Here is a 72,089-nt window from a genome sequence, read left to right as displayed (position 1 = left end):
GAAATAAGAAGTTTCTCAAGTTAAGATCCTTAATGAATCAGGCCCTAGAAGCTAGGGTGATACTACAGATAGTTTTGGAGTGCAGATACTTCTTTTACCTTTTGGATAAGACTCCAGATACTCCACGGACTAAGACTAAGCTGCAGTCCTGGGGAAAGTGATAAAGATGTCATAATCCTCTAGAGTGTTAAGGTAGCTAGCAACCCTGAGGGACATTTGTAGCGTTGGCCGCAATTTAAGCATATACCGTAAATGTAAATTGCATCCCATCTACTTAAAATTCCGATCTGCTCATATCTAAAGATAAATTGCACACGTTTTTGTGAGATTGTAAGATACACTTAAATCATATCATACATCACATCAGTCTGATCAACTTTAGGGGGTATATTTACTAAACTGCGGGTTTTAAAAAGTGGAGATGTTGCCTATAGCAACCAATCAGATTCTGAGGCCTGATTCATCAAGGTACGCAAACTCATGTTTCATACTTTGAGTGATGCAAACCCTTATATTTGCGTTGGAGTTTGAGATTGAGTTGACTTTGAGTGCCATATCTGCTCTGTTTGCGCTGCGTATGTGGTGTTTTACGTAGCTCAAGTCCCGTTTAGCAGATGCGAATGAGTTTGCGTACCTTGATGAATCAGGCCCCTAGTTATCATGTATTTAGTACATTGTTCGAAATGACAGCTGGAATCTGATTGGATGCTATAGGAAACATCTCCACTTCTTCAAACTCGCAGTTCAGTAAATATACCCCTAAGTGTATTAGTTGCAGCAGCCCTTTAGGCCGATAAATGAATAAATAAATTTAAAAACAAGCAGTGTGCCCCCCTCCAAAACAGCTAAACAGCTTAACCAGCCTAGACAGTTACCAGCAAATCGGGGGGACAAAAAGCATGGGGTCCCCCTGAATTTACTGGTACCAGCCCTGGCAAATTAAATTATTTTTTAATACAGCAAGGTCCGTGCTGACGGTCATCATCATCAGCACGGATCTTGCACCAATGAGGAATAGCCGTATCTGCAGCTACTTCGCCCCTCAGCATAGCACGTAAGCCCGTTAACGAGGACAGACTGAGACGTATCGTTGGCTATGGCGCATACACAGTTTGAAAAATTGTTTTTTTTGCTTATAAGTAGAACTTATGTCAATTTCTTCATGAGTCTCTTAGACTAGAAAAGCAGTTAGGGACAGTCAGAGAATCCAGGAATCCATCGGGCAAAGTAGTACCAAGATTAAGATCCAAGAAAATGTCAACCCAAAAAATAATGACTCTTTTCTATATCTGTATCATTCATTTAGCAGTAATATACGCTTCAATTACACTTTGCAATTGTATTACTTGTTGGTTCATGATTATACAATGGGACTGATAAAATTTGTTTATGTATGTATTTTTCTATGTATTTAGTTTTGCTTTAAATTAACATTTGTTTCTATCATTTTAATTCACTAATCAAATGTTTAAATTTTATTTTTACAATTGCGAGCAGTTTAGTGTTTTATTTTGAACATATTACCATATAAATATGCGGTGTAGGTTTCATGGAGGTATTATTTTTTTAATAGAGTAATTTAAGTAAAATTGGCAATCAGTAAATTGTGCTGCTGCAAGTGTAATGTCCCTGATAATTGTCTTTTTAAATTGTAAATATAATTTTTGAAACTAGTTTTGGTAATTAGCAGTGATAAGAAATAAACTAAATATGACAGCAGAATGTAAATAAATCTATCTTATTTTTTTAAGTTTAATAAATGGCAAATTATTCTAAATTGCAAATTATTTGTACATTGGTAAAAATAATAGCTATGGTAGTTTGTACTTTGATTTGATTAGCAGAATGCCAGTTTTAAAGTAAGTAAGTGCACCTAATGATTTTATTATATAAGTATATAAGGAGAGACAAAGAAAAACACACATATAACCTTGATGGGTTGGTACTTCTGCCTCACAGCACTGGGGTCATGAGTTCGGTTCCTGAGCATGGCCTTATCTGTGTGGAGTTTGCATGTTCTCCCTGTGTTTGCGTGGGTTTCCACCAGGTGCTCCTTTCCTCCCACACTCCAAACACATACTAGTAGGTTAATTGGCTGCTATCAAATTAACCCTAGTCTGTGTGTGTGTGTGTGTGTGTGTGTGTGTGTGTAGGTTAGGGAATTTAGACTGTAAACTCCAATGGGGCAGGGACTGATGTAAGTGAGTTCTCTGTACAGCGTTGCGGAATTAGTGGTGCTATATAAATAGCTAATGATGTAACGATACTGGTGGTATTATCTGAGCCCAATAGCTGAGCAGATATCCACAAGAGAGTAGTCAGATGTTTGCCGGGTCAGTACACAAGAGGGTAGTCACGAATGCAAGTAAGTGCAGCAAGTGACAGGAGCTGAGCAGGCAGAATACTAAAGCACATGTCTGATCCAGGAAGTGCCTATTATAGGCTCAAGCGGGAAACAGGATCCAAGATGGTTTCTCCTTGATGCCATTCTGTTCATCTTGGATAAGAGCAAATCTGAGGGCAAGTCTACGAATGCAGAGACCTCTAGTGGTCAAAGTAATTTCTTACAGATGATGATAATGTGGATTAGTATCATCAGACTGCTGATCATTTAGCTTTGAGGTGGCAAAAATAGAAGTCCTACTCTCACCAAACCAGAATATATTCCAAATCTTTTATATTATAGATATCTAAAAGACATGATGTTACAGTAATGAGCAATGTCAAGGCTGTCATCGATCGATAGTGAAAGAGAAAAAATCTCTAATGCCAATGACCTAAGAAGAAGAAAAATACCTTTGGGCTGGAGTGACTGGACCACTCCGGTCCAGCATCCAAGTTCACGTGACAACCCAACACTTTCAAGCAAAGTGGTAAGACATAGCCAAAATTAGGTAATACACAAGCACATATTCAAAGGTCAGAAACCAAACCTGTTCAAATGAGCCAACATAAATGTATCATGATAACAATTGTACATGCCACAGCTAGGGTTTAGGAATTAAAAAGAATCCAAACTGGTATGGTATTTCAAGACCTCACCTTCTGTTATTCAGACACTGCAAACATATTTGTGAAATACAGGTTTATGTAAGGGAGGTTACAACACAGCTGGAGAACCATCGATAGTAGTAGAAGTAGGAGTGTAACAATACGGGGTGCAGGGGGTCCCCCCAAAGTCCCTGCTCTCAGAAGAGCACATTGGAGACCTGCGCTGCTCATTGGGTGCATGCTCCGGACCATATTTGCTCAAAAGAAGCCCCCCTGAGCTGGGGCCCTGGGAGTTGAGAACACCATTGGTAGGCCCCTACCCAAATTCTGTACTCTGTCCTCATTCTCTCATTCTTTTACAATAGACATCCACCATTGAAAAAGGCTGATTCTCACTTATCTTTGTATACAATTTTCAATCAACTTTTCAATTTTGCAGGTGCATCAACCTGAAATAATTGTCACTGTGCCGGCCTCAGGTCTTTTATATAACAATTCTTGACCACAGACACCTTCAGCCAGTGTGCTCTCCACCAATGCTAAATACTAAGGTGAGCTTACGGCACAGCAACCAAGCTGGAAGAATGATTTTCAGAATTCTTGTTCATCAAGCTGTGCCTTTGTAAATCCTGACTGTATGGTGCAACAGAATAGATATAAATCCCGATCTTCAATTAAAGTAAAAATAGTAACACCACTACATCATGTACAATCAAGAGGAAGTACTATTTGGAGTATATGACAAAATCATGCTTGAGAAAGGTGTTGTCATATGTATATATTAATGATAGTGCAATACACTGGCTCCTTCCATTTCACTTTATGCGGGCTCTTTCCAATGTGTGGGATAACACTTATTTCCCTCTGATGAAGTCATAAGTTTATAAATGCAATACATTTTTACCAATGAAAGTTTTAAAAAAATAGAATTCATGTAACGTAGAGATATGAAAACTCTACTGTGACTTCCATTTTGACCTATAGAACAACACATCAAAGACCATATACTGTATAAAACCGTTTAGGGAAGATTGTGTTTCTTAGAAGATTGATGTCTCAAAAATCACTGTACTTAGCTGCCTTTTACTGGAGTGCAGATTTTTCCAAAGATTTACAGATAGAAGAATTTGAATGCAGCGCAAAGGAATGGAAAAGAAAATTGAAAAGCCTCATTATCATTTCTATTCACATTATATTTCCTTCCTAACTGATGGTGGTAGTGCAATATGACTGGAAAATTATGTAATCTTTCTTTCTTTGTAAATTGAAGTGATTTACGAAATGAATGCCTAGATAATACAGATCCTTTTTTTTCATTGAATACACTAAGCACATTACATACCAGTTGATATCGCTGTGTCAAAATTCAAAATGAGAACATTTCACAACTATGGATCAGGCAAGTGTGTAACAAGCTTTTAAACTTTATTAAATTCATGTGAGTCACTGAAGAAGACAGTTTAAAGAGTCACCCTTTATATATCCCTTTCCAACTTCAAATGATAATTCTTTATACATTTTTCTGTGCCATGTAGTAACAGTCAATAATAATTCCCTACTGTATATAAACTTTATTTTGCTTTAATAAGTAATTAGAAATAAATGTCCATTCACTAGTAAGAATACAGCAGTCTCAGAAATGTTTTCCAGAGATTATAGCATCACTTTAGAATGTATATATAAAGTGTGCACCTTCATCTGTGTGTATCTGTGCACATTTTAAGCACTAAAACCATATTTATACATGTACATGGTTAAAGACAAATTTGAGATCAAACTGTACAGTAATATAAATTGCATAATCTATGATCAAACTGTGAATTTCTATCTAGTAAGACAAGGTGATTTCATGAAGATGGTATTTATACTGCCATTTATATTTAATGCTATAACGTTTTTGCCAAAAATTTGGTGGACTGGCAACTTAAAGTGGCCCTGGAAATATTTGGGAAAGTGGCCTCATGTAGGCAGAACCAAAATGACTGTAGACAGGGACCAAAATAAATTAGGTGGGGTTGAATAATCAACTTTAAGCACAATGGTGTTAAGCGGGACCAATGCTTGAAATGGCAATAACCGAACAGATATTGCAATATAGGAACTGCCACGATACTTGTTAAATAGGCTTTCCAATGCAAAGGTAATCTTTCAGCCTGTGAAGAATATTGCTCCGATAACAGCATTATCACTGGCAGTAAACCTTTTCATTTATTAAAGGGCTTTTCAACCCCTTAGTGAATGCAAAATCTCTAGTGAGCAATCTCTGACTCATGTGCACTAATGGGGTTTTGTGAATGATGAATAAGACTCATAACGTAAACAAACCTTACTTTTAAGATATGCATGCACATACAGAGGGTGCAGAGCCACACATGGGGAGACATAGACAAAAGAGACTAACACAAAGGGGGAGACAGAAGAAGGAATGCAAAGTGAATGCAATTTAATTTTTTTAAAATTGTACGCACATACACCAGTATTCAAGTACAAGCGGATCTCAAGAAATGTTTCCATTTGAATATGGGTATAAGTACGCTTTGGCTATACTGTACTTATCATATACACACAGATATAACACACCACGGGATACCCACAATGCATATGCGCAACATAAAATCACATCAGAATGCTTATAAAAAAAAAATTATTACATTAAATCCTCTTAATGCTACAATCATTAATGAACATGCATTTAAAAGGAAATATATTTTTTCAACTTTTTTTACATAAAATACATATATCAGGATGTTATTATTTCTTACTGTGCATAAAATAAATTTTTACCATCGCTCTTAATTGCAAACACATGTTACGGCGTGCATACACATCCGTCATCGCTATCAATTGGCACTTACACCTGGCTTGTAGCTTGTGCAAGTAATACAGCTAAAATCATGTACCTCAGAGATGCCCAGAGCTGGAAACAGATGGATGTTCATGCACTCGACCTTGGCATGCCCTTACTGTACAATGTCTGCTTGCCCTCACCCATTCCCTCCACCGTTCTGCCCTTCAATTTGTAGGCTGTAAGAAGTGTCATTTGTGGTTAAACTTGAATTGGATGCACTTGCGTTCACTGTAGTAAAGACTGTTTCTGAGGATGCATAGAGCAATTTTGCACAAAATAGGGCATGCAACTGGACTTACTTAGAGAGATGAATCAGACCCAAGGTGTGTCAGACACACAGAGGAAAGGCAGAGAGCCTCAGACATAGAGGGTGAGACAAACATGGGGTAGAGATTTCATTTCTCTAATGCAGGTTAACAAATGAAAGCAGCTTCAGCCTTATCTTCTCCTTATCCCTTTGCATTGATTTGTTCCCAATGGAGTAGTTTCTGAATAAGAATATCAGTCATACTTTCTAGAGTCACTTATAATAGCTTACAGTGGTAAAGTACCATGAACATGCTGTAAGTACTTTTCTCACATTTTCTGAATACTTGCTGCGGTCCAAATAGTGTAAACCAGGCATGTCAAACTCAAAGCCCCATTTGGGCCAGATGATCAAAGTCTAAGATTGTGTGGGACGCATGAAAAAATCTCATATGCAATTTTGTCACCCCTTTCATCACATTGTGCCCCCTTCATCATCACACTGTGCCCCATTCATCATCACACTGTGCCCCCTTCATCATCACACTGTGCCCCATTCATCATCACACTGTGCCCAATTCATCCTCACACTGTGCAGTTCATGCTGCTTTTGCTCCCCTCATGTTTCCTCTGTTTCACACTACACCCTCCATGCTGCTTTTGCTCCCCTTTATGTCTCCCCTCTCTCATACTGTGCACTTCATGCTGCTTTTTTTCCACTTTATGTCTTCCCACTTTCATACTGTGCCCTTTATGCTGCTTTTTCTCCCTTTCACTTACCTTTCTATTGCCTTCTTTCTTCTTTTATGTTTTCTTATCTTCTGTCTTCTTCTTGTGGCTCCTCTATGGGCGATCCGCACTGCAAATTTTAGGCTTGATGATGTCACGTCCAACATTCAGTTTGAAGGGAGGAGGGGAGGAGGAGGGCAGGGAGGCGGGCGATGGCAGGTGGGTGGGGGAGCTCCTCTCAGGCTTGGCGCCACCCCACCTTGCTTACCCCGCTGACTGTGGGTAAGTAAGGTAAGCAGACAGTATGCTTTTAGGCCACATGAAGCCTGCGGGTTGCGAGTTTGAAATTTATGACCGGACCAGCTTCCCATGATTACATCATGGGAAGCCACTGGCATACTGAGAAAACTCCCTGTAAGGTCAGTGGCAAACGCACCCCCTCCTGGTTCCCACTATTATTTTGGTGCTTTGCATACATACATTGTATAAGAAATCAGCAATAGATAAATATTACATTTTAAATCCTACCTTTAGAGACCACAATAAAATAATACTGGGAACTAAGGCTGCTTTTAGACATGAGTAGGCCCAGGGAAAAATCACATCTGTGGGCCTTTAAACTTATTATCAAAGCGGAAAGATGAGCATCATAAAAGTAGAGTGTATTAAAAAAAAAAATCTAACATTCAAGAGTACAAATAAAGTTGTTTGCTAATTTTTTACAATTTTAGAATTTGCAGAGGTAACTACAGAACTTGATAGAATGAGATATTGTTTTAGAGGTTTAACTACTTTAACAGTTAAGCCTTTGTCTGAGATTAGAACTTAGAACTTAGAGGCTGATGTTAGGTCTAAGGTTAAATCTTGGGGTACGTTCAGATTTAATAGTTTCTTTCAACTGACCCAGCAGAATATTTGATTACTTTGGTTGAAATGCTTGAAAGAGGATATTCTCCACTTTGAAATAAGGGATGTCTCTTTTCTTACCAGAATATTAAGCAGCTGAGATAAAAGCTTCTCTTATCCAGGTTCTAAAATAGGACTTTCTATGTCCAGGTAAACCTGGGGCAATGGGGCAGTACCCTTTTTACCCCTTATCATAATGCCCTTGCTGGAAATCTCAATGCAATGGCGATGAAAATACAATTCTGCACAAGTCTAGAAATGAAGACTGAAAGAGAAATGACAGCATAGTGAACAGTATAGATAACAGGCATTTAGAATACAAGTGCTGTATTTTGATTTTAAATAACAACATAAGACAGTAATCACTAGTTTCACTATTTCCCTACATATGTTAAATGTATGATGAGTAGGAAAAAGCAAACAAAACAAAACAAAATGCAAACCTTGAATTTAAAAAAAGATATGTCTCTGTGAGCCGTCAACGGTTGCCATGGGAGCTGGTTATTGCCTTTACAACTGTGCGTCCTTTTATTCTAGTTATTTTATCACCAGTATTTGTAAAATAAAAATAAAATGTCCACTATTTCACATCTTGTAGGCAAATTTCTAAATATAGTTAAGCCTTGTTAAAGGAACAAAATTCACACTGAAGATCAATACAAAGCCAGTGCTGTTAGTTAGACATACGGTGGTTGAAAGGGAAGACCTTAGAGCAAACTGACTCTACAGTCTCAAAGAAACTGTGTTTTATTCCTACTCTTTAATGTTCCATTCTCTGTATTATTCTTGAGCTGAGGCTTTAATTTAATGTTGAGTTGTGATGATAGCTGGTTAGAGCCGGTTAAGATAACTTTTTTGATTGTTTGTAATATATATTGGATAACTTTAGTTCTGAAAATTGTAAACATATTCCAAATTGTCACTGTAATGTAAAACAATTCAGGTCAGTAGTGATACTCCCTATGAATACAGTTCATTTGGTAGTAGCTGATTCTCCCGTCAAGGAATGTGTAGATGCAGAGGATCAAAAGTGGAACAGACACTACCAGTAAAAGGGATGAGCACACAGGAGATGGAAAATGTACCCTAAACATAAAAACATTTATACGTATTAGATTAAGCAATAAGGTGTAACTGGTAAAATTGTTACAACAAAGTTAACACTGAACATGGCTCATTATGTGACAGGAATTCAGAGGTGCATACACTGCCTGCTGCATGTGGGCAGAGTGTGTAATGACCAAGTTCCATAGGGTGGCAGCAGGCGCGGGCTGGCAGATTTCAGCCCGGGGGCACACAGGCGGCCGCGTCATTGATGACGCGGCCACATTGCGTGTCATGTGTCCTGTGCGCTGACGCGGCCGCATCCTGTGTCATGAGATGCGGCCGCCGGTAAAAATTGGCGACATTGCATCTGGGGGGCGTCCGGCCGGCGCTAACAGCGGTGATTCTGAGCGGCCCGGGGGGGCGATGCCCCCCTGCCCCCTGGCCCAGCCCGCCCCTGGGTGGCAGAACAAGTTGTCACTAGATGCTTAAAGTAGCATTTGCACAAACACAAATACATGTCATGTATAAATTTGATAAAAATATGGGACTGGCGCTGCCTAGAACTCTTTAAATGAATAGTGTTTTATTCTGTATTTTGGTAAAAATTAACATCACTTGGTATTGTAGCAAATGTAACTACATAACTCTCGCATGTGTACTTTGCAACAAGTAATTGCAACAATGGGCCTGATTTTTTAAGGAAAGTAAAGCAAAAATAAAATGAGTAACTTTGCACCTTGGCAAAATCATGTTGCATTGGAGGGGAAGGTAAATTTAAATTGTGGGGACAGAATTATAGTTGGGGTAGTTCATGTCCTAGATCAGCTTTAAATTTCAGTGTACAAATAAAGCTATCAAGTATTTGTGCAGTACATGATAAAACAGACATTATTTAATTTATGCGCAAAATAGTAAACTAATTTGCACCCCTTGCATTGTAACATGATCTGGTCCAGGAGAAAACTTACTCAATTTTTTGCCTTACTTTCCTTAATGGATCAGGCCCACTGTGTTTTAATAAAGACAGGTCTCAAATGGTATTGTATTTTTCTGTGAATTTGTCTCTTAGGATGTGATGTCATAGTAATATAATGGGTAAAGTTGATAGTCACAATGCATAAGTGTTGTGGCATAGAAACATGTGTAAAGTTAATTCTTATGATTTTAGTGTTAATAAAGTATGGGGAAATATACGAGTCCAGGAATGGAATGGAATGGAGTTCACCTTATTGCTAGTAAAATCGGGCACTGATGTAAGTGTGTTCTTTTGAACGTGTAAATCAATTTCTAAACGTTCCATCACTATATGCCACGTTCTTTCATTCCCAATATGTGGCACACTGTACCTCCAAGGAACCAGAAAGAGGCAAGGCGATCCAAGGGGTAAAGGAAGAAAAGCAAGTGTGCCAAAATCATTACATGTCTGGACAATGGAATGTCATGTTGGCCATGTCCCCAATTCACCAGATCTAGTGTGAAAAACGGGACTGATGAGGGGGATCTACAGCTATTTGTTTTTCCCCTAAATTGCATTTTGAGTTTAGCGCTGGGGTATTTGCAATAAATATATCTTCTACAATAAGCAGGTTTATTAATGACGGGGTCATAAATTACTTTATTTCTGTTAAAATCTATGATGCTACATTTGTATGAAACATAAATGGAAGAGAGGTTTGGCTTTATTCTTGCTTCACTGAATAGTTTAAAGGCAGCAGATTAAATAATCCTTCACAGCGCACTGTGAATATCTATCCATTCTCTTTCTGTCTCTTGTTCTCAGATATTATTACACGTGGAGCATTAGCTTTCTCATTATTTCAAGATGTATTCAAGTGTGAAAACTTTTAGATGAGATTGCAAAGCAGTATGGAAAACTCCTAATTTGGCATTGTCACTTTAAGAAAAACATTTCATCTCCTTGATTGGACTTTTATAGATGGAAAATAATTTAGACAGGCCTAATACAGTGCTTTATTAAACTACGCCGTAATGCCAAAACCAGTGTGCCAAATGTATACAACACAATGAAACAATGTTGCATAACTATTACAGCAAGAATATAGCTTGTTTGAATCTTCAATGTATCTCTGTTACTATTTTGCTTGTTTTCTGCACATTACAATGATTTATTTTTAATTAGCAAGAATTACCACTTGTGAGCAACCCTTTCTCTTTATATCCTGCCCTAACAGCCATGTTGCAAATACCCCATATGTCTAAAGCTGGAATTCAGGTAACCCATAACACAAAAAGACATAGGGTTAGATTTACTAAATCTCCTAAAAATAAATAATTGAGGTGTTGCCCAAAGAAAACCAATAAGATTTCAGCTAGCTTTGATAGCTAGAATCTGATTGGCTGCTATGAGCAAAAAGCCCACTTTTTCCTTTTTAGAAACTTAAGTAAATCTACCCCTCAATCTGTAATTTTCTTTGCTAATGAATCAAACTGGATGGGTTGCGTCTTTCTGAGCTGCACTTGCTACATTCAAATGAATATGATTCTGCTCCAGGCTGAAGATATCCACATTAGACCAAAGAAGGGGCATGGCTTATTTGTTACAGAGATAGGGGGCATTTATAAAAGAGAGTGGGCCTGTCTAAGAATATTTTTACATGAATTAATCTTTCAGAAAATTAAAAGAAAATAATTAACATAAATAAACTGTGACTGGATCACTTATAAATAACTTATGGCATAAATTTATTTAAAGGAAATAACTCAGGGTGCTTATTTATATAATTGCAAATGTACTTATTTTTGATATTGTGGGTATGTTGCTAAAAGAGATATCTTTATTTCTGTGGCCAGGGAAAGAAATTCATTTGTTTTATCTTTGCTAGAGGAAATGCATAATTTCCTAGGTATATATCTGATACAATAAGCCTTTGTGGAGGAATTCTTTTGTGTATCGTGATGTTTTGAAATTACTTGTTTGGGGTTTTGTACCTTTGTTTGGGAATGTGCATTCTGCGACTGTCTGAAGAAAGGACTCATGTTAATCTCATGTTAATTAGAACTTTTGATGTGTGAGGGTCTAGCACCTGAAGGCACAAAAACATCTAAAAACGAGATGCAGGAAATCACAGCAAAGTTTTAGAATATCACAGACAAATGTATATATTGCTAACTTTGCATTGCATGTAAATCCATGTTTGGGTAAACAAATTGCATCCTGTTTCTAAAAATAGCTCAGACCTCAGTGGGCTGGCTTACCTAGTTAGGCTGTGTTCAAATCTGTATAAAAAGCGCTGTCTTGCATTGAAAATATTTCTTCATGTTCCATCTCACCTGCTCCCCGGTACCTTTTACCAGGGTGAGCAAATAAACATCACTTGCTTCAAAGACCTGCTTGGAAATTTCTCTATCCCTGGGACTGACAGATTAGACCCAAAATCTAATCCTTTTCAGGCTGCTCCTGAGGTTTGGACCCAGCATCCAGTACCACCGCTCTGCCGCTACCCAGCAGCTCTGGCCAGTGTGATAGGCCAGGGGGGATCCATCCACAGCAACCCTGATCCATAGGAAGAGGTCAGGAGTAGCAGCCCAGGTACACCAGTAACGGGGTACACTCACAGTGTCAGTTACCCAGAAGAAACCGGGTACTGGATGCAGGTAAAGGAGTCCAGTGGCGGCAGCATTTAAAAGCCCCTCCTTCTGTGGTGAGAGGGCGTGTTTGCGATATCAAAAGAGAATGGTGGCAAAGTAAGCCCAGCCTGTTCAAAGCAGCAACAGACAGGGTGGCATAGGCGGCCCACTCTGTCGCATAAACCAAATCTGAAACTATTTTAACTGAAATGTTAGCTCAATGTTGCCATTGTTAAAGAAACTCTATAGAAATGTGCAACAATCCTGCACAATCACATAATAAATTGATTTTTTTTTTTGTTCTATTATTTAAAAAATTTCCAAAAATGTTGTTTTATGCAACTGCAGATGTAGACTGAGGGCAAAAAAACATTCTATTCACAAGAGTTAAAGTTTTCCATCACCTGCCACCATATAGTATGATCACCTTGTCTACAACAGGGCAACCACAGGGTTTCAGAGAGAGGATTAAAAATGTAATTGTTACAGTTTAAACATTTTTGTCAAATGCCATCTTACAGTTTTGCATAACATACATATACACACACATACTGTATAGTATATAAACTACCATAATTTTAGAGGTGTAGATAAGTCCTATTTTTAATACGGTGGATAGACTTTAATCCTGCATAGACGTACATGGATATCATTACAACAAATATAAATCAATGTACAGTATTTTACACTGCAAACTCCACAGATGTGACAAATGATAAAAAGACTACATTGTCGTTCCCTTACTTTGCCAAATAAAAGGATGTGCAAATATTGCAGCACTTTACAATTAGGAACATACACAGTAATAAAACAATACTGGGTAATACAGAAAGACAGAAAGGTAAGAGGGGCCCGCTCGCAATCCCATATATATATATATATATATATATATATATATATGATAATCCTGTGCTTTATCCTGTGATCAACACACTTATTAAGCTCTTGTTCTGCATAATGTATGTAATTATCAGCATCTGCTTACATTGGATGTTATTATCTGTCTCTATTCAATGTGTCTGTGTGTATGTCTGTCTCTGTGTCCATTTTACGTGTGTGTGGGTGTGTATGTGAGAGACATGGGAGAGGTGGGGGACACAGAGTGGATAGTCTTGTATCACTTAATGTGTGTTTATAGTTTACTAAATAGTGTTAAAAAAAATCTAAACTGAAGGATAAAATTAATGTAAACCTATTAAATTTCATAAAGGTTTGGGGGCTAAATGTCCATTCAGCTACATTTTACATACTGCCCCTTTAAATTTCCACGTTGACTACTGCTCCAGTTCCAGCTACTGTCATCTCTTCACTGGCACACTCCTCAGATCATTGATACAGGAGGTGGTACATGGTGATTGGTATTCCATAGGTGTGCCTCCTGCCTCAATGAGAGGCACACTGGTGACAGCAGTAGGGCGGGTTGTTTCCCTGCCATCTACCAGCATCACTTTCTCTCCGTAACATATTGATGCAAGAGGAAGCATGCGGCGACTTGGCCACATATTGAGCAATCACTGAACCTTATCGATGAGAGAAATGTAGCAACCTCAACCCTAGAAATATGATGATGATGGGAGGGGGGATGTTTGCCAACAATAGCTAACCAAGGTGGCCTTAGAATCATGGAATGGGTGGATAAGATGCTATTCGACCCCATTACGATCAACCTCAACCCTAGAAAAATGATGATGGGACTGGGGGGGGGGATTGTTTGCCAACAATAGCCAACCCAGGTGACCTTAGAATCATGGAATGGGTCGATAGGACGCTAATCGACCCCACTATGATTACCACCTCTTAGCCCCCAATGGAGTATTTGGCCTAGTAACAGTGCCCCTGAGCATCCTGTTTAACAATTTAAAAGCATATCATATTTTACATAGTTGATTAATAAGTCACCATTAACCTGTAAAACAAATTTCCTGCACTTCTTAAGTAAAATTACAACAGTGCTTAACACTCTTGTTGATGGCCTGCAAAGAGCAAAAAATACAATTTTTTTTTAAAAATAAAATAATAACTAAAACTAATGCTTTTAAATATGTATTCATTCAGCCTCTCTATGGAAATTATTATTCATAATTATTTAGAATGTCATATATTTTTGGAGAATTGTAGATCTGTTAGACATAAATATGTATGGTATAAAAAAATAACAATTACCAGAATTAATAATATTTATGCAAATTCTGAATAAATTGCACATTTCATTGTGATGATACGGTATAAAAAATGTAGAGAATTATGTTGTTAATGTAATAATCCACGAGTTAACGCTTGTTTTTGAATAAAAGAAGGCAATGGTCCTTAAACAACAATTAAAGTAATTAATTTTTAAGTTGTGAGTCTACTTAAAATACCAGACTTCTACATAGAGCTTAACATTATACGGATTAGTAATTATAGATAATCATTTTTTTCTAAAATCAACAGTCAACATATGTATAATTTGCCCTATTACTTCTAGAAGAAAAAATACTAAATAAAATACGTTTGTGAATCTTTAATTACTTTTAAGAAAATGAAGCATACTGTAGAAGCATTATTCAATTAAATCCTAAAATAATATTTAATAAGCATTTCAATAGCATTTAAAGAGAAATCAAGGTGAAAATATATAAGTAATGAAAACATGAAAAAGTCCACTTCATTCTCCCCTTCGCTCTGAATTGAAAGCATATAGATCCAGCTAATAGGACTCCTGTTAACTGAAGTTTAAGGGGGTCATGTTGTATGCAAATTGCATTTTCGGTACATGATATGCTCTTTAACTTCTGTGCTATCATACGATGCATTAGTTACGAGACTATTTGTGCACATGCTCAGAAGTTAAAAAAAACTATTATACACTGAAAACACAATTTGCATACAACTTAACATGCCTTGTAAGAGACCACTTATTTGGCTAATGCTGGCATGTGCCAGAGATATGGTCAGAGTGGCCTGATATATCTATATGTGTGTTTGTACAATTGGAAGATGCATGAGAATGACGCCATTGGAATTAGTTATTTACTGAGTATTTATTATGTCCATGAATGCATTTGGCATGTACAATTGTATTGGACGTGTAACTTTTGTAGCTATTATTATTATTATTATTATTATTATTATTATTATTACCATTTATTTATATAGCACCACTAATTCTGCAACGCTGTTGTTACGAGCCGCGGCGGTGCCCAGCCGCCGCGACTCACTCACCTGCGTCCCGGCCGTCGCTATGGCGACCGGGACGTCACTTCCGGCCCTGACCCGGCCGTTGCCGGGGCAACGAGAAGACGCTTCGGCGCTGCGTCCCGGCAATGAGAGGAAGCCGGGCGCAGCGCTCACCATATGTTCTAGCCTGTGGGCTAATTAATGCAGCCTATTAATTATGCTGGGGGCTGTGTCTAATTCAGAGCTAGGCTCTGATTGGTGGCCACTGGTATTTAAGGCAATGAGGTCTGCTGCCTCAGTGCCGGTTATAGCTTCTGTGTTCCAGTCCGCTGACCTGCTAGTTCCTGTCCTGTATCCTGATATCTCTATTTGACTCCCCGTGTATGACCCTTGGCTTTGATTTGGACCTTGCTCGTGTTTCCTGTGACCCTGATCTTTGGCCTGTTTACCCGTTCTGCTATTTGCCTGTGACCCCTGACCTCAGCTTGTTCATCGATACCGTTGTCTGCTGCCGGTCCTTGACCTCTGCGTGGACCTGACTCCTCTTGCCGGGGTTCTCCCCAGCTGGTACGCACTTCACGACCCTCTGTCAGTCTGCGGCCCAGTCTGTCCCCACCATCAGGGGCTCCAGTGAACACCTGACTGGCAGAGTAGATTCCGGGTTGTGTTGTGCCGGCTGGAGGGGTTCCTAACATTGTAACCGGCCCCCTCACGGAGACGAGGTTGGAATGGATGCAAGTGGAGCCTCACCGTCTCCGGCACAAGCCCTAGCAGCTCATGTTGAGTCCTTATATCAGATGATCCAGGGATTGGCTGAGCGTCTGTCTGTTCAAGAAGAAGCCGCAAAAGTGTCACAACCCACTCCAAGTTACGTCTGTGAACCTAAGATGAACTTGCCTGATCGCTTCTCTGGAAATAGGTCCCTGTTTCGGAATTTCAGGGAGAGCTGCAAGCTCTATTTCCGATTGAGACCCCGCTCCTCCGGGTCAGAGCATCAAAGAGTCGGGATTATCATTTCCCTTCTACAGGGTGACCCCCAGTCCTGGGCGTTTTCCTTGCCGCAGATCAGTCCTGCCATGCAGTCAGTAGACGCTTTCTTCGAGGCGTTAGGTCTACTATATGACGAATCGGACCGTACTGCCTCCGCTGAAACTCATCTACGGGCCTTGAAACAAGGCCGGCGCTCGGCAGAGGAATACTGCGCTGAATTCCGTAGATGGTCACCTGATAGTGGATGGAATGATCCTGCCTTGCGGAGTCAGTTCCGTCTTGGCCTGTCGGAACAGGTCAAAGACTCTTTGGTGCAGTACCCATCTCCTACCTCTCTGGAGGATCTGATGCACCTCTCCATTAAAATCGACAGGAGATTTAAAGAGCGGAAAATCGAAAAGGAGACATCATCACCTCTATCCGCCTTCATTCCTGTTCCCACGGATGGGGAGGAACCCATGCAATTGGGGGCGTATCGTCTCTCCCCTGAGGAAAGAGACAAGAGAAGATCACAGGGCCTATGTCTCTATTGCGGCACAAAAGGCCACTTCTCCCGTTCCTGCCCGAATAAGCCGGGAAAAGAGCATGCCTAGGGAACGAGGGGAAAGTTCACCTAGGTCTGCAGATTGTCTCCCCGAAAAACGCCGTATTGATCCCTGCACAGCTCATGTTTAGTGCTCGTTCAATGGACCTGTCTGCCTTCGTTGATAGGGGAGCTGCAGGCAACTTCCTGGACATCGGGTTCGCCCGCGCTGTTAAAATTCCGATGGTAAAACTCAAGTCCGCTATTACTGTCTGTGGCTTAGATGGAGGTCCGTTGCCTGGTGGCAAGATTTCCTGGGAGACCTCGCCACTACAATTAAAAATCGGAGCTCTCCATTCAGAGTCAATAACCTTCCTTCTTATCGATTGTTCATCAGTTCCCTTGATCTTGGGTCACCCATGGCTTACCCGTCATAACCCTGTCATGGACTGTGTAAAAGGAGAAATTGTCCAGTGGAGCTCTTACTGTACACAGTCCTGCTTGTCACTGCCCCTGCGGGTGATTCAGTCTATTCCGGAGCAGCTTCCCTCACAATATCATGAGTTCTGGAATGTGTTCTCCAAGAAAGCTGCTGACACCTTACCACCACACCGTGACTTTGACTGTGCCATCGAGCTTATTCCTGGTTCCAAGTTGCCTAAGGGTCGCCTGTACTCTCTCTCTGGTCCGGAGACCAAGTCCATGCAGGAATACATTGAAGAAAATCTGGAGAAGGGCTTCATCAGGCCATCTAAATCTCCCGTAGGAGCAGGATGCTTCTTTGTATCCAAAAAGGACGGAGGACTAAGACCCTGTATTGATTACCGGGGATTGAATCTTATTACAATCAAGAATACCTATCCCCTTCCGCTCATCTCCGTATTATTTGATCAGCTGAGAGGTGCTACTGTCTTCTCAAAAATCGATCTTCGTGGAGCGTATAACCTCATCCGTATCAAGGAGGGAGACGAGTGGAAGACGGCATTCAATACGCACTCTGGCCATTATGAATACTTGGTTATGCCGTTCGGTCTTAGCAATGCACCTGCAGTATTCCAAGACTTAATCAATGAGGTTCTTCGGGACTTTCTTGGTAGTTTCGTGGTCGTCTATTTAGATGATATCCTCATCTATTCCAGATCGCTGTCTGTACATCAGAATCACGTTAAACAAGTTCTACGAAGACTGCGAGAGAACCACCTTTACGCCAAACTAGAAAAGTGTGAGTTCGAGGTGCAGAAAGTATCCTTTTTAGGTTACATAATCTCTTCTGAGGGATTCTCCATGGATCCAACTAAGGTTCAGGCTATTCTAGATTGGGTGCAACCAAACAACCTTAAGGCGGTGCAGAGGTTTCTGGGCTTCTCCAATTATTATAGAAGGTTCATTCCAGGTTTTGCGGACATCGTGGCTCCCATTGTCGCCCTAACCCGTAAAGGGATGGATCCAACTAATTGGTCGCCTCAAGCAGTAGCCTCATTCGAAAGCCTGAAAAAAGCCTTTGTCTCCGCTCAGGTCCTTAGACACCCGGATCCAGCTAAACCATTTGTTCTTGAGGTCGACGCCTCTGACGTCGGTGCTGGGGCTATACTATCACAGAAGGACCCTCATACTAATCGTCTACACCCGTGTGCCTATTTCTCCCGTCAGTTCTCTTCAGCAGAAGCCAACTATGATGTCGGGAATAGGGAACTGTTGGCAATCAAATGGGCCTTCGAGGAGTGGTGACATTGGCTGGAGGGTGCTCCACATCAGATCTCTGTCATTACCGACCACAAGAACTTGCAATATATACAATCGGCCAAACGTCTAAATCCCAGACAGGCCCGTTGGTCGTTGTTCTTTACCCGGTTCAATTTCCTGATCACCTATCGACCGGGTTCCAAAAATGTCCGGGCAGATGCTCTGTCCAGAAGTTTCTTGGCACACCACGTTCCAGTTTTGAACCCAGAGCCCATTATTCCTCCTTCCATAATCCATGTTGGATTAACCCAAGATCTGAGTATCACACTTCAGAGATTCCAGAAATTAGCCCCTGATACTACTCCGGAACAACGTCTTTTTGTTCCAGTCCATCTAAGGAAGGCGGTTCTTGCAGAGGCGCATAATAGTAGGTCTGCTGGACACCCTGGAGTTTATAAGACGCTGGAGATCCTTTCCCGTACGGTCTGGTGGCCATCCTTGTCCGCTGACGTCAAAAGTCATGTCCTCTCGTGTGAAATTTGTGCCAGGAACAAAGTCCCCAGGACTCGCCCGGTGGGTCAATTGCTTCCATTGCCCATTTCTGCAAAACCTTGGACACATTTGTCCATGGATTTTATTGTTGATTTGCCACCTTCTGCAGGACATAATACTATTTGGGTTGTGGTGGACCGTTTCAGTAAAATGGCACATTTCATCCCATTAACCAGGCTTCCTACAGCTCGAGATCTGGCCATTCTCTTCATACAACATGTTTTCCGGCTCCATGGCCTTCCTTCCGATATTGTTTCTGATCGTGGTTCACAATTCATAGCACAATTCTGGAAATCCTTCTGCACCCTCCTCGGAATCCGGATCAGTCTGTCATCTGCATACCACCCTCAGTCTAACGGGCAAACTGAAAGGGTTAACCAAGCACTTGAACAGTTCCTCCGATGTTATTCCTCAGAATTCCATGACAACTGGTCATCTTTGCTGCCTTGGGCAGAGTTTGCCTACAATAACTCATCTCACTCATCTACTCAAACTTCCCTGTTCTACTGTAACTTCGGTTTCCATCCCAGGTCTAATTCTCTGTACTCTCTCAAATCTGCTGGTATTCCGGAGATTCATTCCACAGCTGCTGATCTGAAAGGAATTTGGGGGAAAGTTCAGTCCTCCTTGAAAAAATCCTCATTGTCGGCCAAAAAAATTTCGGATCGCCACCGTACCACCTGCCCATTCAAAGTGGGCCAGAAAGTATGGCTATCAACTAGAAATCTCAGGCTCAGACAGCCTTGTAAAAAACTAGGGCCTAAATTTATTGGGCCGTTCATGATTACCAAACAGATCAATCCGGTAGCTTTTAGATTGAAGATTCCTAGCTCACTAAAAATTCCGAACACATTTCATTGTTCATTATTGAAGCCGGTATTGTATCCTAGCCAATCCTCAACTGTGCCTGGGGGAAGTTCGAGGAAGCCACTAAGATATGTGGTTCAAAGGATTTTAGATTCCAAAAAAGTGGAAGACAACTCCATGCCCCTAAACAATTGAAGGAATTCTTCAGGAGGTTCCCAAGAAAACCTGGATGTCGGGGTCCCTCGACCCCTCCTCAAGGGGGGGGTACTGTTACGAGCCGCGGCGGTGCCCAGCTGCCGCGACTCACTCACCTGCGTCCCGGCCGTCGCTATGGCGACCGGGACGTCACTTCCGGCCCTGACCCGGCTGTTGCTGGGGCAACGAGAAGACGCTTCGGTGCTGCGTCCCGGCAATGAGAGGAAGCCGGGCGCAGCGCTAACCATATGTTCTAGCCTGTGGGCTAATTAATGCAGCCTATTAATTATGCTGGGGGCTGTGTCTAATTCAGAGCTAGGCTCTGATTGGTGGCCACTGGTATTTAAGGCAATGAGGTCTGCTGCCTCAGTGCCGGTTATAGCTTCTGTGTTCCAGTCCGCTGACCTGCTAGTTCCTGTCCTGTATACTGATATCTCTATTTGACTCCCCGTGTATGACCCTTGGCTTTGATTTGGACCTTGCTCGTGTTTCCTGTGACCCTGATCTTTGGCCTGTTTACCCGTTCTGCTATTTGCCTGTGACCCCTGACCTCAGCTTGTTCATCGATACCGTTGTCTGCTGCCGGCCCTTGACCTCTGCGTGGACCTGACTCCTCTTGCCGGGGTTCTCCCCAGCTGGTACGCACTTCACGACCCTCTGTCAGTCTGCGGCCCAGTCTGTCCCCACCATCAGGGGCTCCAGTGAACACCTGACTGGCAGAGTAGATTCCGGGTTGTGTTGTGCCGGCTGGAGGGGTTCCTAACATTATAACCGGCCCCCTCACGGAGACGAGGTTGGAATGGATGCAAGTGGAGCCTCACCGTCTCCGGCACAAGCCCTAGCAGCTCATGTTGAGTCCTTATATCAGATGATCCAGGGATTGGCTGAGCGTCTGTCTGTTCAAGAAGAAGCCGCAAAAGTGTCACAACCCACTCCAAGTTCCGTCTGTGAACCTAAGATGAACTTGCCTGATCGCTTCTCTGGAAATAGGTCCCTGTTTCGGAATTTCAGGGAGAGCTGCAAGCTCTATTTCCGATTGAGACCCCGCTCCTCCGGGTCAGAGCATCAAAGAGTCGGGATTATCATTTCCCTTCTACAGGGTGACCCCCAGTCCTGGGCGTTTTCCTTGCCGCAGACCAGTCCTGCCATGCAGTCAGTAGACGCTTTCTTCGAGGCGTTAGGTCTACTATATGACGAACCGGACCGTACTGCCTCCGCTGAAACTCATCTACGGGCCTTGAAACAAGGCCGGCGCTCGGCAGAGGAATACTGCGCTGAATTCCGTAGATGGTCACCTGATAGTGGATGGAATGATCCTGCCCTGCGGAGTCAGTTCCGTCTTGGCCTGTCAGAACAGGTCAAAGACTCTTTGGTGCAGTACCCATCTCCTACCTCTCTGGAGGATCTGATGCACCTCTCCATTAAAATCGACAGGAGATTTAAAGAGCGGAAAATCGAAAAGGAGACATCATCACCTCTATCCGCCTTCATTCCTGTTCCCACGGATGGGGAGGAACCCATGCAATTGGGGGCGTATCGTCTCTCCCCTGAGGAAAGAGACAAGAGAAGATCACAGGTCCTATGTCTCTATTGCGGCACAAAAGGCCACTTCTCCCGTTCCTGCCCGAATAAGCCGGGAAAAGAGCATGCCTAGGGAACGAGGGGAAAGTTCACCCTCTGTCAGTCTGCGGCCCAGTCTGTCCCCACCATCAGGGGCTCCAGTGAACACCTGACTGGCAGAGTAGATTCCGGGTTGTGTTGTGCCGGCTGGAGGGGTTCCTAACAGCTGTACAGAGAACGCACTCACATCAGACCCTGCCCCATTGGAGCTTACAGTCTAATTTCCCTAACATACATACACTCAGACAGACTAGGGTCAATTTTTGTTAGCAGCCAATTAACCTACCAGTATGGCTTTTTTTGGAGTGTGGGAGGAAACCGGAGCATCCGGACGAAACCCACGCAAACACAGGGAGAACATACGAACTCCTCACAGCTAAGGCCATGGTCGGGAATTGAACTCATGACCCCACTGCTGTAAGGCAGTAGTGTCAACCACTAAGCCACCATACTGCCCTGATCTTCCTATCAAAGATGAATATGGTCTTCTTTTGTAGTTGAGGGTAATTAGACCAATCAGAAGTAACATGCAACCAAATACTAATCAAACCAAAGTGTTCTCCAATTGTATTGAGTTTGTTTCGTATTTTTGACTTGCATCAACCAATAAAAATGAATCAAATTAAGCTGTAAAGATTGGCACATGAATAATAGCATAAGTTGGTCAATGCTGACCTCATATTTTCATAACTGAATTTATCATTTGAATAAGATAAGTCACCACTAAACAACCAAATTATTCAGCAAGAGATCAGGAATTGTCATTGTAGATTTATTCACAATATAGAAAATAATATTTAAAGGAACTTTTATTTGGAATACAAGTATCCAGAAAATTCTAAAAACCAAAAAGAAAAATGCATAAAATTGCTGGTGCTTAGTGACGTAAAGCAAACAGACATGATCACCAACTGTCTCCTCCCACTGTCACTGTGAGGAGCACAGTTCTACTATGGGGTCTGTCTACTTCTTTCACTTTCAGTGTGAAGCAGTTGTGCTCTGATTACACTCTATGGGCTCCACCGCTTCCCCAATATTTAACCAATAATAAAAGTTAAAGCCACACATCTAAGGGACTAACATTATTATTTAATATTATTGTTAATACCTTATTCATATATTTGTATTTGACAAAAATCAGAAACTATGAAGAGGGCTGAGCAGTCATTTACATTTATAGTCCTCCCTATCATCATCATCATCATCATTTATTTATATAGCGCCAGCAGTTTTCGTAGTGCTTTACAATTGGGAACAAACAGTAATAAATCAATACTGGGTAATGCAGACACACAGAGAGGTAAGAGGGCCCTGCTCGCAAGCTTACAGTCTATGGGACAATGGTTAGATGCACATGGGTAAGTGCTACATCATATTGAATATTTGTCCTGCTAGAATTCAAAGGTTACAAAGTATTTAGTGGGCTGTATGCTCAGTCAAACAACTATGTTGGTCAGAGGGTTATTGTCTTGTGTTAGCTGTGCAGAGGGTGGTAATAGGGTAACCAAGGAAGATTAAGATGGTGGTTGAGGAATATTATAAGCTTGTCTGAAGAGGTGGGTTTTCAGAGAACGCTTGAAGGTTTGAAGACTAGAGGAAAGTCTTGTGATGCGATGGAGTGAATTACAAAAAGTGGTTGCAGTGCGAAAAAAGTCCTGTAACCAGGAATGGGAGGATGTGATGAGAGTGGAAGAGAGATGCAGATCTTGTGCAGAACGGCACATGCAAACAATGCACCATAATGCTCAAAAATGGGTACAATTATGCAAGCATTTGGGGACAAATTATATATGGCAAACTAATAAACTGAATATTGTTGATGCCTACATTCATTGCACAATAACCTTACCATGTGTTATTTATTATTACTGTAATTCGTGAAAATAAAATAAAGACTCAGACACGGGTGTAAATTTGGCTAAACTAGGTCGCAGTTTTTATTAGAATATATTGGTGGCGGAGTAATTTTCCTCGAACCAGTGACCTGCTGGCAATAGCTGAATAAAGGGAGAAAAAAATGTATAATTACATGAAACAAGCACACCATCAAACCACAATGCACGAATACAAAGGCAGGTGGGAAGGATATTTGTACAGACGAATGAGGCAGAACAGTAGCCAGAGAGGGGTTTTATATGGAAAACAAGGACACTCCCCCAGGGACCCTATTGGCTAGAAGAAGCCTACAGGAAAAATTTAACTCTTGGTAGGTAAGTGTTTGTTGTATGTGTGCACAAACTTCATGAGTTTAAGTGCATTTGGCTTTAGGGCCTCTCTTGTCATAGTCAAGAAAGGGTCAAATATCCAAATGCTATCATGCAAACAGTGTGTTACATATGGGTATTCACACTAAAATGCATGTAACATTTTGTCTGGATTCATTCCATCATTTACAATATCAGCCACATCGATAACAAATGAGCAATGTGTATATTTTAGGCACAAGTTAGATGAATAAATAATCCACTTATACAAACATCAAATTCAGAGGTACATTAATGAATAATGTCCAATGCCAATGATATGTGGTGGTACCATAGGCACTTCTGAATCCCCTTCACTGGCTCTTTAAAGGTCTTCCACTTTGGATATTTAGTTACATCTCTTAGGTGTATGATATCTGATACAGTCTTTCTCTTTTGTTTTTTCACCATTTGGCTTGTTCCTACTGACAACATCAGGGGAGTCTCTACAAGATTTACCTCCCCTAAAAAGGATATAAGAACTGTAAGAGATGCTATACCTCTCAAAGTCATTTGGAATTGCACATTATTCCTTGATGTACATTTGAATTAATAATGGTTAGATTGACTGTTTGATGTTTGTATGAGTAGACACCTAACTTGCGCCTCAAATATACATATTGCTTATTTTTTATCTATGATTGTGGTGAGAAGTGAATCCCCAGTGCTATATTAAGGCAGCAGTTTGTGGAGCGCTTGCAAAAGGCCAATTTGTATATTTGCAATAGCAGCCACATGTCTAATAATATCAGGACAAATGACCCATATGCCTAAAGTAAAAAGGCTCTGTATGCATGCGATGATATGCAGAATTTTGCAAGCTGTCCTGATATCTATTTGTGTACAGCCACATGCATTCAGATTAGGATAATATACATGTTGTGATTCTTTCTGATTTAATTGTTTCAGTTGGTTGTTGGCATTACATTTGGATCTCACATTGCAATATAACACCCTGTTAACAACCTCTTAAGTAGAAAGAATAAACATTCAAGCAGTGAGGAGATTTACTCATCTGCACTTTGGATTCAGTTTACTGAATGTGTTACTCTGATGCGGTAGCAATTTTGGTTATTCCAAGGTCTCAGAGTTGCATCTTTGCAGTCACACAACATTTACAGAATTTCACACATCACATTAAGTTTTAGAATTATGTACTGTACATTACATTGTTTTGGTTATTTGCAAAATCTCTGAAACACTCTATTATTTTTAATATAGAATTTTGGGGCTCGAGCCATTAGCTCACATATCTGCTGATTTTGAGCGCATTGTACATAAAAAATCACTCTGCTCATGCTCAGAACCAGACCATACGCCATCCCTGTCCACTTCATCTCCATGTGCAAAGAACACTTACTTCAGCCTGTGATCAAAGGGTGGGAACGTGGCTGGGAAGAGGCATTTGGCTGTAGTCAATTTACACTAAGGCTGGAGCACACACAGCCATGTCCGAATCAAGCTTAGTGCGTCTCAATTGAAGTGACTGTAAGTGACTGAGTGTCTGGGACTGACTGTGATTGAGTTTGCAGAGCAAGTAAATGTGTTTGTGAGTGAAGTGAGAGTATTAATGTAATGTGGGGAATTGTTGATATAATGTGGGTTGGTTGGGACTGTTGATATAGTATATTGTAGGTGGCATAAATGCAATGTGGGTCTCTGCATTAAATATGGGGGCTAATAATGTTATTTTGGGCTGGTTGGAGATAGGAGGCCTATTTATTAAATGTAAATTTGATTTAATTTAGTGTTGGGACTTTTTGGAGGGAAACAGACTTATGTATTAAACATTGGTATTGTTAATTTAATGCTGATGTTTGGGGTAGGTGGAGACAAACAGTGTTCAGCCATTGATCAGCTTTTCATGAGAATAATAGTACATATCCTCTTTTTAAAACAGAACCTAATATCCCAGAATCCAGACAGCAAACACTGAGCTGAAGAAACCATCAGCAACAAGTTGTCAACACTGCAAGAACAGGCAAGAGAGAGCAGCACTGTCAACTGTCCCAACTCTGGTTGGGTAGTCCTGACTTTAGGGGACTGCCCTGCACTGACAAACCGGAGGGGGGCAGCTGCATGCATCTAACATTGGTGTGTGCAGCCATGCCTGCTGACAATTTGGCTCAATCTACAATAAGAAGCCATTTTCTGACTATTTTCCAGGGTCACTATAAATTCACAATCCACCCTGGCTTTGACCTTGTCTGGCAGTAAACCAGAGGTACGTTGTGCTGAGGAGTGTTAGTCAACGAGGGAGCAGCAGGTGAGAGATACAAAGGGCTGTGCATACAGGCAGAGCCGTAACTAGGGTGGTGCGGGCGGTGCCGTCGCCCCGAGCGCAAGCCCGAGGGGGCGCAGCAGCCGCCCGCTACCTTCCCCTCTGTGGCTCAAAGTAAAAAAAAAATATCTAAAAAAAATAAAATAAAATAAAAAAATATTGCCCCCCCCCCGCGACTCATGCAGGGGGGGTGCCGCGAGTCGGGGGAGGGGGGGTCGGTTACCGCGAGTCGGGGGAGGGGGGGTCGGGTGCCGCGAGTCGGGGGAGGGGCTAGTGTGGTGGCTGGTCAAAGAATGATCACACTGTCTGTCAGACAGTGTGTATAAAGTTATTTGTCAGGACCCGCCCCCTCCCCTTCCAGGATGCTGTGCACCGCTCCACCCCCCCCTCTGAAAAGAAAGTGAGGAGCGGCCATTGCTGAGCAGAGAGAGTGAGTCCCCTGCATCTACTGCTGACTGCTATGCTGACCATCCAGGAGGGAAGAAAAATAGGTAAGTAAATGTTATATTGTAATTAAAATAGATATTTAAAAAAAAAAAATAGGAAATAGGGTGCTCCATCCAGGAGCAAAAACTGAGGGAGTGTAGTGGGGAAGCAAAATCTATGGGGGCAGGGGACATGAAAATGTATAATGATTATTTTTTGGTATTGTATTTTTTGGTATTTTGCATTTATGTATTCTCCCCTGTCCCTCTCATCTACCCCATCTGTGCCACCTTCTCCCCAGTCCCTCTCATCTACCCCCTTGTGCCACCTTCTCCCCAGTCCCTCTCATCTACCCCCCTGTCCCACCTTCTCCACAGTCCCTCTCATCTACCCCCCTGTGCCACCTTCTCCCCAGTCCTTCTCATCTACCCCCCTGTCCCACCTTCTCAGTTCCTCTCATCTACCCCCCTGTGCCACCTTCTCCACAGTCCCTCTCATCTACCCCCCTGTGCCACCTTCTCCCCAGTTCCTCTCATCTACTCCCCCCCCATGTGCCACCTTGTCCCCAGGCCCTCTCATCTACTACCCCCTCTGTGCCACCTTGTCCCCAGGCTCTCTCATCTACTACCCCCTCTGTGCCACCTTGTCCCCAGGCTCTCTCATCTACTACCCCCTCTGTGCCACCTTGTCCCCAGGCTCTCTCATCTACTACCCCCTCTGTGCCACCTTGTCCCCAGGCTCTCTCATCTACTACCCCCTCTGTGCCACCTTGTCCCCAGGCTCTCTCATCTACTACCCCCTCTGTGCCACCTTGTCCCCAGGCTCTCTCATCTACTACCCCCTCTGTGCCACCTTGTCCCCAGGCTCTCTCATCTACTACCCCCTCTGTGCCACCTTCTCCCCTGTCCCTCTCATCTACCCCCTTGCACCATCTTCTCCCCTATTCCTCTTACTTGTCATCCTGCAGCCCACTTCCAGCACTGGGTTTATATGTATTTAAAAATCCAAATTTATATAGTGTATGTCGTGTAAAGTACAGGAAATAGAAAATTTGTCATTTTCATATTCATAATCTATGATTTCTATTTTCCTCCACATAGTGTCTATTGCAAAAAATACAGGTGTAGCCAAGGGCTCTTATATTTCTTCCCTATAGTGAGAGAAATTTGTATAGGTTACACCTGTATTTTTGAGGCTACCAACTACACAGCAATACAAAAGAATTCATTCAGTAAAGTGCTAGCCACACCCCCACATTAGGTTGGCCACACCCACTTGGCAAATGTCACTCCCACTTAGATGGGGGGCGCCGGTGCCCTGTCTCGCCCAGGGCACTAAAATGTCTAGTTACGGCACTGCATACAGGTATGTTGGGACCAATAATGCACCAAGTCCAAAACTGTCCAGTTAACTCATTGAGTAAAAATGTGAAGCCAATAATCATGAGTTTAATACAGTCCAGATACTTGTAACATTAGATGTGCCAATGTCTAAAGAGAAAGTAACAAGGGGAACTTAAGTGGGGAGGATTAACCTGATGTAGGCAGATTAGAACAGCTGCTAGAAGACAATATAGAGGTTAAGACTATCCCCAGTGTTAACTCTCAGGTATTATCTGTGGGGCACTGTCATTTATTTGCAACTACAAAGTATGTATTAGAGGTGTGCTATGAAGAAGTGGACTTTATCAAGAGATGGTCTGGTGTCCATTGTTTGATAACTGTAATGTGAACTAAACTTTTTATGTGTTTCATTAGCAAAACAGTCTGAGCTTCAAACATCAATACGCAGAGGCCCCGTCTCATTATTTCTACCCATAGAGCCTGGTGTTAAGAGAAGGTGAGCTTGGTGGTAGTCAGTTTAACTGTACTGATTACCCCGACACTAAAGTAGATGACATGAAGACTCTGATTCCATACTACAGCGACCTGAAAAAAAAAAGACTTACCTAACCCTAGCCTTAACTCCTAACCCTAATACCCCTAACCCCAAAAATAATACTTTCATTAAATTAATGACAAGCGGGTCCGTCCATCACGCTTAAACACAAGTTGCGGTTTCTTATGACGTTATTTTTTAGAGTCGGCAACAGAGTGAGTCGTCCCATCAAGTCATCTGCATCCTGGTAAGTCTTTTTTTTTCAGGTCGCTGTAGTATGGAATCGGAGTCTTCATGTCGTCCTTCAGTGTCGGTATAGTCAGTACCATTAATAGGTACTACACCCAGTAAGCTAGCAGTAGAGCCCCAGAACAAAAGGTAGGTGCAAGTGTGACATAACTGGGCATGCCTAGATACTTCTGATGAAGGGCTACATTGTCTGAGACAGTGCCGCAAGACTCTTGCTTTTCTAGAATGTCCAGCAGCTGTGTTTTGTTGAACGGATAATTACAAAACTAAAACATTGTTTAATGAGTATATTAATTTTAATGACACATAAAATTTCAACTTAAAGTATTAATAAAATCATGGTGAGTAGCACATGAAAAGATTAAAATAATCCATCGAAAGCTTTATTTTATCATGATTTATACTTACAATTCAACCATGAATATTTATGGCGATGAAGGAAAGACAGTATAAGGGAATACATACACTGCAATGCAGACTATGAGATCAAAGACAAAGTAGCTGTAAGTATGTGATCTGTGCCAGTGTGTTTCATGATTAAAGGCTACCCTGTAGTAAAAAAAATATGTGTAGGTCCTTTTGGAAAAGAAAGTTCTTGTATCATTGCATCACATGCTGAGTGTCTCAGTGCATTGTGCATTAAAAATCCCTAAGGTGCACCACGCTGTAGTGGGGGATTTGCAAAGTGCATTGCCCAGAGGAGGCAAATGCTGTGATGTTAGTTATCATAGCCTTTGTCTTCACAGAATACTGTACTCCGTAAGGATCCTTTGATTGACTGATTCCAACAGTTGCTGAGAGAAGCCAGCAATGAATCACTGGGCAGGGAACATTATTTAAAAGTAACACTAATTGTATGACATGGCAAAGAAAAGCATCATATCAGTGGTTGGGTGATGAATATAGTTCTCCATGTTTTGTGAGCACACACACATGAAAGACACACCTGATATTTTTTAAGTGTCCACACTTGAAACATTTACAGTTTTTAGCTCCAAGCTATGAGTAACTTTTCTTAAAAATGTGCAGTATATTTGACCAAAAGTGTGGAATACAGAAACATGGATACTAGTTTTAAATTCTATAGGAAGTTAAGTTTTTGAAAAACGTATATTTCCTGGGAAATGTAATTATTTTTGGAGTCTGTGATAAACTATTTTTTGATTGAGGTATGCAAAAATGTTATGCAAAAAATATAGCTTGTCCATTTAAGGTGTATACTCCATCAACATAGCTTTGGCAGTGAAAGGGTTAAAATTCACGTGTTGTCTATGTATGTTGGAGGTAGTCACTTTTTGTTGAACTAGTGACATCACTGAGACCAGAGGCGGAACTAGTGAGCCGTGGGTCCTGGTGCAGGAAGGCGGGTTAGGAGGGAACCGGGGCCCCCAGCCCTCTGCAGCGGGCCCCATTATCTCCATGGGCCCCGATGCACTGCATCTGCTTACCAAAGGCAGTTTAGCCACAGACTGAGACATAATGAATAACGACATGGCTTTACATGCCTCAGAGATAAGTGATAATTAGAGATGCTCAGGCTCGGTTCCTCGAGAACCGAACGCACCTAAACTTAGGCGTTCCGAGTACCGTGCCGAGCCGGCTTGTTATTGTTGCCCGCCCTCGGAATTGAAAACGAGGCAAAACTTCATTGTTTTGAATTCCTTTTTAAGATCCAACATAGCGAGGGGTGGGAGGGAGGGCGGACCCCCATTTTTCTTTTCTGCCACTGTGTGCCATTGTGTCCTAGATGTGCTAGGAACTGCAGTGTGTTTGTGTCATTGCTCTGTCGCTTAGCATCCAGCAAGGTTGCTGCAGTCTTTGTTTGAAAGTGTATGAAAATAATATTGTGACCTGTGAGGTGGTCAAAATTGACTGCAAATGACGAGGTTAAAAATAGTGTAGGAACAAAAAAAGAGCAAAATTATGTGATTTTAGCATGTTTTAGGATTTTTCCTAAAAAAATCCAAAACAAAAACCAAAGCACACTTGGTCGGTTTTGCCAAAACCAAAGCCGAAACACTAAGCTAATTCAGATCCACAACCAAAACCAGTTCACGGGGGTCAGTGAGCATTTCTAGTGATACCCATGTTTTATTTCATATTCTGATGGACAAAGACAGACACTGTTCATCAAAACGAGGGACCTAAGGTAAAAAAACTTGTAAGCCCCTACTATCAAATACCCTCCCCCCAAACTATCTATCTGTCCCTTGACCCAAAATGTGAACAAAATAATGCTTGGCAGCAAGAAAATAAATACATGATCAAACTCCACTTGATACCCTTGCATATTCTTGGTTTAACTAAAAAGTTTGAAAATAAATGCTGTAAGTAGAGAAATCACTAAGGTACCACTGGTCATAAAGCCATTAAAGATATTTAAATTGAGAAATGTAACACCTAAAGTTTTAAAAAACTTTTTTAATCAAGAATGCATTTTAGCAGGAACTCTGAAAAAGTTTATTTATGTTAAATAATGGAGTATACAATTCCTAATAGAGATCTGCCACGCTGCCTCTTCTTGCTGGGGACTAGCTCTAAATAACATCAACTTGTTGTTTCAAGGGCGACAAGTTGGTTCATTGGAGACTATGGGAGAGCCCATCAGATTGGAGGATTGTCATGCATAAGGTCAGTAAAATGGTGTAATTGATCAGATCTTGGCTAACTCAACTGGAAAACAAATTTTAAGTTTAGGATAGAGTTATTCTTAAAGAATAGGATTTCAGATGTAGCTTTAAATATGTTGGATGCAAGTGGCAAAGTGACTCAGCAAAAAAAGTAGACTGACAAGTTGTTCCTTTCTAAGTTTTTGAACTCCGCTCAATAAAAATGCATACATTGATTCTTGCATTTAAACATTCCTATTATTAAAGTAATTCTATCGTTTTCAAATAAGCATTGCATAGGCGATTGTATTGTGTTTCTAACGCACAAAGTATTTATTTTAGCAGATGTAAATAGTTAACAATTCAATACATTATTATATTATGATACAGTACAGTACAGCCAATACCAAAAGTTATATACAGACCGCTTGCGCTACGCTGCGCTAATCACGGGCACCAGTGAACAGTAGTTCACCGTTGAATACTGTGATCAGTGAAGACTGAGCCTGGTGGGGGGTGCAGCTATGATTATATATACAGTCAGTGTTACACAGTGAACAATAGAGATGACGTAGCTTGCTTCTATAGGTCCAGACAAGGGTGGTTCCAGGGTAAACAGGTTATAGGCTGATTCAATCTAAGGAATCCAAAGGTGGGGGTCATCTCTCCAGGGGATGTGCTCCAGTTACAATGAGTTCATTAGCATATCACATTCTGATATTAATCTGGCTATTTATTCCCTAACATCAATAACTAGAGTATGCAATATGCGATCTCTTCGGTGATGGAACCGGACAGCTGCTGATGAATAGGGGATTAGTATGATATCAGACATGACATGTTTCCGATAACCTGAACCTTAGATAACACTAAAGTGTACATATAATCATAATATATAAACTAATAATAAACCAAATACTGTCTGCTCATAAATTACTGTGTAATGGATCCAATATGAATATGAATTACATAAATAACTAAATGTTGTCATGCGAGTGTGTACGTGGGTATTTTACCGTAGTGTGGCATACTGAGTGCAATCGGCCAATAAAACAATATCAACCAATATACTTTCGTTCATCCAATTATACGACTTCGACACTATCACCCGCTCCAAAACAACCATTTGACAGTGGGGTATATTTATTAATAGGCGAATTTAGGCAACAGGATTCAGTATCGCATTGGCCAATATTTGAGAAGGGTTACAACTAGTGATAGAAGTGTTCTAAAAAAATCAGACTTATTGTCATGAAAGGTAAATAGGAACCTGTTTTCTAAAGTTCTGTTCCCAATAGTAGTTCAATGAATAATGTTCACGCTGACAACTTCCGGACGGAGATGGTTGTCAAGGGTCAGCTGAACTGTGGAATGGATGAGCAGGCTAAGAAAGATAGATGAGTCAGCTTTAGATGGTGGCCATGGATCTTCTAAACGGTATTATTTATTACAATTACTCTTCAGGCACATAAGGGTTCAGTGTTAAATTCATATACACATTTTAATGGAAGGTGGACATTCCATTTTACTTTCAAATGTATTTTAATTACTTACTCAAACACATAATAACATCATAGTGATTCAGATTCATTCATGTTCAAATCAGTTATTTATCTCACTCTTTGCACAGTTGGAAAATCTTGCACTGCATTTTCCTTTGAGATAAATAAGGTAAAAAATAAAGATTCTCCTGAAGCTGTAAAAAAAAAAATATCACAACAGATGCATCCTGCATTGAGTAAAAAAACCCATCCATGCATTTAAATCACTTCTATTCTGCTGGTTTATGATGCTGTTTGGGACAACACTGTTTTTGCATTTGTAATTAGAAGATTGAGCAGATGGTCGAGTTCTCATTTGTGATATGTCTATTAAGATAACTTATGTAGACAAAAAGTTGTGTATTACAAATTACCTGTTTTCCATTCCATGATAAATTGATATATTGGAATACATTTTAAGAAAATTATTTTAACATTCACTTTTCCCTAAAAAATAATGTTATCTACTGTATGCTGTGAGCAAATTTATAATTGATGATATTTCTTCGAAACTTCTGTTGTAGAATACAAATCTAATTTATAAAGACTGCAATACAATGTTAAAACATTGTGGTTGGAATATATATGTAGTGTATATGTTTATGGAATATACAAAGTATTTGGCAAACACTTTGTATGAGTCAGGTGGGACTGAACATGTTCGGAACCCCTATAAATATTTGTCATTCTGTTGCCCATAATCTAGTACATAAAGCCAGAAAGTCCAAAGAGTCAATGGCCAAGATATATTATTCACAGCAGATGTCATATAATAGTTGCAAAATAGGGAATTGTAAAGCGCAATTGTACCTCTGATCATCTTGCGCATATGTAAGTTCGCACCTTTTATCACTTTTTGAAAACAAGCCCTGTGCCAATGCTTTGGTCCACTATTTGCAGGATTGTAGCCTCAGAAGGGACTTTGCATGCAAAAGTAAAATCACCACTTTAGTCCAGCCTGATTTTACTTTGGGACCACTCCCTTTACTAAGTCAACTTTTACATTTTGCTCCTAAAAAGCTTACCATTGAAGCTTTATTTATTTATTTATTATTATATTATTATTGTTATTATTATTATTATTATTATTATTATTATTATTATTATATATGCACCATCTCATATTAATTTCATCGAGATGGTGCAAAAGTTATTCTATTGAAAAGCTAGGTTAGCACCCAATCTCCACCAACTCCAAGGGCAAATACAAATAAAGACTTGGAGGGAGTGTGGGATATACACTGTGGCCACAAGACAAAATGGGTTTACCCCCTTTATGGGCTTGTATTTTTGCAGCTTTGTAAATGACCTTTGTGTTTGGGCTCCCCCTTCCACAGACCAACACAATGTGGGAGGCTATTTATTTATTCGGCATTGCTGGCACTGGGAACAGTTTAAAGTACACTCACCTGGTGGTCCTGGGGGGACCGGCAATGTTAGGCTGCTATCCCTCTGTCCCTGAAGAGGTTCTCCCAGCAGCTCCAGCAGAGTTATAGCTTAGTCCCAGGTGTCAAACCTCCTAGGTGACAAAGTTCTGCCAAGACCTGACTGGATGACACCTCAGTGACAAAGTCATGCAAAAGTAACTTTGGTTGGGAGATCTATACACTACATCTACAAGTATAGACTACTTGGCACAGTGCTAAGTGGGTTGGGCCCTTTGGCTGCTAGCTGCATGTTGACTAAGGGGTGGACACACGCATCCCTTCCGTTATGATTAATGTGAAATGTTCAGTCTGGAGCTCGTTGACAAGAGAGGGTCATTCTGGATTAGTTAACTGGCCTGGTGTACCCAACCACACAACTGTGTCTATAAATGTGTAAAAGGAGGGCTAGTAGCCCATGGAAATCACTATATTTTTGTGGTGCAAACAGTGGCCGAAGTGGACATTTAGAACTGGCAGTATGGCAATTTAGAAGGGGTGATATGAATAATTTAATGGGAATGTATGTGAATGGAATTTGATAGTTTTTCAATGAAAGCAGTAAGAAAAGTGACGGTATACCGTACCACCATGCACCCCCCACCTTCGACCACTAGGTATAAATGCATGCACTTGGAACAATTGTTGTAAAAGTACTGACTGAGCTAATAAATGGGATTAATAGTACATACTGCTTTTTCCTGTGATGAAGACTGTCCCTGCAGTCCTGTGTTTTCTGTGACTACCAAATTAAAACCTCAATCCAATCGCAGCTATTCAGAGTTAAGCCAGTGATCCTGAATCTGACCTCTCCCTTGTCCACAGTGAAGGAAGCATTTAGCTAGATCAAACAGCAAAGTGGTGCTGCAGAAGTGTCATATAGCCTAAGAAGTGTGAGCAATTCCAAATGCCAAAGCTTGGTGGTGATAGTGAATATCCTCCTAATACTGGGGATACCACGTTGGTGTACAGTTGACAATCCAAGTTGGTGAGTACCAAGCTTGGTCAAGTGAGCCACTAGCTGTAGTCAGTGATAACTATTTGCTGTTAAACAGTGAAACTCCAAAAACATTAGTGTCAAAAGCTTTTACCATCATAATCTTTAAAGACTGGCTATCCAATCATGGCTGTGGAACATTCAGTAGAACTGAAGGTCTGGTTTCTATGGACAGTTAACATTTATGTCTTGTTTCTTTCAAGGACTTGTCTGCCGTAACATTGAAGAGACTTCAAAATAGTGCTTTTCTCAGAATAACAGGAGCTGTCCATCAGGCTGTACCATGATGACATTCTCTCTATGATTTACGCAGTGGATGAAGATTCCCTATGCACTACTTCAAGAAGAAAATTTCCTTTGGAATTAGCAATGTGCTAAAATGTTAAAGAGAGTTTGTGTAGGTTGACAAGTGCAGCATGCCAAAGTAGTCAATGAATGCCATTAATAGCTGGGACTTGTAGTTTAACAAATGTACGTAATGACTTTCTGTGTTTAGCTATGACTGTGGCACCCACTGCCCAAGTGATACTAGGATGAGCCCCAGTGCTATTCAGCACAGGGCTGGCTTTCCCAGAATGAGTGCATTTTTTTTCGTTTCCACGAAAAACATGAGCTGGTTTTACAGTATGACACTGATATTTTACATTAAGAATGTGTTTGATAATCATTTACTTTAACATGTTAGTCATCACTGAAGTCTACCAGCTAGATGAAACAAATTGGAAAAATGATTTATTCAACACACAGAATTACACAAAAACAGTACATTTCTAACTGGTGCCACTACATTCCAAACTTCAAAGTCCTCTTTTGCTGCCAAACAGGATCAGGCGACGTCCCTGACGTCACTCTAACAAAATGGTCATATATTCATAGAAATCCCCCGGCTCAGTTCAAGACACGTAAAAGAAAGATTCCAATAGTGTGTACTGTTTCTCAATAAAACAGAATTAGACAATGAAAAGTTGCTGACCTATAAGCAGGCTTCAAATACATATTGCATAAATCAGTAATATTAATTCCAATATGTTGTTCACATGTAAATACTTGAGGATACCAGTGTAAATCAAAATCAGTCTTTAATTCTGATAAAAACAAAAACTACCATAGTGTATAACCATTTGAAACATGGAAACACAAAACAAGTTATACTCATTGAAAGACTTTTAATGAGGTTCTAGTTCATCGCCCTTGACGCATTTCAGGTGACTTCGTCCACCTCCTCAGAAAGTGGTGTGCAGATGTCCCGAATATTTGTTTCTAACCCCTTATGGGTTCTTATTGGTTGACCTTTTCAAATTAAGATCAATGTTAAAACTAGAAATGTATTTAAAAAGTAGTTATAACATTTAAAAATCTCTACTTTAGACAGTGAGGATCACAATTCACAAACTTTTCTAGTTCTTCACATAGCCATCTAATTAATAGTTTATATCGAGCCCTTCAGCGAGCTAGACACTTCCTCAAAATTTCAACCACCTGACTGTAACCAAGGCAACACAGAAATACAATTGTGAAAATAATTCATCTACCACATTCAAACAGAGCTCAACTCCTATCATACGAAAAACCCTTACACTGCACTTCTATCATTATGGAACTTCACATTCTTATATTAAAACCACAGAACTCATGTTAATAGACAAATGCAGAATTTAAAGAAGCTCTGTTCTCTTCACCTCAAGTAGATTAATTAACTGCAATGGAGGCACGTAGACTGCAAGCCTGCAAAGAAATTATTTTTTTTTTAACATTTTCCATACTTAATTTTGTACCAATGTTAAAAATAATCAAAACCCCAAATAATTTACATCTAAAACACATTCTTTAAAATTATTTTTAAAAAAATCCTATATTTTAAATGATTGATTTCTGTGGAAATAAATCTCCTAAAATTACTTTTTTCACTGTTTTATAAAAATGCCCTTATGTCTATGTCAACATTAAGGCCATGGCGGATCAGAGTTTTCAGTTGGTATATCCAGAACGTTTCTCTCTGGGATAATCTATCTCCACCTCTACCGGCCACTTTTACATGCTCTATTCCCATAAATTTCAAAGCTTTTGGTTTTTATTGTGAGCTTCCATAAAATGTTTAGAGCCGTTATTTGCATTAATCCTTTCCCATATTCTGGATATGTTCTCTAATTCTTGTCTTTAAGGTCATTTTGGTCTTGGTTTCCTCTGGGTGCTCCGGTTACCTCCCACACGCCAAAAACATACTGGTAGGTTAATTGGCTGATAATAAATTGTCTGTGTCTGTGTTCGTTAGGGAATTTAGACTGTAAGCTCCAATGGGCCAGGGACTGATGTGAGTGAGTTCTCTGTACAGCGCTGCGGAATTAGTGGCGCTATATAAATAAATGGTAATAATAATAATAATAATAATAATAATATAATAATAATAATAATAATAATAATAATAATAATAATTATACCCATCCACTGTACCTGCTCAGCAACATATAATAGAGATCTTGGACTCATCTATATACAATGTATCCTTACACTTCAACTATAACACCTTGATAAAAGCCAAACAATCTTAGCATCTGTTTTTATTCAAAAAGGCTGAATCTCATTTCACCATGATAAATCTCACTGGTGCTTTGTGGTATACATGAGCAATAGGAATAGGGCTACTGCTATATATTTTACATAGTGTAGGGCTACAAATTTTTTGGCATGTGAGCCAAGCAAAACTAGCCCTAGTCTAATTAGCCTAGTAGCCGTAGCCCTAGCTGCTGAACCAACTACATGTTTTCTATAATTGGCTACTATCATCATCATCAACATTTATTTATATAGCGCCAGCAAATTCCGTAGCGCTTTACAATTGGCTACTATGGGAATCAGCTACATTGACCTTGACCCTTCACTCACAACTGACTTACAGGAAGTTGATGGGTAAAAATGTTATATTCATTGAATACTAGAGATGTGCACAGACCCAGTGTGTTTTGGTTCTAAAACCATCTTCGTATTTTGGTTTTGGCCAAAAATCCTCAAGTGTTCTGGTTTTGGTTTTGGATCTGGATTTCACAAAAAATTATGAAAAAGGGGTGAAATGGTGATTTTGAGCTATTTTTGTTTCTACATTAGTATTTATAGAATTAATATTAATTTAGAGTCATTTACAGTATATTTTCTAACGATATCTTCACAACTTTCAAAACTTTCACCACTTTTAGCCAACGTCTGTATTGAGCTGGCTGGCTCAAATTAGTGACAGAGCAGTGGCAGAAATACATGGCAGTTTAATAAAAGATACAATCCCTATGAAACATAGTGACAAAGCAGTGGCAGGCAGGATATCAGTTTATTAAAGTAAAAAGCACCTATAAAACATAAGGGTAGAGCACTGTCTAATAAGATGGTCATCTTAGAAAAGAAAATATCCCAGGGTAAGCCCTCCCCACAACTGAAATGGTTTTTGAAAATTGCTGAAGCATATAATGTGTGGAATTTCACCACATTATAAGAGGTAGCTCTTGCTATAATTGGTGGAAAGGCAGGTCATTTTTGTTTATGCTGCTGCAATGATCTATATGACAATAAAAAAATTGACAGTGTTATTAGGTTGACAATTCAAATATACACATTATTATTAGATTAACAATAATATCCCTAACCCTATTACTATCTCTAACCCTATCCCTAAACCTATCCCTAAGCCTATTATTAACCCTTTAGCTAACACTAACCCTATCCCCATAGCTAACCCTAAACTTTCCTGATGAAGAGGCCTCTGTGCTCTGAAAGCTAGCAAATATAATCCTTTTTTTTGCTTAAGCAATAAAGGTATCACTCCTATAATACTTTTGGTTTTTTTTACACAAAAGTATTTAACATCACCTAACCCTAACCCTAACCATTTAATACTGTCTACATTTGAACTGTCAACCTAATAATACTATCAACCATGTGAATTGTCAACCTAATAGTACTGTTGACACCTGAATTTCCGACCTAATGTTGTCAACTTTCTGAATGTCGACCAAATACATGTCTAACTGTTGAACGCATAGCACTTTACACAAGATGATAGACCAAGGCCATAATGTACTGTAAAATAGTGCAAGATGGAATTGTCCTTGGGACCACCGAGCCATCCACACATATGTTAAAACGGACAAGCATAGTTTAACAAACCAAGCATTTTAGCCACAGGAAATGCCACTTTGTGGCTGAAGTGCTTGATTTGTTTAGGCCCCCACTAAAAAGAACATTTTGGTTTTTGGCTGATGAAAATAGATAGGGATTTTAACAATTTACTAATTGGCATTTGGCTAATAGTGGTTATGTTCCTCTTTGTTGACAATGACATCATCCTCATCATCATCCTCATCACTGATGTCAACATCATTATCATCACAAAATATTAGTTAATTCCCACTGGAATCTAATGTTACAGATTCTGTTTGTAGTTAGCTGCAACAACGATATTCGTCATACATTTTGTAGTTTATTTCAGGAACACCAATTTTTCTACATTTGTGGTACAAATTTTCCTCTGAAGATCGCTCACAATGTTCCTGACTGTGCTAAGCTCTCTTTCTGAGTACATAGTGATTTTGTTCTTTATTCCAAGTGAATAAAGAACTTGATCTCCAAGGCCAACATACTTAGCAGAATTGCTTACTTTTAATTCCTCCTTCAAATTCTCCAGTTGCTTTTCCAGTAGTTTGTTTAGGGTTATTACTGGACTCAGTTTGATGGTATCTGAACTCACTTCATTTCAGGGGCGGATCTAGAAAAGTATCCTACCCGGGGCGATTTAGGAGGGCGATTTAGGCCCCGCCCCCTTTTTGACTTCAAGGCTGCCGGCGGCTGCACAATATGTGCAGGTCCGCTCGGCAGTGACAATGTGCTGCCCGGCTGCTCTGATTGTGTTTTAAACACAATCAGAGCAGCCGGGCAGCACACTGTCACTGCCTAGCGGACCTGCACATATTGTGCAGCCGCCGGCAGCAAGCCCCTGCTAGAGGGGGCGATCGCCCTGATCGTCCCCCCCCCCCTGGATCCGCCACTGCTTCATTTGTTACAATTTCAAATGTTTTCGGTAGCTTGCATATAACAGAAACAATTCTCCTGTGTGCTGGGGTAATCTAACATGTCCCCCCTCCCAATCTCATGGCTTGATGTGTGCGTCTTGATGGCATGTTGCTGTTCCTCTAGTGGCAGCAGCATATAAAGCGTAGAATTTGTAACTACCTCTTGGTTCAGTTGGCGTGGCAGCTAATTTTTTCTCTGCAGCTGCAGCAATGTTCAACATGCGGTCGCTGAATATTGAAAATGCACAGAAATTATACGGGCCACTTATAGCATCTCCTGCACTGACCTCTCAATTTATAAGAAAATCTGCACCACCAAGTTTTATGTGTGTGCAAAGCATGGTTCGAATTGAAATTCAGCCAGTCATAATGCACACAGAATGTTCGCTACCTTATCGACAATGAGGAATCCTGAGGAGAGTCTTAGTGGGGTAAACATTTTGCTATGACATTCTATGACATTCTTAATGAAACCAGTGATACAGAGAGTAACTTGCCTTAAATGGTCCTGTATACTTATCAGACCATTGCTCCTCTTGACAGCTCTATGTTTTCACTCCTGACCTGGTAGAGTGGTCACATGTTTTAATATCAGTGGGCATTATCATTGTTACACAGCTTTTTCATTCTAACACATAATTTTTACTATGGTTGCTAAGGGGAACTGGTCCTCAATGGCAGAGCCGGCTAGTATTTTTAAAGGAGGGAGGAAACAACCCAAATCACACCGAATTGCACTAAGCAATATCTGATTTCTATAAAGACATCACAGAGATTGTTGATTATCCTGATGCCCTACAAGTCAAAAGGGATGACATGTGCAGGGTCACCTTACTGTGGTTTAGCTAACAAAAACCACTAGGTCTCTTAGATGGGTTCAACAGCATTTTCATGAGATAAGTGATAAGGCAGATGTGCTCCTTGCCAGAAGACTTAGGCAGAACTGTGCACATAATACGATCTCCTCCATTAAAAGCTTGAGCGGTCGGACTCTTTTTCACTGTGATCTGATAGTCAAAGTATTTTATTCTAACTTAAATAACTAAGATACTTCCCACACCCTCCTCCTGATCTTGAACAAAGAATTGGTGGTTGCCTCATGTAATCCCCCAATCTCATCACTGAAGTGATGAAGCTACTTAGTTGTGCTATTTCAGAAGAAGTGACTATAGACACTCTTACGCAAAAATCTCCTTTGCCCCAGGTCTAGATGGCCTCCAGGCTTCATAGTATAAAAGCTTTTCTGGTGTTCTAGGCTCCAAATTTACCTCCTTATCCAACTCGATTTTGGATGGAGGGTCCTTTGACCCCAACACAACAAATGCTATTAGTTATCCCTAAAGAAGGCAATGACCCCTCTCTCTGTAGCAATTATCATCTTTTCTCTGTCAGAATCACTAGGTGGAGTTGATGATACCTGCCAGCAGTTGGCGCTACTGAGTGCTGAGGCGCGGAGTGGCAGTATCAGTGACATCTTTAGTAAGCAAGAAAGAATATTGTTTTGTCCACTCCTAATTAGTTTACTAATATACTATTACAACCAGTAACCACTGCTTGTCTACCCTTCACTCTTTCACACCTAATTAATCAGCACACAATTCCAGCAGACTGATCTGTAAATACACTCTTAAGCTTTGTGGAGTAAAATCACAGCTATTTCAATATAAATTGCCTCTTTCCCTCTGTCCAACCCTCTACAAGTGACTTACTTAATACAGATTTGCATCAAACGTCCTACCCACATGCTATCAATTCTAACATGGCAGCTGAGAACAAGGGGAGGGTTATATATAGAAGATATAAATCCAAAACTTGGAAGTTCTGACATTTTACCAGAAATTACATTTTGCCTAGATTTCAGATCCGAATGTGGCGTGAGAAACCGAGTCATGACTCGGCTCGACTTGGTACCCCCAAAATTTGAATCTGTTGGATTTCTCTGAATCTGAACCGCTCATCGGTATTTAATACATTATGACACCTGATAGCTCTTACACAGAAAGTTTGCAGCTTGCCAAATGATTAATCAGTCTAGTGCAGGTAAAATATGTGCAGGGGAAAAAAAAACCAGAAAAAATAGGACATCAGTAGTGTCTCAGTATAAAGAACAAAAACAACATCACCTCCTTGTCATTATTACAATTTTTTTATGAAGTTTCATTTCATTTGAAATCCACTTAAAACAGTTCTGACAGTTTGTGCTCTATATCTGCAGGTAAGAGATGTACAGTAACAATCAACAGTGTGAAAGTTCTAATGAAGTCAGTATATGACAATGCTCATCAGTGCACTGAGAGTAAATGAAGGGAGCAAATACATAATTGCATTTGTAGCTTGAATTTATATATATCACTGGTATACATGTAGAATGACTTGCATAGTCTTATAGTTGTGTTCATATTACAAATAATGCATCTTAACAGAACCTGGGAGCAGTTTACTTTAGAAAATAAATGAATGTTTAATCAAAGATTGGTCTTAAAATTACATTTCCCCATTAACATCAAAAGTGGGGCCTCTGAAATAAGACTCCCTTTCTCTTCCCTCTGGAATCACCATAAAAAGGAAGGACAGAGGGGGCAACAATGAAAAGGGAGGAAGAGTGGGCACCAGTAAAAAGGTGGGAGAGAGGGGGCACAAGATAATGGAGGGAGAGAGGGGGCACCAATTAAATGGAGGAAGAGAGGGGGCAGCAGTAAAAAGGAGGGAGAAGGAGGCACCAGAAAACAGAGGGAGAGATGGGGCATCAGAAAATGTGGAGAGAGGGGACTGGAGAATATGTGGAGAGAAGAAGGCACAGAAAATGGGAGCAAGAGAGGGCTACAGAAAATGGGAATTAGAGGGGGCACCAGAAAAAGGAAGCACGAGGGGGCACTCGAAAATGTGGAGAGAGGGGACACCAGAAAAGGGAGAGGAGGGGAGGCTGGAGAAAATGAGGGGAGGGAGAGGAAGATGTTCAAAATCCCCACAAGTTACATACTATTAGTTTAAAGGAACTTAAGGTTTGAACAACCATTTGTTTTATTAGTATTTGCACACTATTTGGCTCTCCCCTGTTGCTATCTATTAGTATAATTAATTGAAATCTGCAGAATACATTAACATATAAACAAAGGTAATATAAATGTAATAAATGCAGAATTAAGCTGTTTATTTATTAACTTTTGTGGGCAAGAGGGCATGTGAGAAAAAAGCTGTGTGGCAGGGGGTCATGTTTGAGAATAGCTGGTGGGCAGGGGGACGTGTGAAAAAAAGCTGGTGAGGGCACCAAGAGCATGGGGGCATATGAAAGAAAAGCTAGTGGGCAGGGGCAATGTGAGAAAAGCTGGTGGAATGGAGATGGCATGTGTGACAAGAGCTAATGGGTATTGGTGGAATGTGTGAGAAAAGCTGGTGGGTAGGGGGTGGACATGTCAGTGTGTAACAGGTGAGTGTGTTCTGGAATCTAACATTTGGAACCTCCCCTCTAGATATCCTGCGTTTCCTCCTGGTCAGCAGTGCCGCCTGGACAGCATTCTGCGTCAGACATCAGAATATCTGGACATCGTTGCATCTGGACTGCAGACTTACCAGCCAGCCAAGAGGAGCTAAGAGTTACTATTTTTATTTTACAAATGTCAAGTGTGTGAGGGGCTACAAAGTTGGAATTGGGGGGAGGAGGGGCGGTAGTCTGAAGCTTTGCCTAGGGTGCCAAGAAACCTTGCACCGGCCCTGATGCAGACCAGTACGGAGATGCATATACGCCTCTCAGCAGGTTCAAATCCTTGCTGATGATAATTGTTGCCAGCGCTAACTAGCTGCTACTGATTGGCTGATTTTGAATTCACCTGTAATACTGATACTTTCTGCGCTAATCATGCTTATATTATTAGTTTCATTTTATTTATAAGTGCTGGCCTATTCCACAACTCTGTATTTCGTTTTTATGGCATCACACAAATTACTTGACACGAGACAGAAGATAAACATTTATTTACAATTGTTTAGTGATACAGCTCCACCAAATTACGCAGCGCTGTACATATAAATTTTGTCATTCACTTGAGAGTCCCTATTGGAGCTTACAGTCTAAATTCTCTAACATAAAACCATACACACACTAAGGTCCATTTTATTTATTGTGTTATTTTTATAGGTGACTTTTTTAGCTTAAATTGCGCTCATTTTGCCACCAACGCAACATCTGGCCCATAGACGTCAAGAAGCTGCAAAAAATGTGGTCACCCAGCCCAAATACCGTTCTGTGACACATGTGCCTATATTTGCATGAGTGCACCAATGTATATAAATTAGCAGCAGGTGAAGATGGTGGAACCTGTGAGCAGTGCACTTTTTTTTGATGGGAGGAGCTGGGCAGATTGGAGATTTATTAGCTAAATATGGTCTAGGAGCAGCAATGTGCTTTGAATTGCACTCATGCAAATTTAAATGAGATTTCGTTTAGTGGGTGACTGCTGGGTCTTTGCAATCCTGCAAAATGACAACTTTTCACATGTTATCAGAGATGGAGGGAAAGTGTCAGATTTAGGAGTTTACATTCAATGAGACACTTTTAATAGTCCAGGCTCCAGGACATGATGACGGACCAAGTGACAGAGGCAGTAAGGGGTACTCTCTCTTTGTTATTCTGCACTCATCACTCTGTAATCATCATTATGCAGTCATCACATTTATCTTTTTTTCCTGTCTCATACAATCACTAACGCTTTAGCGGACTAAATTATTTCATCCGCTAATATGAAGCCATAAATCTATATATTTTTCTTATTGCAAAAATGGTTACATACCCATTGTTACTCAGTGTGGCAGATCATATAGCAACTTTTAATTCTCAATATACAGCCAAATGTTTTACATTCATTTTCTGTCTAGGTAATTGCATCAATAGTTATTCATGAAGCAGAAAGTGTTCCGTAACCTACAGCAATCAGACATTTGCTTCTTACATTCTAACTTGCACTAGATCAATTAAAGCTAATATTTGATCGGAGGCTATGACTTTTTGCTCCTTTGTACTTTATTAATAAACCCAGTGGACCTGATTCATTAAGGAAAGAAAAGCAAAAAAATGTGTAACTTTGCACCTTGTCAAAAACCATGTTGCATTGGAGGGGGAGGTAAATTTAAAATGTGGGGACAGGTTTATAGTTGTGGTAGGGCATGTCCTAGATCAAGTTTAAATTTCAGTGTAAAAAGAAACCTATCAAGTATTTGTGTGCTACATGAAAAACATCCAGTATTTAACTTATGTGCAAAATAATAAACTAATATGCACCCCTTGCATTGTAACATGGTTTTGTCCAAGGACTTACTTTTCTTAATGAATCGGGTCCAGTGTGTCATTGGCCTGAAGTGATGCTGAAACTATTCTTGCTGTTTAGTTACTAGAGGTATTTTTAATTTGCACTACTAACACAGACTGGGGAGGTGAGTGCAGATTATCTAGTTGTCACTTTGACATAATCATTTTTATTTAATTACGCTGTCTCATACAACCACTAAGCATTTGTCTGCTCGGTATAGTTAGCAACCATTGGTTCCAGAGCACTTCAATCCCAAAAACATTCCTGCATACATATTCAAACTTTTCTCCTCTGCAGATTATTACAGATAAATGGTATAGCATCAATATGACTCAGAATGTCAGTCTTATATGCAAATTTAGAAGTCAGATACATACAGATATATATTCCCTCCACAGCTCATTGCAGATAAGGTAATTTGTCCAACATTATTCAGATTGTCAGTCTTCTGGACTGGAACAGAAAACTATTCTTACTGTGTAGGTATCATTAGTATGTGCCCCCAAATAGCAAAGTCCAGGGGCTCTTAATCCAATATATTAGGATTCAAACCACAAGTCACATCCCTTATGATAGGTTCCCACCCTGACCCTCTATTTGCAATTCTTTTGTGTATTATAAATTAATTAACAATGTTTTGAAGTGCTGGTTTGGTATAAATATAACCACTACCAAAAATTCTAGAAAATTAAAATTTGGAACACTGGTAGCTTTTAGGTCACAATTATAGATGGTCACTGACCCCCGTGTTTTGGTTTTGGATTCGGTTTTGGATCTGGATTACCGTCGTGTTTTGGTTTTGGTTTTGGTTTTGCAAAACCGCCATTGCGTGTTTTGGTTTTGGTTTTGGTTTTGTTTGGTTTTGTTTTGCTATTTTTTGGGAAAATCCATGTTTTTGGGCCTAAATTAACCCAATTTAGTGCTCCAACTGTTTTAGAGACAAGTAATCTAATTGTTGAGGTAATAAATCATCCAAAAAAACAGTTTAATTCTTCGTTGGTAGGCCTATTCTACACACAAAACAGATTGTCTTCCTCTCCATCTATGCATATTGGCAATGCAGCCATCGTCTTTGAATGTATATTACACCCTACACTTATAGTTAAATATGTAAAGAAATGGAAAAAGCCAGTTTGGTTTCTGTCTCTCAAGGCCCCCCTCCACTTGTATAAAATAGCAAAAAATTCAGCCATTATAGACTGTACAATATTAATTGACATGGAGAAAGCCAGTTTGGTTTCTGTCTCTCTAGGCCCCCCTCCACTTGTATAAAATACTAAAAAATTCAGCCATTATAGACTGTACAATATTAATTGACATGGAGAAAGACAGTTTGGGGTCACTCTGTCTCTCTAGGCCCCCCTCCACTTGTATAAAATACCAAAAAATTCAGCCATTATAGACTGTACAATATTAATTGACATGGAGAAAGCCAGTTTGGTTTCTGTCTCTCTAGGCCCCCCTCCACTTGTATAAAATACTAAAAAATTCAGCCATTATAGACTGTACAATATTAATTGACATGGAGAAAGACAGTTTGGGGTCACTCTGTCTCTCTAGGCCCCCCTCCACTTGTATAAAATACCAAAAAATTCAGCCATTATAGACTGTACAATATTAATTGACATGGAGAAAGCCAGTTTGGTTTCTGTCTCTCTAGGCCCCCCTCCACTTGTATAAAATACTAAAAAATTCAGCCATTATAGACTGTACAATATTAATTGACATGGAGAAAGACAGTTTGGGGTCACTCTGTCTCTCTAGGCCCCCCTCCACTTGTATAAAATACCAAAAAATTCAGCCATTATAGACTGTACAATATTAATTGACATGGAGAAAGCCAGTTTGGTTTCTGTCTCTCTAGGCCCCCCTCCACTTGTATAAAATACTAAAAAATTCAGCCATTATAGACTGTACAATATTAATTGACATGGAGAAAGACAGTTTTAGGTCACTCTGTCTCTCTAGGCCCCCCTCCACTTGTATAAAATACCAAAAAATTCAGCCATTATAGACTGTACAATATTAATTGACATGGAGAAAGCCAGTTTGGTTTCTGTCTCTCTAGGCCCCCCTCCACTTGTATAAAATACTAAAAAATTCAGCCATTATAGACTGTACAATATTATGAAAAATGGACAAAGCCAGTTTAGGGTCACTCTGTCTATGACACCCTACCCTTAAGGATAAATTGCCCTAACAGCAGCCTTTCAAGATGGTATGTGATATGGAAATGCCACAAGTCCCTTTCCTCTTTGGGGGTAGATTGCACCCTACACTTACATAGAAAGTTTTAAAAAGATGTTATCGGCATCATCTTCAGCTTCATCCTCACCCTCATCAGTGTGTACGTCATCATCACAGACTATCAATTCATCGCCGCTTGAATCCGCCATTAGAGAACAGTCAGTGCTTGGATGTCTTGGATGGTGAAGGCCTTCCTCGTGGAAGATGTAGTTCATTTTTATAAACATCATTTTCTCCACATTTTTGGGAAGTAACCTTCTACGGCGATCACTGACTAAGTTCCCTGCTGTGCTGAACACTCGTTCAGAGTACACACTGGAGGGTGGGCAGCTTAGGTATTGCAAAGCAAGTTTGTACATGGGTTTCCAAATGGCCTGCTTTTCTTCCCAGTAAGGAAAGGGACTGTCTGACATTTCCATATCAACTACCTCTTGAAAGTAATCCTCCACCATCCTTTGCATGTTTATACTCATATTGGATGGACTTATGGGCAAAGTGACACATTTTTTTGAAAAATCCTTCAAACCAGCCCAGATGTTAAATTGTTCTCGTCTGCCCCCTGTGTCTTCCCTGCTTCTTTTTTGGAAATTTAATTTTTTACGAGCAACAGCTTGAGAAAGTGAAGGAGGACACGTCGTCAAGCCGAGGCCCAGTTCAGCGGCCAACTTGCTGAGCAATAGCTCCTTGCAAAAGTTCACATCTCGCTCATTTACAAGTAAAGACTCAATGTAGGTTTTAAACCTTGGATCAAGCACAGTGGCCAAAACGTACTGATCCGAGTTCAAGATCTTAATAACTCGAGGATCATTGTGAAGCGAATTAAGTACTTGATCGACAAGGCCAACATACTTTGCTGAATTGCTTGCTTTCAGCTCCTCCTTCATTTTCTCAAGCTGCTTTTCCAATAGTCTAATTAAAGGAATGACTTGGCTCAAACTAGCAGAGTCTGCACTGACCTCACATGTCACAACTTCAAATGGTTTCAGCACCTTGCACAGCACTGAAAGGATTCCCCACTGTGCAAGAGTGAAATACATCCCCCCTCCTTTCCCAATGTCATGACTTGTGCAATATGCTTGGATGGCTTTGCGCTGTTCCTCCATCCTCTGAAGCATGTACAGGGTGGAATTCCACCGAGTTACCACCTCTTGCTTAAGTTGGTGGCAGGGCAAGTTAAACTGCTCTTGGAGCTGCTGTAATCTCCTACATGCTGTGGCTGAATGCCTGAAATGGCCTGAAATTTTACGGGCCACCGAAAGCATCTCCTGCACCTCACGGTTATTTCGTAGGAAGCTCTGCACCACCAAGTTGATGGTGTGAGCAAAACAGGGAATATGTTGGAAATCACCCAGCTGTAATGCTCGCACTATATTGTTGGCGTTATCTGAAATGACATACCCTGGGGAGAGTCCGAGTGGTATAAGCCATGCATCAATCACATCTCTCAGTTTGCGTAACAAATTGTCAGCCGTATGCCTGTTAGTGAAGCCGGTGATACAAAGAGTGGCCTGCCTGTGACAAATGTTACGTAGTGGTGTACATGCTGCTGCTGTTCCTGCTGGTGAAGGTGAATGACCAACCCAGTGGGCTGTCACAGTCATATAGTCTTTGGTTTGGCCACTTCCACTTGTCCACATATCTGTGGTTAAGTGAACAGTGGGCAGAATGGCATTTTTCAGCGCAATCTCTACATTTTTACACACTTTTTGGTATAGTTGTGGAATAGCTTTACGGGAGAAATGGTGTCGCGATGGAATTCTGTAACGCGGACACAAAACCTCAATTAACTGTGAAAAACCAGCTGCGTTTATTGTGGAGATTGGACGCAGATCTAACACTAACATTGCAGCCATGGCGTCTGTGATTCGCTTGGCGACTGGGTGACTGCTGTCATATTTGCTTCCCCTCGCAAATGATTGTTTCACAGTTAATTGCTGAAATGTAGGACTGCTCATTTTATTCACCTGCCTCTGGGATGACGATTCACCCCCAGCAGCAGCAACAGCAGCAGCAGGACTAACGCTTTCTTCAGAGGAATCAATAATAGTGCCGGAGTCATCCAGCCTTAAGTGGGATGCCGGGCTAACTCCGAGCGCTACTGAGGATATTGATGAGGATGGTGTGGTGGGTGTATTTTGTAGCCGTCGGTATGTCGGTGAGCGGAGGGTCTTAGCTGATGAGGGAGTGCTTGTATTCTTTTGGGAAGAACTTTCAGCTTTTCCCAACACTTTGCCATGAACTCTCGTTAAATGGCGTAACATAGACGAGGTTCCAAGATGGTTAAGGTCCCTCCCTCGACTGACTGTGGCTTCACATACACTACAAATGGCTATACAATTGTTGTCTGGATTTGGGTAGAAATAATTCCACACATAAGAAGTGGATTTTTTTGTTTTATGCCCAGGCATGACAATGGCCTTTTTCTTGTCACGTGCCAGAACTGCTGCCACTGGTGCAGGACTTACACAAACAACCTCATCCTCATCAACATCCTCATTAGCGCCCTCGTCGCCTACACAAATCTCCCCCTCATCCTCTTCTAATTCCAAAGTGGCATCCTCAATTTGGGTATCACCGGCTACACTCGGGCTATTAAGGCACACATCAGCAGAATGCTCACGATTAGACATCCCACTGTTGGATGGACTCTCCACAGGGATTGTTGTCATTTGTGAATCAGAGCAAATATTCTCCTGTAATGCCTCACTGGTATCTTGCAGCTCAGCTTTGACGCGTAACAGTAGTTGTGCACCAATTGTAGCCTGGGTAACTTTTTGGGATCTGCCACTAATAGCCAAAGGTGAAGGCCTCATTCTCTCTTTGCCACTGCGTGTGTAGAATGGCATGCTTGCAATTTTTTTTTTATCGTCACTTAACTTTTGCTCAGTTACACTTCTTTTTCGCTTCAATACAGTAAATTTTTTTTTGGTTTTTGTTTTTTGCACTAATTTGAAAACACTCTGTTGTTTGACATCGCCTTGGCCAGATGACGTACTGGGAACACTAACATCAGGACTGGTGACAGAACCTGGTTGCTCATTTAGATCATATGTGGACTGCTTTGAATCCATTCTGAGCGCAAACCACTGAGGAGTGCTAAAAATTATTGAGTAGATACTGCTGACAGATATGACTTTTGACAGCCAGAAATATTAATGCACAATTAGGGAGGACACCCCAAAAACACTGAGGAGTGCTAAAAATTATTGAGTAGATACTGCTGACAGATATGACTTTTGACAGCCAGAAATATTAATGCACAATTAGGGAGGACACCCCAAAAACACTGAGGAGTGCTAAAAATTATTGAGTAGATACTGCTGACAGATATGACTTTTGACAGCCAGAAATATTAATGCACAATTAGGGAGGACACCCCAAAAACACTGAGGAGTGCTAAAAATTATTGAGTAGATACTGCTGACAGATATGACTTTTGACAGCCAGAAATATTAATGCACAATTAGGGAGGACACCCCAAAAACACTGAGGAGTGCTAAAAATTATTGAGTAGATACTGCTGACAGATATGACTTTTGACAGCCAGAAATATTAATGCACAATTAGGGAGGACACCCCAAAAACACTGAGGAGTGCTAAAAATTATTGAGTAGATACTGCTGACAGATATGACTTTTGACAGCCAGAAATATTAATGCACAATTAGGGAGGACACCCCAAAAACACTGAGGAGTGCTAAAAATTATTGAGTAGATACTGCTGACAGATATGACTTTTGACAGCCAGAAATATTAATGCACAATTAGGGAGGACACCCCAAAAACACTGAGGAGTGCTAAAAATTATTGAGTAGATACTGCTGACAGATATGACTTTTGACAGCCAGAAATATTAATGCACAATTAGGGAGGACACCCCAAAAACACTGAGGAGTGCTAAAAATTATTGAGTAGATACTGCTGACAGATATGACTTTTGACAGCCAGAAATATTAATGCACAATTAGGGAGGACACCCCAAAAACACTGAGGAGTGCTAAAAATTATTGAGTAGATACTGCTGACAGATATGACTTTTGACAGCCAGAAATATTAATGCACAATTAGGGAGGACACCCCAAAAACACTGAGGAGTGCTAAAAATTATTGAGTAGATACTGCTGACAGATATGACTTTTGACAGCCAGAAATATTAATGCACAATTAGGGAGGACACCCCAAAAACACTGAGGAGTGCTAAAAATTATTGAGTAGATACTGCTGACAGATATGACTTTTGACAGCCAGAAATATTAATGCACAATTAGGGAGGACACCCCAAAAACACTGAGGAGTGCTAAAAATTATTGAGTAGATACTGCTGACAGATATGACTTTTGACAGCCAGAAATATTAATGCACAATTAGGGAGGACACCCCAAAAACACTGAGGAGTGCTAAAAATTATTGAGTAGATACTGCTGACAGATATGACTTTTGACAGCCAGAAATATTAATGCACAATTAGGGAGGACACCCCAAAAACACTGAGGTGTGCTACAAATTATTTAGTAGATACTGCTGACAGATATGACTTTTGACAGCCAGAAATATTAATGCACAATTAGGGAGGACACCCCAAAAACACTGAGGAGTGCTAAAAATTATTGAGTAGATACTGCTGACAGATATGACTTTTGACAGCCAGAAATATTAATGCACAATTAGGGAGGACACCCCAAAAACACTGAGGAGTGCTAAAAATTATTGAGTAGATACTGCTGACAGATATGACTTTTGACAGCCAGAAATATTAATGCACAATTAGGGAGGACACCCCAAAAACACTGAGGAGTGCTAAAAATTATTGAGTAGATACTGCTGACAGATATGACTTTTGACAGCCAGAAATATTAATGCACAATTAGGGAGGACACCCCAAAAACACTGAGGTGTGCTACAAATTATTTAGTAGATACTGCTGACAGATATGACTTTTGACAGCCAGAAATATTAATGCACAATTAGGGAGGACACCCCAAAAACACTGAGGAGTGCTAAAAATTATTGAGTAGATACTGCTGACAGATATGACTTTTGACAGCCAGAAATATTAATGCACAATTAGGGAGGACACCCCAAAAGCGCTGGGGAGTGCCAAATATGAAGAAAAAATAATAAACCTCTATCCTCCTCTCTGCACTAGCGATTTTGGTTAGAGCAATTGCAAGAACAATATGGTATTCTCTGTCCCTGCTCTAATTAGCCTATGACTACACCCTGCTCTCTCCCTCTGTCAAATGGCGATGGATTGCTGTGGAGGCGTGTATTTATAAAGTTGAAGTATCGCGAGAACCGAGTCCCGAGATCCGACGACGTCACAATGACGTTCGGCCTCGATTTGGATTCGGAATGGGCGGGAGAGTACCGAGCTGCTCAGCTCGGTACTCGGATACCCAAAGTTCGGGTGGGTTCGGTTCTCGGAGAACCGGACCCGCCCATCTCTAGTCACAATTAACAAGAAAATTCTGAAACAGCATTGGCCTCCTTCATCAAGAAATGCTAAACAAATGTAAACGTAAATACACAGGTATGTTGGGTATATGCATGTCCGTATTGAACAAGGAGCAGATCCGAAGATACGTCTGTTGATGAATACAGGTCTAAGTCCGCTCTACTCTACAGATATGATACACTACAAGATATGTCTAATACATATGTAGAATATAAAATCCCAAAAGAAAGCATAAAATAAAAAACGATTCAATTTTTTTCACCAGTTAATAATATATTCATTAGTGAATTAAAGTAAAAAAAAATAAAAAAAAATATTAGGATGTTATGGATGTCTATTGTGCAAAAAATAAATGTTTCCAGCTACTATCATCATAGGCTGCAGAAAGTGTCCTTTGCGCTTGAAAATGAATTGAACATTGCAGTGTTCTCTGGCAAATGGTTAGTTTCTGCACATGCGCAGAGTAATTTTCTGCAAAATAAGGCACATATCGGCATTTACATTCCTTAATGATTCAGGCTCCTTGAGTGCAACTAAACAACTCAGATCTACACACATTAAGATATCAGCTTGAAATGTCATAATAGTGACCAAAAAAGTTACTAGTGTGAAACATCTAACATACATACACTCTATTATATACATAGACACCTTCTCAAAGGTTTTAGCTGAATTAGATGTATACATCATGCTCTATTGTACTATAGGTTCTCATATAAGGGGAGTTTCTTCTCTATTTGCACCAGCAGTGTATGAACCTTGGTAATGTGATGAAATATTCTACATGGATTTGTAAATATATACTGTATCTAGGGCATAGCCAGTGTGTGGGTTGTGCCACCATGTCTGGGCCTGATCAACCTGTGTAGGAATTTTTCCGCTGGAATTTCCATTTTTCTTCCATTTATGTATTTTTTTTCCATCTTTATTTTTACTTTTTTTCTCATCTCTTGGGTTGTCTGGATTCTCTGGACTGTCCCCGGTCTTAAGGGAGGCGGTCCCAGCAGTCACCATTACATGACAGGCAGTCTGGCAGGTGCCTATCAGTGTGGGCCACAGTTCTTAGGTCTCATGTAATAAGGATTATCTCATGAGCCCAGACTAACAACTGCGACCCCCCCCCCCCCCCCCCCCGCTGACAGGCAGCTAAGAGCAATCTATCTGATTTGCTGCCAGGCTGCCTGTCATGTATGATGAAGGCGAAGACTGCTGTGCCTGTGCTGAGAGGAGCATCAGCAGGTAAGTGAGAAAGCTACTGGTGACATGGCTGTGGTGTGATTAAATGATGGAGGGCATCATGAAATGGCTGGGGTATCATGAATTGGCTGGATAGTGATGTAATGGCTGAAGGAGATAAAGAATGATGGTTTGGCTGAGGGGGTTGATTAATTGGTTGGGAGTGATTAAATGGCTGTAGTGGGGATTGATGATATGGCTGTCTGTAGTTGAAATGGCTGAAGGGTGATGGATTTGCTAGGGAGTGATGAATTGGCTTGGGTTTATAACATGACTGGGGGCTGGGCATTTAAAAAGTAGAGCAGTCTTCAAATGACATGTTGGATGTCTCAATATAATGACATTTTCTTCATTTTCATATTCTCTGTGGTTCATTTGGTTAATTGAGTATTTTCTATCTAATTGACATCAGCATGTATAAGCTCAAAACCACTGTCAGTGACAATCTGGCATTTAATGACTTTAACATGATCTCTGTATAGTGTGGCAGTCACGAGGATGCTCTTTGTATTGTGTGGAGGTTACAAAGATGATCTCTGTAGGCATTATAATGCTAAATACTATTCAGATATGGCTGGTAGAAGTTTGTATTTGATTATAGTTCTTTGACAATAATTTTTCATATATTTTGCTGTCTATTTTCCTGTGCTATGGGGTAGTTTTATCTCACCTTAATCGAGTGCTGTGCTTGAACTAAATAGTCTAATCATTCTGGGTTTGTTAACATTTTTGTTTTAATAACATTTTTGCAGATTGTCAAATCAGGACTCCAACTTTTCAGAAGCCAACCAACAACAAAGCTGCAAGAGAGAACAGCAGGAAGTCAAAGCTGTAAGAACCGGTTAGAGAGAACGGCAGAGTCTGTCTAACTTTGAATGCTGGAGAATACTCCTGAATATTCATAGTAGTATTAGTTAATAAATGAACATTCATTAATGAGTTCCAGGTATTTGCTTTATATGATGTACTGAAGTCAACATATAGCTCCCTATGTTCATTAATAGATTGCTGTGCATGTACAATATGTTATTTTGTGCGTTTCTGAATGCGAATGTAAACATTAGTTGGGGGTGGTGGGCGCTACAGGTGTATTAGCCTAGGGCAGCCGGAAGCCTTAATCAGGCCCTGCCCCCAGGTGCCTCACTGTCTGCCCCACCCCCTTATTACCTGGTGGGCGGCATCTTTTCATTTTGGAAATGTAGCATTGGGCTATGATATCATAGCCAAGCACATCCCGAGCCCATTACAAACATGGACTTTTGACCTGGAATAAACATACTCTTCAAGGAGTTTTCATCTTTGTACAACTTGCCATATCTTTTATCAATTGTTCCTGAAAGATCAGTGGAGGCAGTGGTGGAACTACCATTGGTGCACCGGGGCCCACGGACATAATGGGGCCAGCTGCACAGGGAACTAGTGAGCTGTAGGCCTGTGAAGGTGATCTTTTCATCATTTTGAAGCAGAGAAAGCAATATGAGAGATTACTTTCTGGAGAGTTGCTGCCCCTCCATGTCAGTGGGGGTGGGTTACGCGTTCTCGGTGCGGAATAATCCGACACCGAGAAGTCCTCCAAATAAAAGACGATTCTGTAAAAAAACAACGTAAAGAAAACCACACTTACCTGTATACCGAAGTTGCAGATGTCCGATTGGCGCAGGATGCTGACCGCAAATGAGTCCAACTGCTGAGGTGTCCATCAAGAGATTTTAACGTCACTGCAACTTCTTTTCCTCTTAATTTAAAGCGGTAATGTTTGGCTAAGTGTTTCAACACTTAACCTGCGGGGTTTGACATTGCCGCTTTAAATGAAAAGGAAAAGAAGTTGCACTGACGTTAAAATCTGTTGACGGACACCTAAGTAGTTGGACTCATTTGCGGTCAGCATCCTTCACAGGCCCATGGCTCACTAGTTCCCTGTGCAGCTGGCCCCATTATCTCCATAAAAATGATTACCACCGATCAGTGGCCATTTCTCAGTGTGGGGGTGCCCTGGTGACAATCAATATACTTTATGAATTATATTCTGTCACTTGTTCAGTGTTTTAGGCACCCCTGCACCCTGGCACCCTAGGGAACTGACCCTGGTACAGTAGCTTACAGCTAAAGCTGAGAGCAGTCTCAACAGTTTGATTTGTATCAGATCTCATAAGTACTAAAGATATGGGAGAGGCTTCAGCTGGTGTTAATGGAGCAAGGGGGGTATTAATTAAATTTATAATTGAGTTGCAATGGAATATCAGGATAAGGTGTATGTTAGATTCATGCTTTATATATGAACAGTTTAACTGTGGATTGAAGTGGTCTTAAATTGGCCAGTGCTCAGTGCAAATAAGTTTCTCGCATCATAAGAAATACTGTATGATCGTGCTTTTAAGACACATTTTTTTCAACCAGCATGTGCAAAACAATTACTATTATCAATACCAATATTTACGGATGTACTACTAACTATAGAAAAAACAATGTTGCCACATATAGGTCATGTCTTCTTATATCATAATTAAATAAAGGCACAATATGATGATAAAAAGTAAGTAGAACAAATTCAACCAAAGAATATAGTGCTGTTATTGTATTATTATTTTTTTCCCAACAATACTTTGGTAACTTTCATTTCTGGATCAATTTCCTCATATGTGTTTATTTTAATGAACATAACCCTGTATTCATTATCGTACTGCCACTTTGATTAATCACTTCTAAAAGCTTTTTAATGCAGCTACAATCAACTAGTATTTCTTAAGTCATAGATTCCCCAAAGACAACACCATCCACAGTATACTTATCGTTTTTATTTTACAGGAAATTAATTTTATTTGTTCTTGCAATTTGCTCATGGTTTGGGGCCAGTACATTTGCGTTTCAACCTAAATTATGCAACTAAATTTGAAATGGCAACTAGAATGTGCAAGACATATAGTAAGCACATTTTTGATGTTCTAAGAAAGACTTACACGTCCATTGAGAGAGTCTGACGAAAGGGTTTCACGTGCGTTGACCATAATCATAATGAATTATTTTAATATATTTGGATATTTTAGTCCAATAAGTGTTGAGTACATAGTGAAATATCCTACTTAGATGATTTCGCAATTCAAGAAGCCATCAAGGGCCCTTTCAATCTTAATGAAGAAAACAAATAATGTTTTGTTTTTTGAAGAATTGTATGCCATAATTGTTAATAAGATAATTTGCATGGTATTGTCATGAACCTTTCTACCTTCGGTAGAAAAAAAAGCATATCTTAAGTTGTTTGGGAACTGGAGTTTTTAGTTGACTCCTATCAATTCAGTTTGAAAACATAGATGTCTGAGCACTCACACCCCCTTCCCATTTCAGTGGAATAGAACTTGACAGGCAGACATCTGCTTTTTTCCATTTTTGCAAAAGTGCTGCAGCTCTGTGCAAAACAGTTAACAGGGAAATAGCTAACTTAACATAATTTGATAATCTTATCGTAAGGCAGCAGAAACATTAATAAGAAATAATTTTGTTATCTGACCAAGAGGCCTACTGGTTGAAGCCTGGTGTACTATGTGCCCCCAGTGCTGTCTCGTCTAAAAATGCACTTGGTGACTGGAACACCTGTGCACAGAGTATGGCACTTAGTGCAACAGCACTTTGATTTTTGAGTGCCACCACTTTCCTTTGCCCTAGCCTTTTGGCCGGGTGCAAGGATTATTTTTATATTTCTGTCTCAAAAGGCTGAGGCCTATATGCACTTATTTCTTTATTGACTAGCACTTAGCACATAGCACTTTTTCATGATTTATGTTTGTTTGTTTGTTGTGTCCTGCACATTTTTGAAGGGTTTGGGTGTAAACCCTTATGGACGACCCTCTCCCCAAGTTATCGGAGGCTGCCTACTTTTGGTGAGAGAAGAAAAACTATTTTCCCTAGAGAAAGCTTTGACCTTCCTAGGGGAGAAAGGGGCTTGCTCAAATCTTATGGTGGGAGTGGGCCCGAAGACCCTTGCCCCAAAGGCACCTTTTGGCTGTGATTTGGGGATATAAAGGGGCCCTCTATAGCTCCATAGAAGGGGCCCTGAAGGCCCTCTTTCCCTCTCTGGGGTCTTTGGGCTCCTGGGGGGGTGGAGTACATTGGGACCCTTCCGGGAAGGTCCCAATGTCTCAAGCCCCCAGCACTGTCACAGACTGCATTTGGTGATTTTCAATCACGTACCTCAGGGTTTAAAAAGAAAAAATATACAGTATACAGTACATATATATATATATATATATATATATATATATATATACAAGTTAACCCGTGCATGATACTCATGCATTCTAGTCAAATCAAGCTACTTAAGGTGTTAAAAAGGTTCTTGTCATGCATTTGGGGCTAGGCCAGACCTCCTCAGGGGAAGAGCGTTACTTCCCGACGTAAGCGCCCTTTTTTAACGTGGTTTTGTCCACATGTCACCACCTCATCATTCTTCTCCATCACCTCATCCTTCATCTTCATCGCCACATCCTTAATCTCCATCGTTTTACTGTTCTAAAACCTCTTGATACACAACGTTTCTGCTAAACACCTTATCGCTGTGCTCAATCAGTCTTCCTTGAAGGGCAGTATTCATAACCTGCACTTTCACATCACTGCTTCTCCGTACTCGTGAAAATGCGACGCACAATTGTCCATGACCAAACACAGGCTCTGCTAAATAAATACCCACACGGTCAAGAGTTTGAGCCCTCAACTCGTAAATTTAGCCTTTACTACCCCTCCCACGGTGGGAAGGGGGGATGATGGAAGTTAACTGACTTCACTATTATAATTTTTTTGTCAAATAACGTCAGTATAACAAATTTCAGGTCAATTGGATGAGCCCTTTCTGAGAAAATAGTTTTTTCCACACACACACACACACACACACACTTACACACGCCGCTATATATAATTTGGTAAAATTGGCTTTAGAAATTTTGTGTGGCACAAAAACCAATACACTTAATAATGCAAAAAAATATATTTACTCTATTATTTTGCTTGGTTTAGTGCCACTGAAATATGGAAAGATAAAGCTGAAGAATATGGAAATTATATTTTGATGACCCACATCAATTGCTTAAAGACAACAGACCTGCTCTTTATGATTTAGTACAGATTAATAAGTGTTTTCAAGAGTCATTCATGACATTTTGAAATTGAGAAATCTTTTGGAGAGTACAGGAAGAGCTCAATTTTCTGATCTGTTTCACGTATTGTAATTTGAAATGCCAGACTATTATCTTCAAGGACAGGTCCTCGTGGACCACCTGAAGTTGTCTCATAGTGTTATGCTTCACAAAATAATCTACAGTATCCTCTTTCCAATTTGTCTATCAGGTATAAAACTTTTATTTTTAAAAATGATTGTTTTTCAATTATTATTGAAGGCTTAATAATTTGTGACTTTGCTAAATAAACCTAACTGACATCATTTGTCTAACTGTAAGTTATGACGACGTTAAAGGAAGGTACTGCTTACCCTTTTCCTAATGTATATTATTTATGTTTCACCATCCCAATGTGTGCTTTTGTGTGTTTGTGTGCACGAGTGTGTGCAAGAGATTTGCATTTCTATTCCTTCATCCTCACAAATGTATTTTTTTCAATCTATTAAATACCTTAATTCGTAGTATAAATTCTTGTAATTTGCATTATACACATTTCAACAGAAATTTGATTGACTGTTCAACAAGTCTTATAAACACCTTTGTTGATTCTAATGAAAACTTTAAAAGGCTGCTATATGTAGTGTCAATTTACGTTATACAAACTGCAAAAAATATGTTTGACTGTCAAGTTTTATAAATTCATTTCTATCTAATGAAAATAGTGATAGGTGGTGCTCATTGTTATATTTGGCATTATATAAATTACAACAAATATTTATTTGCATTTTATATATCATGACAGCTATTTACCTGAAACTAGGTGACGGCCTGCAATGAGACAAAAAAAATTGAACAAGAAAAAAGTAAAATAAAAATAAAATCAAGCTGCCTTGAGGCCAAAGTGAAGCTTTTGCAATTATGACTTAAAATCATAAAACCATGGGCTGGCTAGCTCATGTTGGCAGATGTGAAGACAATGCAATATTGGATTCCTTATCATCATCTTTATCAAATCATGATGCTGAGGTTTCTTTTAGTCATGGTTTTGCGGATTTTGATGAAAATATGACAGGTGATAACAGTGGTGAAAAACATATCAGTCTTAAATGTAAAGTAAGTGGATATTTGCAGCAGTTGAAAGATGAGGCATCACTGTGTTCATTTAAAGACAAGTTGGATGTATTAACTTTGTTTCATGCACAGGTACATTTGACACTACAATCTTCCTGCACAAATTGGACAGGAGCTTTACATTCATCCTCTGTTAGACTATATACCTCTCTTTCTGTAGTTTCTTGTTTGCCTCTAATCCCTCCTTCGCCTGGCATGCCTCTGCTGAATGCAACCTTGTACCCCATTGAGAAGAACCCACATTATACTCTCTCATTTTGCTTTCTCTGCTGCCAACTGATGAAAGATCACCTCCACTGAACAATTAATAAAGGATATCGGGTCTCATTCATTAAGACACGTAAACTGTGGTCTTGTGAGTAAAATCAGCACAATTACTCTGTGCATGCCCAAAACTGGATCATACCCCTTAGAAAGCAAGAACGTTCAATTCATCTTCGGTCGCAAAGGACACTTACTATAGCACACAATATCAGGGAGGGAATGGGATAAGGAAGGGGCGTATGTCCGTTGGCAATCTACAATAAGGGCCAAGCTTAAGCACACTCAGCAGTGTCTGATTCAAGCTCTGGGGATCTCTCAGGGACTGGTTTTTCATCTGTATCTCTTTCTGCATCTATAGGTCTAGTCTACGCTGCTCCTGATTGGAAATATAAGAATCCACTATATTGAAATGACAACTAACATGTCGGATTTTACAAAATGGTTCTATAGTAATCTCCCTCTATTGGTGGATGAGTGGCTCAGGTTTGCAGGTGAGTAGTCAATTCTTCCATTAGGTGATGAGGTTGTGAATGTTTTGTTGTCATCTGTCAGTTACACTTGACTTGGAGCAGTTGCAAACCTTACATCTGAAAGCAGCGTACTTCTGCGTGCGCTCGAGCTTGAATAGCTTGTATCTGCTTGGGAATGCCTTTACTGTAGATTCACTACAGGCATACGCTCCTTCCCCACCCCATTCCACCCCAGAAATCATAGTATAAAGCGTTGTTCCCGCAAATAGTACCTGTCTCGTTACCCGCATTTTATTCATCTGGAAAATGCCATGTTCCAGCATCAGACAAACTTCATTCATTCATTCAGCTATATTCAGTTCTGCACAGGTGCAAGTCTATTGCACTTCTGGACCTCCCTCCTCTTGTCATTGGCTGAGCATTCCTGGAGCACTATTTAAACCTCCTGGATTCACCTGTCTGATGCCGGTTCTTCAAGCTCACTTCCTGTAGCCTGTGGTTCTGGTTCCTGTTCTCCTTGTGGTTCTCGGCTATTCCAGCCTGCTCTCTGTTCGTGGCCTGTGCTGAACCATCGCTGCTCCAGTACCTATCTGACCATCTCCAGTGTACTTCATAGGGACAGCTCCGGTTCTCTCATCGCTACCACTCAGAGCCGCTACTACACCTGTGACTCCTCAGCTGTTATTCCGAGTTGCCTCCAGCCTGCTCTCTGTTCGTGGCCTGTGCTGAACCATCGCTGCTCCATTACATATCCTACCATCTCCAGTGTACCTCATCGTGACACCTCCGGTTCTCTCATCGCTACCACTCAGAGCCGCTACTACACCTGTGACTCCTCAGCTGTTACTACGAGTTACCTCCTTTACTTCATTTTGCTCTCAGTCTCCTGCTGTGTTGAACTATTGCTGGTCCAGCACTGCTACTACCATCTCCAGTGTATTACATCGCGACAGCTTCAGTTCTCTCATCGCTACCACTCAGAGCTGCTGCTACTATTGCGACTCATCAGCTGTTACTACGAGTTACCTCTGTTACTTCAGTCTACTCTCAGTCTCCTGCTGTGTTGAACTATCACTGCTCCAGTACTGATATTACCATCTCAACTGTACTTCATCGTGACAGCTCCAGTTCTTTCACCACCACCATTCAGAGCCGCTATTACTGTTACTATGAGTTACCTTCACCATGCCAGTTTACTCTCAGTCTCCTACTCTACTGAACTATGGCTGCTCCAGTACTACTATACAATCTCTGATGTACTTCATCGTGACAGCTCCAGTTCTCTCACCACCACCACTCAGAGCCGCTATTACTGTTACTACGAGTTACCTTCACCACGTCAGTTTACTCTCAGTCTCCTGCTGTACTGAACTATGGCTGCTCCAGTACTACTATACAATCTCTGATGTACTTCATCGTGACAGCTCCAGTTCTCTAACCGCTATCACTGTGTGCCGCAACTGCCTTGGTGGCTCATCGGCTGTTTCCCTAAGCTACCTCTGCTTTCCTGTGTGTGCTCAGCATAACTCTAGTGCTGTGCTCCCGTTGTTCCAGTATCTCTACCAATCACTCCTAGACACACCATTGTGACAGCTTCTGCTCTTTCCCTGTTATACCACAGGACATCCGTTATCCTAGAGCCTCCTGCCCATGAGTCTTATCTCTAGTGTTCCTGTTTCCATACCATATACCTGTGGGTTCTAGTCTCTACCCGCTTCGCCTGGCTCCTCCACACCGTTCTGCTGTTCACCCACTCACAGGACTGCGACCTGCAGGTTTGGTGCCGCAAAAGACCATACCTCCTTGCGGTGGTTCCTGGTGAAAACCACCTGCCTGTTAGACTCTGTGCCTGTGAGTGGGCCAAGCCATGTTCAGCAGAGCCTAGGGATCATTTTCCATAAGCCAACCGTGACACATAGGCAGTAGGACGTGAATTGGATGTTGCTGTGTTTACCGGCATATGGTCCAGTTCTGAGCAAGCGCAAAGCAATTTTGTGCAAAATATGCCACGCATTGGCATTTACGTACCTTAACAAATCAGGCCCTATATGTTTATCTTATTGAAACATTGTAATTTCATACATTTGCAACATAGTAATTTCACACATTAGTAATGCTAATATCTTTGGCAAAAATGTAATATGCTTGTTGTCAAGTTCCTACATGGTTACATTGCAGATGTGTGTTCTAAAAGCTTGTGAACATCTTGCCTATGTAGTGTACTATGTATGCCTATATAGTAGCACACATTTGCTACTACATTTGTAATGCGGTTCTCTGTTTTAGTTTTGTTCTTTTTCTAAAGAGATTGTAAAGTTTCATATTTTTCATGTCAATTTTTTTTTTTGGGGGGGGGGTGTTATTTTACAGAATCTTTTCGATTAGCATGACTTGATCCATGCTAGTTGTAAGTATGTCTATAATGCAAAAAAGTTTTATTTTGCAAAATTAAAATTAATTACATGCAAACACAAATACTAAATACAAAGTAAACGATAGGAAATGCAAACATCTGACATTTTACTCTTTACAAATCTAATGAGAATTTTCTGTCCTGCAATAGTCCAAATGGAAATATCCATTGCCATTTGAATAGATGGCCGGAACTTCATATAATATAGCAGCAGCACACTAATGATTGAGGTACTGTCAGCTAGCTAGATAGAAATGCAATTAGCACTAGGGATGAGCGCGCTCGGATTTCTGAAATCCGAGCCCACCCGAACGTTGCGGATCCGAGTCGGATCCGAGACAGATCCGGGTATTGGCGCCAAATTCAAAAGTGAAACTGAGGCTCTGACTCATAATCCCGTTGTCGGATCTCGCGATACTCGGATCCTATAAATTCCCCGCTAGTCGCCGCCATCTTCACTCGGGCATTGATCAGGGTAGAGGGAGGGTGTGTTAGGTGGTCCTCTGTGCTGTTTAGTTCTGTGCTGTTTAGTTCTGTGCTGTTTAGTTCTGTGCTGTTTAGTGCTGTGCTGTGCTGTGCTGTTTAGTGCTGTGCTGTGCTGTGCTGTGCTGTGCTGTGTTCTGCAGTATCAGTCCAGTGGTGCTGTGTGCTGTGCTCTGTCCTTCTGAGGTCAGTGGTGCTGCTGGGTCCTGTGCTGTGTCCTGTTCAGTCCAGTGGTGCTGTGTCCTGTGCTCTGTGCTTCTAAGGGCATAGTTATTTCCCCAATATTCCCCTGTGTTTAAAAAAATAAAAAAAAGTTTTTTTAAAAAATACCAAAAACTACTTTAATATTTTTTAATTACCACAAAATTTTCACAACCAATCCTGCAGTATAAGCCCATTGGTACTGCAATATTACCAAGTTCACACATTCAGCAGTAAAAGTCCAGTGGTACTGCAATATTACAAAGTTTACACATTCTGCAGTATCAGTCCAGTGGTGCTGTGTCCTGTGCTCTGTCCTGCTGAGTTCCGTAGTGCTGCTGGGTCCTGTGCCGTGTCCTGTTCAGTCCAGTGGTGCTGTGTCCTGTGCTCTGTGCTTCTAAGGGCATAGTTATTTCCCCATTATTCCCAAGTTTTTAAAAAATAAAAAAAAAGTAAAAAATAATAAAAAATTAAAAAAAAAAAAAATATATAATAATTATAACCAAATTTGCAAAACCAATCCAGCATTATAAGTCCATTGGTACTGCAATATTACCAAGTTCACACATTCTGCAGTATCTTGTGCTACATATAATGGAGAGCAAAAATTTGGAGGATAAAGTAGGGAAAGATCAAGACCCACTTCCTCCTAATGCTGAAGCTGCTGCCACTAGTCATGACATAGACGATGAAATGCCATCAAAGTCGTCTGGCAAGCACGATGCCCAATCTCCTAGTACAGGGCATGTAAAATCCAAAAAGCCCAAGTTCTCAAAAAACAGCAAAAAAAGAAACTTAAAATCATCTGAGGAGAAACGTAAAGTTGGCAATATGCCAATTACGACAAGTAGTGGCAAGGAACGGCTTAGGCCCTGTCCCGTGTTCATGACTAGTGGTCCAACTTCACCCAAGGATCAAAGCCCTCCTCCCCCCCCCTACAAAAAATTTAAGAGAGTTATGCTGTCAGCAACAACAACAAAACAGCAAAGAACTCTGCCTTCTAAACAGATGACATCACAAATCCCCAAGGCGAGTCCAAGGGTGTTGTTGGTTGTGAACCCTGACCTTCCCATCACTGTACGGGAAGAGGTGACTCCATCCAGCATTTGCAGCACGCCCTCTGCATATGCTGGAAGGATCACCCACAGTCCAGTTACAGATTTGGCTAATGAAGGTGTGAATGTTGTGCACTGGGAGGAGGATATTGATGTAGCTGGCGCTGAGGAGGATGTTGATGATTATGATGCAGACAGATACCAAATTGCATTTCTCAATTTCTATTTATATTCTAGATTATATAACGGCTGAAAAGTTTTCTGTTTTACTCCTAGTGGAGAGGGGATCTGATGCAGACAGATACCAAACTGCCTTTGTCCATTTCTTTGTATATTTGAATTGCTAGTTCTACAGTCTATGCAGGCTGCTTTATTTATATTCAACTACAAGTGTAGGGCGGGGGGGGGGGGGCATAGATAGCCACCAAAGTAACGTGGTCCATTTAATTTCACTTTCTAGCTCCACAGTCTGTGCAGCCTGCTTTTTTTTATCTTCAAAGTATTTATATTTACAAGCCTTGCAATCTAAATTAACTAGAGGTAGTGACGTGGTAGAACTCCAAAAGGCAGTTTGGAAGCCCCTGTACAAACTGGCTCTATTTTTTAACTGAGTTGTCCCCCCTCCAGTGTGTACTCGGAAAGAGTTTTTAGTGCAGCGGGGAACCTGGTCAGTGAGCGGCGAAGGAGGTTGCTTCCTCACAACGTTGAAAAAATGATGTTTATAAAAATGAATAATCAATTCCTCAATGAAGTACAGCACTGCCCTCCAGACAGTACAGAGGGACTGTGGTTGTGGAGTCCAGCGGGGACGAATTGATAATGTGTGAGGAGGAGGAAGTACACACTGTAGGGGGAGAGGAATCAGAGGTTGAGGATAAGGACGACATCTTTCCTCAGTAGAGCCTGTTTAGTTTGTACAGGGAGAGATGAATTGTTTTATTGGTGTGGGGGCCCAAACAAACCAATCATTTCAGCCACAGTTGTTTGGTAGGCCCTGTCGCTGAAATGATTGGTTTGTTAAAGTGTGCATGTCCTATTTCAACAACATAAGGGTGGGTGGGAGGGCCCAAGGACAATTCCATCTTGCAACTTTTTTTTGGGCATTATGTGACCATTCAACAGTCGTTTGCCATGTTCAAAAAGTAAAAGAAAATGCCAACAAATTCAATAAATTAAATCAAAAGTTAAATGCCCTGTCATTATTTAAAACAAGAGGTTTTGACGTGCTAGAATTAGTGTAGTGTTAAGATGTTATAAACACTACACTTGGAAATTGGAGGAGGTAATGTGGCCCCGGTATCAAATTGGGTACCGGGGCCACCCCACTATGCAGTCCAGATACTTGTTTGGTGGAATTCCGACACGTGGAGGGTTTTTAAATTATATTGTGGCCTCGGTACCAAATTGTGTACCGGGGCCACCACACTACGCAGTCAAGATACTTGTTTGGTGGAATTCAGACCAGTTGAGGGTTTTATTATTATATTGTGTGGACCACTCTATCTATACCACACTACAACTCTATACCACTCTATTTCCTACTTTAATTCTATTTAATTCTATTTCCTACTTTAATTCTATTACTAATTAATTACCATAAAGAGGAACAAAAAAAACCAATTTTACCAAAAGTATAATATGACTTAGACTTACAAACACTACACTTGAAAGATCGTGCCTTTAAATGAAAAAGTCAGTCTTCATTGCACGACTATGTGCAAGTGCAACAGGGACATTTTTTTGGGTTTACAAAGTCAAACAATAACACTACGACCCTGTCTGTCTGGGGTCTGTCAATGACGAATTGTCTGTAGCATGTTTTGAGGAGGTATTGTGGCCCCGGTATCAAATTGGGTACCGGGGCCACCCCACTATGCAGTCCAGATACTTGTTTGGTGGAATTCCGACACGTGGAGGGTTTTTAAATTATATTGTGGCCTCGGTACCAAATTGTGTACCAGGGCCACCACACTACGCAGTCAAGATACTTGTTTGGTGGAATTCAGACCAGTTGAGGGTTTTATTATTATATTGTGTGGACCACTCTATCTATACCACACTACAACTCTATACCACTCTATTTCCTACTTTAATTCTATTTAATTCTATTTCCTACTTTAATTCTATTACTAATTAATTAACATAAAGAGGAACAAAAAAAACCAATTTTACCAAAAGTATAATATGACTTAGACTTACAAACACTACACTTGAAAGATCGTGCCTTTAAATGAAAAAGTAAGTCTTCATTGCACGACTATGTGCAACAGGGACAGTTTTTTTCTTTACAAAGTCAACTAATAACACTTGGACCCTGTCTGTCTTTAACATACTTAATGGGATCTCAATGACGAATTGTCTGTAGCATGTTTGGAGGAGGTATTGTGGCCCCGGTATCAAGTTGGGTACCGGGGCCACCCCACTACGCAGTCCAGATACTTGTTTGGTGGAATTCTGACACGTGGAGGGTGTATTTATTTTATTGTGGCCCCGGTATCAAGTTGGGTACCGGGGCCACCCCACTACGCAGTCCAGATACTTGTTTGGTGGAATTCTGACACGTGGAGGGTTTTTTAATTATATTGTGGCCTCGGTACCAAATTGTGTACCGGGGCCACCACACTACGCAGTCAAGATAGATAGATGCGTATCATAGATAAAGTACATTCAGTGGTGTGGGGCAAATTGAAAAATATTCAAAATGCACTGACATTATCAAAAACAAGAGGTTGTCACACGCTAAAACTCCAACATGTATATGATGGAGAGGATGGAGGAGCAGCCGTATGTGTAGTGTAATGCAGACCTGTTGAAGGTTTTTTATATATTTTATTGTGGTGCCCAGTGCCCACTCCTCTACGCAGTCCAGGTACATTTATTGGTGCGATTCATAAAAGTTCAGGGTTTTTAAGATATTGTGGTGACCCACTCCTCTACGCAGTCCAGGTACATTTATTGGTGCGATTCATAAAAGTTCAGGGTTTTTAATATATTGTGGTGACCCACTCCTCTACGCAGTCCAGGTACATTTATTGGTGCGATTCATAAAAGTTCAGGGTTTTTAATATATTGTGGTGACCCACTCCTCTACGCAGTCCAGGTACATTTATTGGTGCGAATCAAACAAGTTGATGGTTTTCTTATTATATATATTGTGGTGACCCACTCCTCTACGCAGTCCAGGTACATTTATTGGTGCGATTCATAAAAGTTCAGGGTTTTTAAGATATTGTGGTGACCCACTCCTCTACGCAGTCCAGGTACAATTATTGGTGCGATTCATAAAAGTTCAGGGTTTTTAATATATTGTGGTGACCCACTCCTCTACGCAGTCCAGGTACATTTATTGGTGCGAATCAAACAAGTTGATGGTTTTCTTATTATATATATTGTGGTGACCCACTCCTCTACGCAGTCCAGGTACATTTATTGGTGCGATTTATAAAAGTTCAGGGTTTTTAATATATTGTGGTGACCCACTCCTCTACGCAGTCCAGGTACATTTATTGGTGCGATTCATAAAAGTTCAGGGTTTTTAATATATTGTGGTGACCCACTCCTCTACGCAGTCCAGGTACAATTATTGGTGCGAATCATAAAAGTTCAGGGTTTTTAAGATATTGTGGTGACCCACTCCTCTACGCAGTCCAGAAAGATACCTTTTTGCAACGTTTTGGACTAATAACTATATTGTGAGGTGTTCAGAATACACTGTAAATTAGTGGAAATGCTTGTTATTGAATGTTATTGAGGTTAATAATAGCCTAGGAGTGAAAATAAGCCCAAAAACTTGATTTTTAAACTTTTTATGTTTTTTTCAAAAAAAATCCGAATCCAATACCTTAAATCCGAACCGAGACCTTTCGTCAAGTGTTTTGCGAGACAAATCCGAACCTCAAAAATAACGAAAATCCGGATCCAAAACACAAAACACGAGACCTCAAAAGTCGCCAGGGCACATCCCTAATTAGCACCTGCAAGAGATGTGTATCTTGACAAGTGCATGTAGGCCTTCATCCAAATCTAATTAAGTCACACCTATGTGAGCATGCCCTTACTCTCCAATAATAAGTGTACAATGCGCAAAAATCTTAATAAAGATGTATGCAAACTTTTTTTGCACACTTGTGCAGTATGATGATCAGGGCTGGATTAACCCGAGGTCTAACTGGGCTATAGCCCAGGGGCCTCAGGCATCCAAGGCGGCCCTTCAAAGTCCGCAGCAGCATTATTGATTGGTCCGGGGTCGGGGGCGCCCCCAGCCGGATCAATGCTGCTGAGCACTGTCAGTCCAGTCCTCCGTCCCCAGCGCTCAGTACTCTGCTTACTGAGGAGATTTCGCGAGTGAACTCTCGCGAGATCTCCTCAGTAAGGAGCTTACAGCGCGCCGGGGATGGAGGACTGAACTGACAGGTAAGTGCTTTGGGGGGGGGGCGGCGGGCGGCTCACAATCGGGCCTCACAGGGGAATGGAGGCGCCCTTAGCCCAGGGGCCTCCATTCCCTTAATCAGGCCCTGATGGAGATGCACATTCTTTGCAAAACCCTCCCACCCCCCACCCCCTGATACACACCCACAGCTATATAAGCCTCTTTGTGCTGGTATAAACTTCTGGAAATACAGAGGCCTGGGAAATGGTATTGTATCCCTGAAATGTTGATTTGCATGAATCATGCATAGAATATAAATTGTATTCTAATCCCCCTTAAGAGCAACTCCTGGTGTGCTGTCTTGATCTTATTCCTCTAAGAAAATTGATAACATTGCAGAAGGACCCCCACAATGCATCTTATTTACTTAAATATCCCTCTCTGCATATTCCCCCATACACAGATGGCCTCTTTGAGCAGAGATCCCGCAACCACCCCCTCTATCTTCAGCCCAGAGCCCCCCACTTATTCTTTTCACTTTTGTGTCCTCCTACTAGGCATACTCTGAGTTCAGGGAAAATCAGCATCTGTATCCTAGTGCTAAGACAACTCTCAAGTCTCTGATTACAAGACACTCATTAACCTAATGGTGGACTGCGCCATTGTGAAAAGCTAAAGGTAGAAAAGAATTAATGTATCAGACTCAGAAAATGCTGCACATGAGTTCTAATCCTCAAGTCCTATTGAACGTATATGTTAGTAAATTAGGATTTTGTTTGTTACATCTCTCCCTCTCTCTCTCTCCCTTTCTCTCTCTTTGTATATTATACTAGCCAACTTTTCAATGTGCGCCTCCAGGAGATCCAGGGGAGAGGTGGGCGTGTGGAGGCGGGGCTTGGTGAATCACATCATTTGGTCCCGCCCCTGTGATGCAATGATGCAAATGCGTCATTTTACCATGGGGGCATGCCAAAATGCTGCGGTTCCCAAAGAATTGTTCTGGCTCACTTCACTAGGAAGTGTACAGATGCGGGAGAGTGCCCTCCACTTCCAGGAGTCTGGGAAACCTATAATAATTTCAGGAGTGGGCAAATATGTTTTATATATACTGTTTATATAATTATCTCATAAAATGGCTTCTGCTAAAAGCGTATTTAAATTACATTATTACATTATTACATTAAATAATGCAGCAAATATAATAACAATATGGTCTTGTGCTGTCTTTCAGCATCCAATATAGTTAGACTTATAAGTTACATAACCCGATATTTTCTGGATTCAAAAGATGAAGTAAGCTCACAGCTTATGTACACTTATCACTGTAAAAGTTTCAGAGAAATGTCTAAGTGTTCAAGAGAAAAAATAATTGTCTATTTACATATTTAGAAGAGTGTATTTCTTGATTTTGATGTACATATTGGCAGGAAGAGTGGAATGAAATGACAAAGAAGGCGCTCTTCTCCAAGTTCATTCTAATTGATTCACTTGTCATAATCGGAGATAATTTTCCGTATTGTTAAACTAAGAGGAAGTTATAGTTCTGAAGAAGAAAATAAGATGGACAAACACACTGTTATAAAACTGTCATCAAGATATTGAGCAGTAGTTAAAGTAAAGTAAAACTATCTATAGTTTACTGATTTAATAAAAACTTTATCAGCTATGAAAAGTGTAATCATTTTGTAAATATGTAAGTATATATATAGCAAGTCTGGATCTGATCTATATAAGCGTTGTTGGTGTGTTTTCTTTTTTTATATATATAAGCC

Source organism: Mixophyes fleayi, chromosome 3 (assembly GCF_038048845.1).
Source record: "Mixophyes fleayi isolate aMixFle1 chromosome 3, aMixFle1.hap1, whole genome shotgun sequence".
NCBI lineage: Eukaryota > Metazoa > Chordata > Amphibia > Anura > Limnodynastidae > Mixophyes > Mixophyes fleayi.
The sequence above is the reverse complement of the archived record's forward strand: the minus strand, read 5'-3'. Positions refer to the sequence as shown.